This window comes from Pempheris klunzingeri, chromosome 18 (genome assembly GCF_042242105.1).
Source record: "Pempheris klunzingeri isolate RE-2024b chromosome 18, fPemKlu1.hap1, whole genome shotgun sequence".
NCBI lineage: Eukaryota > Metazoa > Chordata > Actinopteri > Acropomatiformes > Pempheridae > Pempheris > Pempheris klunzingeri.
The window spans coordinates 22,163,503-22,233,115 of record NC_092029.1 but is presented as its reverse complement, the minus strand read 5'-3'; the positions used below and the strand labels follow the sequence as shown (position 1 = coordinate 22,233,115).

General features: G+C 45.7%; 6 protein-coding genes across 7 annotated transcripts in view; 4 read left to right on the top strand and 2 right to left on the bottom strand.

Annotated features, from left to right (window-relative positions):
* Positions 1-6,853, bottom strand: part of gopc (golgi-associated PDZ and coiled-coil motif containing) — an 8,761-nt gene extending 1,908 nt beyond the window's left edge. The window contains exons 1-8 of one of the 2 annotated variants that reach the window (XM_070849717.1): positions 6,346-6,853; positions 5,558-5,722; positions 4,240-4,263; positions 2,278-2,453; positions 1,779-1,944; positions 1,600-1,695; positions 816-980; positions 525-690 (exon numbers count right to left, since the gene is read on the bottom strand). In XM_070849717.1, the coding sequence (XP_070705818.1) occupies positions 525-690; positions 816-980; positions 1,600-1,695; positions 1,779-1,944; positions 2,278-2,453; positions 4,240-4,263; positions 5,558-5,722; positions 6,346-6,606 (1,219 nt within the window). In that variant the 5' untranslated portion in view covers positions 6,607-6,853. The remainder of the gene's footprint in view (positions 1-524; positions 691-815; positions 981-1,599; positions 1,696-1,778; positions 1,945-2,277; positions 2,454-4,239; positions 4,264-5,557; positions 5,723-6,345) is intronic. The other variant, XM_070849719.1, reaches the window with a different exon arrangement.
* A 6,425-nt stretch (positions 6,854-13,278) lies between these two features.
* Positions 13,279-15,874, top strand: ptger2b (prostaglandin E receptor 2b (subtype EP2)). The gene is made up of 2 exons (XM_070849637.1): positions 13,279-14,082; positions 15,228-15,874. The coding sequence occupies exons 1-2, from the start codon at positions 13,291-13,293 to the stop codon at positions 15,516-15,518; spliced, it is 1,083 nt and encodes a 360-aa protein (XP_070705738.1). The 5' UTR covers positions 13,279-13,290; the 3' UTR covers positions 15,519-15,874.
* Positions 15,875-21,151: 5,277 nt separating this feature from the next.
* psmc6 (proteasome 26S subunit, ATPase 6) lies at positions 21,152-27,981 on the top strand. Its single transcript, XM_070848932.1, has 14 exons — positions 21,152-21,249; positions 21,665-21,744; positions 22,529-22,568; positions 23,427-23,479; positions 24,473-24,540; positions 25,124-25,238; positions 25,490-25,577; positions 25,770-25,831; positions 25,915-26,038; positions 26,562-26,623; positions 26,759-26,879; positions 26,962-27,042; positions 27,450-27,521; positions 27,612-27,981. The coding sequence occupies exons 1-14, from the start codon at positions 21,165-21,167 to the stop codon at positions 27,728-27,730; spliced, it is 1,170 nt and encodes a 389-aa protein (XP_070705033.1). The 5' UTR covers positions 21,152-21,164; the 3' UTR covers positions 27,731-27,981.
* A 918-nt stretch (positions 27,982-28,899) lies between these two features.
* cgrrf1 (cell growth regulator with ring finger domain 1) lies at positions 28,900-35,411 on the bottom strand. The gene is made up of 7 exons (XM_070849401.1): positions 35,230-35,411; positions 34,424-34,560; positions 33,811-33,988; positions 33,126-33,273; positions 32,725-32,832; positions 30,866-30,988; positions 28,900-30,724 (listed from the first exon to the last, which is right to left on the bottom strand). The coding sequence occupies exons 1-7, from the start codon at positions 35,331-35,333 to the stop codon at positions 30,518-30,520; spliced, it is 1,005 nt and encodes a 334-aa protein (XP_070705502.1). The 5' UTR covers positions 35,334-35,411; the 3' UTR covers positions 28,900-30,517.
* A 643-nt stretch (positions 35,412-36,054) lies between these two features.
* On the top strand, positions 36,055-51,076 carry ddhd1b (DDHD domain containing 1b). The gene is made up of 13 exons (XM_070849594.1): positions 36,055-36,944; positions 38,708-38,884; positions 39,405-39,533; positions 41,632-41,779; positions 41,859-41,968; positions 42,765-42,871; positions 43,217-43,473; positions 45,250-45,325; positions 46,154-46,303; positions 46,544-46,608; positions 46,923-47,101; positions 50,033-50,290; positions 50,772-51,076. The coding sequence occupies exons 1-13, from the start codon at positions 36,167-36,169 to the stop codon at positions 50,954-50,956; spliced, it is 2,619 nt and encodes an 872-aa protein (XP_070705695.1). The 5' UTR covers positions 36,055-36,166; the 3' UTR covers positions 50,957-51,076.
* Positions 51,077-57,870: 6,794 nt separating this feature from the next.
* On the top strand, positions 57,871-65,109 carry stxbp6l (syntaxin binding protein 6 (amisyn), like). Its single transcript, XM_070849748.1, has 6 exons — positions 57,871-58,024; positions 60,066-60,196; positions 60,282-60,609; positions 60,708-60,806; positions 64,814-64,971; positions 65,086-65,109. The coding sequence occupies exons 1-6, from the start codon at positions 57,871-57,873 to the stop codon at positions 65,107-65,109; spliced, it is 894 nt and encodes a 297-aa protein (XP_070705849.1).
* The last annotated feature ends 4,504 nt before the right edge of the window (positions 65,110-69,613 follow it).

The window sequence follows — 69,613 nt, the reverse complement described above, 5'->3', positions numbered from 1 at the left end:
CTAGTGTCAGTCCCGGTCTAAGGGAGCTAGTGTCAGTCCCGGTCTAAGGGAGCTAGTGTCAGTCCCGGTCTAAGGGAGCTAGTGTCAGTCCCGGTCTAAGGGAGCTAGTGTCAGTCCCGGTCTAAGGGCGCTAGTATCAGTCCCGGTCTAAGGGAGCTAGTATCAGTCCCGGTCTAAGGGAGCTAACCACAGAACATGAATATTCACATTGAGAAGCATTTATGGACTGCATGACCTGCAGTCAGTCACATGGCTCGGATCAGCGAGGTACCCGCCTGTCGGTCTGATTCAGGTTTAATCCTTTAGTTTCAGCATGAACTGAAATGCACCTAAACTAAAATACCTCAATGTTTGGTTTTTCTCTTGGTTGGGACCACAACAGTGTCCTAAAGGTTTGAACCCATTCCTGACTCCAATATTAGTTTGGTCCTTCTGCCCTGACAGGTGAAGACGATAACTGGCCTTCATACATGTGAGCGTTCAGAAGCAGCTTTTATGGATCAGACCATGTTCTGAAAACTTACCCTGCAGCGACGCTGAGCTGTTGCTGGGTGGCGCCGTGCTGCTGTTGTCCAGTTCATCCAGGTAGAGGCGGTAGTGGTGGCCACTGTCGTCTTCATACTCCACATTCTCATCATCACTGTCCACCTCTGGAGCCACATACACCACCTCAAACTCTATCTGTCCTCGCTGGCAGACACCAAAAAGGGCACGTTGAGACAGTGTGTGTGTGCGTGCCTGTGTGTGCCTGTGTGTGTGTGTGTGTATGTGTGTGTATGTGTGCCTGTGTGTGTGTGTGTATGCGTGTGTGTTACCTGCTGGGAGAGAATGGTGACAGCCTCCTTGTGTTTGGCATCTCGCAAGTTGATGCTGTTGACAGCGAGGATGGCATCTCCGACATGCAGACCTCCACACCTGTCTGCAGGCTGCCCTGGATGGATCTCTGAGATGAGAATGGGGACACCGTGCTCCTTCCCTCCCTGGGGGGACGGACACAGGACAGTAAAGTCAACGTGTTTGGCCAAGTGAAGTCAGAGATGTTGTAGTCATGTGAGAGAAGTGGCCACCAGGACGGCCTCACTGCCAGCTGTTCATGTTTATTACCACCTTCACCAGACTGACTGTTTCAGATTCCTGTTTTCCTTTTCTGTTGCGTTCATGATCACATGATCAGCAGTATTTCATCTTACAGTTCGTCTCAACTTCAACGCTTTTGCTACATTTGCTACATCCTTAAAGGACGGTGAATGTTTGTCACTGCACTGACCTTTACTAACGGATTGTGAACATGCACGCTGAATCTGTAGACATACGTTTGTCCTCTGCTGGTGGAGGTGTAACAAGTCAGGGGATCGGTAAAATAAGATACAAGTGTTCATTTCCAGGCCCTTCGTCTCCTGCTTAGAGGACCTAATGGTTCTGGATTTTCAAGCACATCTTGATAAAGTAGGTCAGGTTGGGCTAATACTGAACACACACACACACCTTGAAATGAGCACATCTGCCTGCCTTAAATACATTTGTGTGACTTCATGAAGTTGTCACGGCCACATTCAGGAAGGACAAATCAAAGTAAAATGAACAGCTGAGACTTCTTACTGTGATAGAGATTCCGAGCCCCTCGTGGTCATCTTTGACCAGCACCACCTTTCTGATTGGGCCCACCCCCTGGGTCTTCTTCAGCATGTCTGGTTCCTGGAGAAACAGTAACTCATTACTCTCTGGAAGCATGAATAAAGGTTTCATCAGGTTCAGCTGCTCTGTACTTGTACACCCACGTGTCCCACGGGAGAGGGAAGAGGCTTCTTCGGATCATTCCGACCTCGACACGCCCGGATGACGGTCTTATGGCGGTGAAGGTGAATCTCTGCCTCCAACTGGTTCCACAGCTTGTCGTGTGCTGGTCCTTTCATGTCACGGCCAAGTAACTGGATCTGCTGCACCCTGGAAACACACCAAGCAACTCCGCTGTCAGGTCCACCCCTTTTCACTGCTCATCCAGGAAAACAGTTTCCATGGCAACACAAATCAGTTGAATCAGTTGGTGAACCAGACTCAGTCAGAGAATCACTCAGTCAGACCTTATTAACTTTAAGAATCGTTATACTGTTCATGGCCTCCTCCTAATTATACACAGCCCAACAGTCTGTCACTATTACAGCAAGTGCATGTACACTTGTGTATAGGATTTATTATAGGACTTGTTTATAATGTTGCTGTCTTTTAAACAAACCCTCGTCTTTAAGCTAAAAGGCGTAGTGAGTTCCAAATCCTCACCTGCCAGCCAGTTCTTTGTCCAAGTACTTGGCAGCCAGTCTGGCTCCGTACACTTCGGCCTGCAGTACTGCCATGTGCCTGCGGAGGGCCTCGTTTTCTTTCCTATATAGTCTCACTTCTGCCTCCAGCCTCGCCTCTGCTAATTTCTCTTTCTTTCTGGCCTCGAGCTCCTGTTCCTAGAACAAACACAGCACATGTGAACACCTCACAACACAGCAAGCGAGACGGGAGGATGAGTGGACATGCTGTTAGCCTCTGGCAGCCTAAGACAGTATATACACTTACACAACTGTTAGACTTCATTTCAGTTACAGAGTATATGCAAATAACTACATTTAATCTAACCAATATCTATGTCGAGATATTTCAGTGCATGGATTGTTAGCTGTAGCAGAATACATCGACGAGGAGATTAGTCAGTGAAACTAAACTGTCCGGTTAGGGCTGAATGTTTTCCTGTGATTTTAATGTATTGCTTCCAATGAGGCAAATCCCTGAGAAATATAGGAACAGCAATGAGATGAAAATACTGTAAGAACTGCATTTCAAGGTCAGTGTCTGCCTTTGACACCTGTGTGGAGAACGTGCCTTTGTTTTAGTTCTTACTTAGTTTGTCTTCAATACACGAACACACCAACAATCCACCAACTACTGAGAAAAATATCTGACTGTCCGGCTGCTAAATGCTCCACTATGTTCATCAGCGAGTCACAGATTTAGTCAGTTGGCCGTTTGATCAGATCAGCAGTTAATCCATGTGAACTACGAGCGGCAGAAACAAGCTGCTGTTTCTAGTTTTGTTTAAAGGGTAAACAGGACACAAGGTTGCTTTGACAGAAGAAACGGCCTGATTCATCGTGTCTGCTGACTTTTGATCAGTGTCCAGTACGGGGCGGTCCCTTTTGATTCAAAATGTCATGGAGAAATCAAACATTTAAACTGTAATGACCTGCTCAAGTAAATAGTTTGCAATCTATTAGTGGAACCGATAGTATGTAGTAGTTGGCCTTGTGGTCGAGCAGGGGTCGTTCTTAACTGACCCACCAGTAAACTAAGCCGATAGATGACTAGAAAAGTCTCCACCAGGCGATCTCTGCTATGCCTAACTCCATCTGGGGGAACAGACTTTGACAACAGCAGCTTCCTTACAGTCAAGAAGGAGGCAAAGATAACAGGGATTTATTCATGTCAGATTGACACTCAAGTTCCAAACCTGACCAAACATCACTTCCTGAGCCACAGAGTGTCCTGAGCAGACGGGCTGAGGCCGTTTTCAGCCCAGCTGATTGGTGGAAATGTCTTTAGCTCTGCGATGACACTCTGAAGCAGGTGTTGATACCGTGGGGCCCCCCCGAGGAGTCAGCAGGAAATAAGAGTGGGTGCACACACCCACACACACACGTCTTACTCTGCTGTCCTACTACAAACCTGAGGACTCGCCTGCTATCTAACCACCCAAGAGAGGCAGCAGAGGCACTACAAACAAGTGGAGCAACGTCAACCATCCGGCCTCTTCTGACCTACTATTCAGCCTTTGCCAGAAGCTTGTGAAAAGTCTAAAAAAGTCTCTAGTTGTGTGGCAGGTGATGTGGTGGATTATGGGTAAAGACCTATCGACCGCTGGTGCTCCATTCATTTTCAATGGGAAATTCAAGAATTGCTTTGCAAGGCGTTGTGGAATTCCTGGTGACACAAGACTAACTTGTGAGGCCAAAAAAGGCAGCTGAAAGTTAAAAATGTTCATGAATACTACAAATGAGATCTGATCTCCGACAGTAAAGCTGCAGCGCAGTGGTGGGTCAGTCTTTCTCTGCTGAGGAAACATGCCTGTGGAGGAGAACATCATCATCTTACTCTCTGGGATCCCTTTTTCTATGTCCCTGGCCTCAAAGATTACAGCTACTTGCAAACCATAATTTAAAAATCAGATGTTCTGCAGAACACGCCCACGCATTAACTTACCATCTCTTCCAATGTTGAAGCAGGCTTTAGGGGAGAGGAGGCAGAGGAAGAACAGAAGAAGTTATAGATTAGAGAAATTCTAGTTTCAGGCAACAGAGATCGTGAGTAAGTTATCCAGTCAACACAAGTGGCAGATATACTGTACAGCAATATGCACATCAGTATTGGGAAAAAGGAGTAGAGGCAATAGGAGTGCAGAGCAGAGAGCACTGGAGCAGCAGCAGCCACCACCGGCCCTGGACGGCCACTTTACCCACACAGCAGCGTAACTTCAGTGATTGTGTTTGGAGATCCAGGCGCTGTCACAGACGCTTCTAGTGCAAAGCAGCACTGTTGCTAACCACATCATCTCAAAACAAATGTTGGACACACTGAGTATCTTCTGTCTAATATAATGACGATCACTTCAATAAGGGAAGGAATTTAGTAAATATTAGTATGAGCAAAGATAAGTTATTGACATTATTTTCAATAATCTTCCATGGTCACTGTGCAGTACCCCACTAGCAGGTAAATGCATCCTCACTGTGTGCATGACAGTGGAGGATTGCCACGGTTCATATCAGACAGACTCTCTGATGTGTTAAAGAACGGCCTGCACACGTTTGTTCATGTCAGGGCTCTGAGGGATGAATCTAACCCTGCATACAAGAGCTGTGAATTACATTTATAATTCTTTTTTCCATTACCTCAGCGGGGGGGTGTTCACCTTGTCAGCGGATGCTGAGGTGGCCAATGTTGCGCTGAGGTTTCATGTATATACAGAAGATACCACACAACCCAGGATGGACAGTAAGAAACTAAACAGGATAAAGTGAGGAGGTTATGTGCATATTTAGCCCCCCAGGTATTGTTCTGCATTAACGCATCACTCTAGATGTTCCTTTCAGTGTGCAGGTGTCCTGCCTGGATGAGATTAAAGGTCTTTTTAAAACATCTGCGTATGTTCCTAAGAGCAGAGAACATCCGTACTGTTTATGAGCAGAACTAATTGGCCCCCCTGCGCCCTCAATGAATATCTGGATATTGTGTAAACAACATCTATGATACCCATGACCCCCGGCTCACAGGCCGCTGGACGAGATCAACAAATATCCTAGGGGACAGCAAGCTTGTGTTTTGTTTAGCATAGTTTGCTCCTTGTAGTCTCTGGGGCATCCAGCGGCCCAGGGGGGGGGGGGCTCTCCTTCAGTATTCATACTGCCTCTGTTAAATACAGGCAAAATGCCAAAAATCCCTCTAAAAATGGTGTTCCTCCTGTACTACTTTGCCTTCATCAGTTGGAGGGTTGTGAAGAGCATCTCCTCCCCCCACCTACCAGTCTGTCTTTGATGGAGTCCGAGTCCTCAGCCTGGCCTTGTTTGGCGTGAAGCTGGAGCTGGAGAGCATGAAGCTGCAGCAGCTGATCGTGGACCTCCTTTTCTACCACTGTCCGCTCAGCTTTAGCGTCAGTCAGCTCGGAGCGCAGGTCCACCAGCTGGGCCTGGAGGGGAGGCAAAGATGCATGAAGACGGTATGGAGGGGGGGGGGTCAGGTCAGAGGAAAATCTGCGCTGGCTTCAGTACTCAAGTGTCCCAGCAGGACTCCCACTAGGACTGAATCTTATAATGCTAAAGCACCCGGGGAGCGTCTGCAAGGGTTTCACCCACAATTTGTGCCATCGAGTCCACTATGGGGGGGGGCTTGTCCATAAAAGAAGCTTTTTTGTTTTGGTAATTGGACAATTTAACAGGAAGTTTTTCAATCTTATGACAGCAAAGAAGAGAAAATGTATAAAACGAAGTTGCTGACTGAGGGAAACAAGGTGGAACAGGTGAAGGGCCAGTTCACAGGAGACAGCAGAGCCTTCAGACCTCATCATCCTGCCCCCCCAGACCCACAGATCCTGACATCAATAAATGATAGTCATCAAAAGCATAGCTCTGTGACATGGAAGGACCAAGGACAAAGGACCGGAACCGGGACCGGGACCAGGACCAGGATAGGGACCGTCATGTGTCTGTGGCCTGTGACCATCAGTCACGTTCCGGCCTTGGCAGGGGGGGGGGGGGGGGTCATGGTGTTATCTGACCTCCCTTCCATGTCCCGTCGGCAGCACTTACTAACCTCTAGCTTGTGGTTGAGCTGGAACACTGTCTGGGCTTTGTGACACAGCTGAGCGAAGCAGGAGCTGAGGCTGGTCATCTTCTGTCGACCCTCGTACGTAATGTCCACCTGATCTGGGTCTATTTCTCCGAGCAGCAAGTCCACGTCCACGAACGCCTTGTCAAACTCTTTCTCCAGCACTTCTAGCCAGCGAAACATGGACATACCGGGGCCCAGGCCCGGGCTCTGGCCCGCCGGGGAGCATCCAGCCGAGGCGGACATGGCTACCGTCAGAGCACAGCAGCCCCAACGTTAACGGTAGCGTTAGCTTCCTGACGTTAGCTAGCTCACTTTGATGGCCGCCGGCGACAATAAGTCACCTCTCTGCTGACCACTGCCGAGGAACAGTGACAGTAACGCTGAGACCGATGACTTGACAGCGGGCTGGGTTAGTGGAGAGGAGTCTGACAAATGTCTTTATCTAATTCTTGTGAAAAGCACCAGACCGGACCAGGAAGTCCCACATCAGATTCACGATTCTATCTGTGAGCGACTACTACAGTCTGCCTGAGTCTGACTGCAGCTGGTCAAAAGCAATGGATAGCAGAGCGGGGAGCGACGGCTTCTGGCAAACCAGTTCATGCGCCTCACCGCCACCTCGTGGGCGGAAGTGTTGGGCAATGGATCTGTGGTTAGAGGCAGCTGCGCAACTTATTGTAGAAGCACTGTTTGTTATATTGGTTGAAATTCTCATAACAGCCAGACAACAATCAATAAATGAAATTGTTTGATAAGAAAAAAAAAAGATCCCATGTCTGTGGCTGTGATGGAATTGTAATAAACCTTTAATAAAGCTGATTGGACAGCCAACCATCCTGCCTTCCCTCTTACCTACCTACCTGTGTGCATCCTGCAAATGCGCCCATTGCACATGAGCAGATAGGCGTTAACAGCAGGGGTCTCACACCCACTGAGCCAAAGAACGAGAGAGAGCTGCTGCTCAGCGACAGACTGTCCTAAGCAGCAGGGATCTAAGGTGGCCACAAGGACGAACACTCCACAACGGCCTAAAACACTGCCATTGTGAGAAACGTGCTGCAGCTTTAGAAACGATACAAAGTCAAAAACACACAAAGCCCAAAAACCGAAGCAACAGAGGAGTGCTGCAACACAGCACTAGTCCTCCAGTGAACAGGAAGCTACATCTGCACAAAGGAAAAGCCTGTCTGAACCAGTCTTCTTTCCAGTAGGAAAGATCTTCCAATACATGGAGACATTGTTTCATTTGTGGTAAGGATGGTATCAGACCAGAATGCATCGCACCAGCCAGGTGTAAAAATGAAGCCCAAGAACAGAGACCTTCTAGTGTGACAATGATAATCTATGTGACTGTTCAGAATAATTCATTTCATTAATTCATTTGACTCAGTTGGTTTCTTGCACATTCACACACGGAAGCATGGTTACGAGGACATTGTTGTAATCAATGACAATTTCACACTATTTACCCAGGCACCCAGACACCTCGACCTCCAGCCATGACCACGGTGGTCGATATGAAAACCAACTGTTCACACATAGTACTGTGGAGTTGGTTTAGAGCTGCTCTCTACGACCCGAAAGGGAACAGAAAGGGGGAGTGGCTGAGTTGTGCGCACAGTTAAACCTGTAGTGAAGTGACTGGTTTCTCACCCCTCCACTTGTTGTATGGTCACCCACAACAATTACTGGTTGACATGTTGTTCACACCTGACCCCAGAACAGGAGAAAGAGGATGGAAAGGAATGAAACTGTGATCATCATAACTACACGGAAATGTAGAAGCAGGCCATGGAAGAAGCATTTGTGAAGATGCTCAAGAAGCTGCCATGAGAAGTAAGAGATATTATGAGAGTAAGGTGAAAGGCTCAGCACTCCAACCTGCTGATGGTGTTTTAATCAGGAATATGACACCTTTGTGGTGGTCCAGGCAAACAGGGAAAACACCTGGAGGGTACTGTCCTCACAGTTGTGCATAACATAAAGTGAGTAAAGGTATCCCCGTCTACACACTCAGCCCTGAGAGAGGAAAACTTCACCTTTTGGTTAAAATTCTTGATATGTGATGATTTGTTACTGCACATTCTACACTCAACTCCACGTGAAATCATCCCTTGGTTCGGTGCTGCTGGACGGTCAAACTAGGCCAAGTAACCAAAAGCAAACATATTCATGCAACTACTACTGATCAGACACTGGATCAAACCATCAATCGAGAGAGAGAAAGAAAGGGTGAAGTTGTTGGCTTTACATCACAAAAGGCAGCTGTCACAAGATGGCTGATGACAACACACTAACCACAGCAAAAGTCAGTTCCATGAAAGAGCTTTGAGACAGTGATGAGATGAGTTCAACAGCCCATCAGAAACGTGGAGCATCCAGGATGGACAGAGATGAGAAAGAGGCACAGAAGATAAAGGGAGCTGTGGAGGAGATGGCATTCCGCAGGAGCATGATTAACATTGTCACAGGTCAGGTTGCTTCTGAGAAGGTTGCGAAAGAGCTCAGAGTTTCCTCCAGGATGGTGCAAAGCAAAACACAGCTGTTAATGAAGAATGTCTCGCAACATTCACATCATCAAGTAGTTTTTGGGACTGTGAAATAGAAAATACTGTGCAGCTTTCATAGACATGAAAAAGTCATGAGTCCAGCACACGAAAGGTTCACATGGATTCAGATGTGCTCGTCTGAAGACTGCTTGATGTCTCCTGGCAGAGGGAGGTGCTGATGTCCTATAAACTTGCTGCTGTTCCTGCATCTTTATTTGATGATGATTGAAGCACGAGGAAAGCAACAAATGCTGACGTTTCTAAGAAAACTGAGGTTGTGGTTGAGGAAATACAGCACTTACCAAATTCAAAGGGACCACCTGTGTCCATCATTGATGAGGGTTTCCACGACTCAGACTTTCAGACATTCCACAGTGTAGATGGGATCATCTGCAAGAAGACTGCAGCCTTAACAGGAGAGGAGGACTTCAACTGTGTGCTTATACTTTTATACAGATACGATCATTCCCCCTCCATAGAAGACTTAGGCACAGGTAGGCAAGAGACCTATATATGTAATTACAGGCAAAGCAAAAGTTCCTAACTACATGAATACTTGAAGTGCAGAGGAACTAGGCTGCCCCATGCAGCTTTGTCAGAAACTACATAGTGACCACACGACCACCAAGAATCCCATCAGAAAAGACCATTACGTTGGCAGGAAAGTGGTTATAAGAGACAAGATGGCAGGCAGGTCAGGGGTAGAAATCTAAGTAATCTCTTACAATTTCTTCATGGTTGAAAAGATTTTTAAGTCTCTGCAGACGTCACTTGCTTGGAACATCCTACATTTCTTAATGTGGACCACTGACCATATCTGCCATAGTTACATAGCAAACCTTGATTGGTGTTTCTGGGTCAGTCCCAGTGAAAACTACCTAAAAGTAAACACATTCATCATAGACCTTCATATTTGACATTTTAGCTCATTGAACTACTGTGTTTGTAGTAGGCCTACTGTATATCCACAATGCCGTCAATGCATCAACATATTCATATTCTGTTCTTCCAGACATGTTGCAAACCCTCACACTGAATTTGATATCAGAGTTTGGGCGAAGCAGCACGGTGGTGCAGTGGTTAGCACTGTTGCCTCACAACAGGAAGTTCTAGGTTTGAATCCAGGGTCTTTCTGTGTGGAGTTTGCATGGCTTGCGTGGGTTTTCTCCAGGTACTCCGGCTTCCTCCCACAATCCAAAGACATGCAGGTTAATTTGTGACTCTAAATTGATAGTAGGTGTGAATGTGTGTGTCTGTCTCTGTGTGTCTGCCCTGTGATTGGCTGGTGACCAGTCCATGAGCAACATTTTCCCACGTGCAGCTCAAAATCAGTATGCATGAGCATAGGAAGCATTTAAAATGAGGGTGGGACAATCTAACGGCACTACCCCACAAAGTCCTTAAAAAAAAAAATGTTATTTCCTGTTTTCTGGTGGCGTCTAATAGGTGGTTTAATAGTTGTATCTGGATATACTAGTGTGGTCGGCCCCTGGTCACATTTCTGAAAATAGTACAGAAAGTGATTTGATGACTAATTCAGAGCCATCTGTACTAATAACCACTGAACCGACTGCCCAAAGCTGTGAAATTTCAGTGTTCTTTAAGGTTGACTTTTTTTTAAAGTAACTTCTCTCTCACCATCTTCAGCTTAACACCAGCAAGACAAAGGAGATGGTGATTGACTTCCGCAGGAAGACATCCCAGACTGCACCGGTGAACATCCAGGGACTGGACATTGAGAGGGTGGAGACCCTCAAATACCTGGGTGTTCACCTCAACAGCAAACTGGACTGGTCTCACAACACAGACGTCCTGTAGAAGAAGGGCCAAAGTCGTCTCCACCTGCTGAGGAGACTGAGGTCCTTTGGAGTGTGCAGGACTCTGCTCAGGACTTTTTATGACTCTGTGGTGGCGTCTGCAGTCCTCTATGCAGTGGTCTGCTGGGGAGGAGGGAGCACGGAGAGGGACAGAAAGAGACTGAACAGGCTGGTCAGGAGGGCCGCTTCTGTCCTGGACTGCTCCCTGGACTCCATAGAGGAGGTGGGTGAGAGGAGGACACTAACAAAACTCAAGTCCATCATGGACAACCCCTCTCACCCCCTGCATGAGACTGTGGGGGCCCTCAGCAGCTCTTTCAGCAGCAGGCTGAGGCACCCACCCTGCAAGAAGGAACGCTACCGCAGGTCATTTCTCCCATCAGCCATCAGACTCTATAACACCAGCATCACTGGCTGATATTAACACACTGCCTACCATCCATGTCATTCCATTCCTGTCTAAAGTGTAAATATCCTATGGTGTAAATATTTATTTCATTTCATCACAATCCATATACTTATATTTATATTTATATTTATTTTTGCTATTTTTGTCTTTTCTATTGCTTTGTTTTTTCACTCTCCCTGTTTATATTGTTGCTGCTGTAACAAGAAAATTTCAAATAAAGAAAGTCTCAAGTCTCAAGTCTCAAGTCTTTAGGGTTTACAGTTACGTTTTTTTAGGGTTTAGGGTTACTTTCCACTTTTGTTGTGGATTAGAGAGTGAAATGCACATGGTGCTGAATCGAAATATGTCCATGAGTTAAGTAGCTTTACAATTAGTGTCAAATCTGCATTATGTCACTCTGAGACAACATTTAATTGGTCACATTGCTGAAACTAGGACAGGACTCAATGAAAAAGGGACATTTTATTATTCTTGCTTTACTGGTCAGTAGTAAAGCTCTTTCAGGGTTTCATGAAATGAAATTTTTCCTGCTATACCCTCCCTCGTCCATCACTAATCATGCACCCTCACTTTGAACTAGAATTAGGCGCCTCTACTATGTCGCTCCAAAGGCAACCTTTACATATTTTCCTCTTTACATACAAATTAGTTTTCGTTGTGATCTAAAACCAAACAAATTGTATGCATCACTGTGAAGATGTGCTTTATTGAATTTAATATTTTTCCACATAAGAAGATGATTTTCAGTCTCAAGACTGTAACAACCTGTCTGACCAGAACTCACTGTTGAATTTATAACATTGCTCTAATGAACAAGATAAGATGAGCCTGTATTGATGACCAGCGCAGAAATCTGGTTAAACAAACTTAACTAATGGCATGTACTTTATGTGTACACACAAACATGGCTCACACTGATGGACAGCTGAGATGGACAACTTCCTCATCCCATGTTCGTCCTTTTCCTCACATCCTCATTTCATTACACCTTTAAATCCCACTGTTGTGGCATGGTCCTTAGTGGTGACATGTGCTACATAAACTGCCCCATGCTGTGTTCATTCCTATGAAAGTTTCTCTTCTACACTTTCCAAAAGTTACTGGACTGATTAGATCAAATACTGATGGGGAAGTCATTTCGTGGGGGTTGTGACTAAAAAAAAAAAAATCATCCTCTGATTTCCAGACGTCTCTTTCACAATGCAAGTCAATGAAAAAACTATGGAGAAGTGTAATTACAACAGTGGTCACATGGTGCCACTGGGCCCAAAAAGACTTTTCTAGAAGGACTCAAATAGTGAAAGAGATGCCAGTAAAGCAGCAGATACATTTTTAGTCACACCCCCCATGAAATGATTCATTTCACCATCAGAATATGATCCGTTTAGTCTGATAACGTTTGGAAAGTCTAGAAGAGCTGCAAATTTAAATAATCTCATCCCTGTTAAAGTTAGAGGAGGGCTAACAGCTCGGCAGGCCCACTGAGCAACTTTCAGGGGAATGAACATTGTATCTGTCTCTGTGTACATCCATGGAAGGGATGTGCACGCACATATGCATTTGCAGAACAGCCACTAGGAACGCTTTCTCTCTAAGAGGACCTGTGATTGGTCAAAGTCTCCCATCATGGGCGAGGTTTACTAAAGCCTGAGAGCAGTCCAGAGGAGGAGCACAAGTCTACTTTTCTCTCCTCCACCTCCACCTCCACCTCCACCTCCACCTCCTAACCTACAACATGATGAAGGTTATTGTGGATACTGTGACACCAAGAATAATGTGATCATCAGTTGAAATGAAAACATCCTGTATGAAGGAAGTACTCACACTCACTGTTCCTCCTTTAGGCCCCTGTGCTAAAAAGACAAGAGTGCATAAATAATCCACAATCCAGTGACTAATGATGACCCCCCCCCCCCCCCCCCCCCCAGAGATCCACCCCTAGATTGTTAAACAGTTCCCAGGACATGTGAACCTACTCTTTTGCTTGCCTTCGGTGACGCATGTCTTACTGTAGTGTGTGTGTGTGTGTGTGTGTGTGTGTTTGGATGAGGGCGGGCTCTGTGCTGGTGACTTGTGCGCAGAGACAGCTACGGCTCATTCAGCCCCCCCCACCCCCCCCCCACCCCGGTCAGCTCTGTGCCTCTGGTGTCTGATGGCCCATAATTCCTCAGATGACTCCAGGTGCCACACCATCAGCGACGTGGAGGCCGGACAGCCCGTCACCTCTGCGGTCATGTTCTCGGTCAGTGTCGCCAGTAACCTGGTGGCGCTGGTCCTGCTGGAGGTCCGGCGCAGGAGGACCAGTCCGTCCGTGTACCAGGTCCTGGTGACTGCGCTCCTCATGACGGACCTGCTGGGCTCCATGTCCGTCAGTCCCGTCGTGCTGGCAGCTTACATTCGGAGGAAGACTCTGGTGAGCATGAGCATGAGCGTGTGCTCTTACTTCGGCTTCAACATGACCTTCCTGAGCCTCTCCACGCTGGCCATCCTGTGCGTAATGGCGCTCGAGCGCTACCTCTCCATAGGCCACCCTTACTTTTACGAGAGGCACCTGAGCAAACGCCGGAGTTGCGTCGCCATTGCCCTCGTCTACGGGGGGAACGTCCTGTTCTGCGTCCTGCCTTTTCTGGGTTTTGGTAAATACGTGCAGTACTGCCCGGGGACCTGGTGCTTCCTGGAGATGAGCCACATGGAGGGAAGGGATAAAGTTTACATCGGGTTTTACGCATTTTTCATCCTCGCCACGATCAGCAGCACGGTGCTGTGCAACGTGTCTGTCATTTCACACTTGGTGGTGATGCACAGGAGGCACAAAGCGCGCCGGAGCAGAGTGAGCGCGCCCCCCCGGTACGGCAGGTCTCTGTCCATGACGGAAGAAGTGGAGCATCTCCTGCCGCTGGCCATCATCACTGTGGTCTTCATCTTCTGCACCTTCCCCTTGGTGGTAAGAGCTCTGCCTCCACAAGCTTGACACTCAAACTTGTTTTGGCCAGCAGCCGTCAGTCCTGCTGGTGTTTCATCAGATGAAGACATCAGTAGTTTTTTGTTTTATTCAACCCAGATTCTATGTTTTGCACTTTATGTTTTACTACTTTTAAGATAAGTTCAAACTTTTTATTGATCCCTCAGTGGGGGAATCTGATACAGTTATGTGACAGCTATAGTTACTGGTTAATTAGGATTTCACATACAAACAGAAAGATAATAGATAATGGTAACACATGTTTAGGGAGTGAACTACCCATCAGTGAATAAAGTACAGTAGTTCTACTGTAGCTGCACCTCAACCAGCTAAAACAATCAATTCTATCATTATTGGTAATCCAATAATACACATATACAGTATATACAGTCATTTAACTCTCTGGGCTATTTTGAACAACACACACTTTGACATGTGAAACTCTGAAGCAGTGTTGGTCAGTATTCTGTGACTGTGGTTAATGTGAAAGTTTATTGTGACGAGTTCACACAGAATTATAACCCAGTTGTGCTGTCCCCTCAGCTCGACAGAGCATCTTTCAGCTCACTCTTTTAGTTTTCTAGACAGTTTTGGCTCTGTGTCTCCGCTCTAATCAGCTAATCAGCAGCTGCACAGAGCCCCCAGCCCTCCACACACTCTGCTGCATGTCCAGCCCCAAAATCTGCATTGTACAAAACGTTTGCAGCTGCACCAACAAGCTGTTTTTATTGTAACAGGGGTGGGTCAGGCGACCACGTGTGCCTCTTTTAGCTCATTGCTTTGGTTTTCATCAAGCTGGTTTCCAGCAGCAGCAGGCGGCTCAGCTGAGGCCGCTGAGCACCAGCTGTTCAGCAGCAGACAGCAGACTGACACAGTAGATCTGAAACCTTTACTCTGTGCTTTATTTAAGTAAAGGATGTGAGCATTTTCTGCACCACTGCAACATCGTGTGCCTCGGTGCACTGTGCTGACATAAAGTATGTGCACATTGTAGCACATTTCCCACTGAGCCTCCATGTTGGTGGCCATGGTTTCTTACTATGTGGTTCATCTCTAAGGCCTTTTATTAGAGGCTTATTGGAGTTATCATGATAACATTATTCTTTTTATTCTCTTTCAATCCCCAGCTCCGAGTGGTCATGACGTTCACAGAAAGCCACAAGGAGCGTCATGTAGCTGACCTCCGTGCTCTCCGCTTACTGTCCATCCACTCCATCATCAACCCCTGGGTCTTCATCATCCTCCGCCCCTCCGCTCTGAAAATCATCTGGAGGAAGCTGCAAAAACCTCAAAAGTCCACATTTCTCAGTGAAATGACTCTGAGTGCTCAGTCCAAACAGGCTGGAGGGGTGGGGCTTGCTGTGCAGCTCCCCAAGCAGGAAAGTGAGGATGATATTGGCACAAGGACTGTGGTGTAGTGATCTGACGAGAGGCTAAGAACTACGTAGAGCTGATGTTGTCACATCCCAGAATGTGTGGTTTGATAACAGGAAGTGCACTAGAGTTTGTTGGAGGGGGAGATCATGTGATGCACATGGGAGAATTTTGCCTTCAGCAGAGGGAGTCGAGCTGCTGATTATAAACCAGAGCAAGACGTAAATAACAGCTGAAGGTTAAAGTGCAGCGGGCTCCACAAGCTCTTTGTACCATCGCTCCAGGGTTTGTGTGTGTGTAAGAAAAATATGGATGAGATAAATGACTCCATGTGAGCGGTCCTGTGGTGAAACAAGAGTAAAGTGGATCAGTTTTAAGTTGACCAACTGAATGATGACAAAGGAAAAGGGTAACAATTATTACATTCCATTTAAATGATCTGAATAAAGGTATGGTTTATTTATTGATTTTTCCAACTGGTCTGATAACTCTTTACTACTACGGTAGTTATTGCCTGAGATTTAGTGGTCAAAGTTGAGTATAAATGTGCACATGTGTGAATGATATGATCTGTAGTTGTTGTCTTGAGTAGTTTAGTCTTATGTATATACATAATACTTATGTACATACACATCTATTTGTCTGTATCAGCCTTGTTCTCACAGTGTAGTCTTTCTTCCTGTTGAATCACACAAAATAATCCGCCAGCAACTTGAAGACATCTGCTGACACTGTTGTCTGTTAGAGGTTTGCTGTTGTTCCTGCACACTGTTCTTCTGTGTAAATCCATCACAGTAAATTGTCTTTTTTCCTCGGTGGTTAAAACTAAAGGATTTTTAATCAGTGTCATCTGACTCCATCATGAGCTCCTGTCCAATATCTGGAGAGTCTTTGTCCTCCTCAGGTTGGCATGACAAAGATATGTTTGCCAAGTGTTTTTCCTTTTGAGTGTATTCTGAAAAGATGCTCAAATGGGCTGAAAGGGCACCTGGATGTGGTCTGTGTAGCAATGATGAAGAAAATGATGCTGTGAGACTGATCAGAGCAGGTGTAGCTCCTGTGCAGCAGTGATCTGCTGGAGCACCCTCTGAGTGTGACCCTCTGAGTGTGACCCTCTGTCCTCTGTCTTCTGGGCCAGAGACAGAGAACCACATGGTGACTGATACGTTAACTTACTAAATGACTTTACAGTCTTCTGACTCTCATATTGTGTAGTTATTGTAAATTGAAGGAATAGCCATCTACTTCCACATGGAATGAATTTATTTTTGTACTTACACCTTTCACTACTTTATGATCTGCCCAATGCCCAGATTTTGACATAAAAGTTTAAATGAATCCCTAAATGTGCTGACGTGCTCTACTTTCATTCTTGTTCCCATTTTAATTAATACAGACAATTCATCCCAGAATGTGTTACATTTCTTCTCACTGGGAATTTAGCAACAACTGTATATATGTATATACAGTCATATGAAAAAGTTTGGGCACCACTGACAATTTCCATTATTTTCATTTCTAAATCATGAGGTGTTTGGATCAGCAATTTCATTTTGATTTATCAAACAACTGATGGACACAGTAATATTTCAGTAGTGAAATGAGTTTTATTGGATTAACAGAAAATGTGCAATATGCATCATAACAAAATTAGACAGGTGCATAAATTTGGGCACCCCAACAGAAAAATCACATAAATATTTGATAGCTTCCTTTTGCCAAAATAACAGCCTCTAGACAGTTCTTATAGCCCCTAATCAGTGTCTGGATTTTACCAAATTTTACTGTGGGTAGCGAGTGTTTTTCTTGGAATGCTGTCTTCTTTTGCCGCCATGCATAACGCCCCTTGTTATGACCAAATAACTCAGTTTTTGTTTCATCAGTCCACAGCACCTTATTCCAAAATGAAGCTGGCTTGTCCAAATGTGCTTTTGCATACCTCAAGCGACTCTGTTTGTGGCGTGTGTGCAGAAAAGGCTTCTTCCACATCACTCTCCCGTACAGCTTCTCCTTGTGCAAAGTGCGCTGAATTGTTGAACGACGCACAGTGACACCATCTGCAGCAAGATGATGTTGTAGGTCTTTGGAGGTGGTCTGTGGGTTGTCTTTGACTGTTCTCACCATCCTTCGCCTTTGCCTCTCTGATATTTTTCTTGGCCTGCCACTTCTGGCCTTAACAACAACTGTGCCTGTGGTCTTCCATTTCCTCACTATGTTCTTCACAGTGGAAACTGACAGCTGAAATCTCTGAGATAGCTTGTAGCCTTCCCCTAAACCGTAACATTGAACAATCTTTGTTTTCAGGTCATTTGAGAGTTGTTTTGAGGCCCCCATGTTGCCACTCTTCAGAGGAGATTCAAAGAGAAGAACAACTTGCAATTGGCCACCTTAAATACCTTTTTCTCATAATTGGATGCACCTGTCCATGAAGTTCAAGGCTTAATGAGCTCACCAAACCAATTTTATGTTCCAATTTATCAGTGCTAAGTAGTTACAGGTATTCAAATCAGCAAAATGACAAGGGTGCCCAAATTTTTGCACAGCCTATTTTTCACATCTGATACAATTTCATACAACTTAATATTGCTACACTAAAAATCTTTGTCTGGAAAACACCCCATTACTTAGCTTTTATTAGAAAATGAATGGCATGCCACTGTGATCGTTTTCTGTGCAGACAGAGTAAATTATTATGCAGCCTCAGAGGGGTGCCTAAACGTTTTCATACAACTGTAATATGTTTTCACTTTTATTACTTAATATGATTATTATTTTAGAACTTGGCAGACTGATGGTAGCTGAGGATTTTAATTGCAAATCTTGCAAATCTTGCAAAGCACAAGATGAGCCTCTAATAGTGTCAGCTAACTTTCCTCCCCTCCCTTCCTCCTGAGTGCTGCATTTGATACCATTGACCATCAAATCCTACTGACACTTCATTGGCATAAAAGGAGCTGCATTAAGCTGGTTTACGTCCTATTTATCAGATCGATTAACAATGAGTCCTCTGTCCACACTAAGGTTAGACATGGAGTTCCACAAGGTTCAGTGCTTGGACCGATACTATTTACCTTATATATGCTTCCTCTGGGTAATATAATCAGTAAGCACTCCATTAATTTCCACTGTTATGCAGATGATACACAATTATACTTATCAATAAAGCCAGATGAATCCAACCAGTTGGCCGAACTTCAAATCTGCCTTTAGGACATAAAGTCCTGGATGAGCAGCAATTTTATGCTGCTAAATTCAGATAAAACTGAAGTTATTCTGCTTGGCCCTAAACACCTTAGAGACACCTTTTCTAACAACATAACTACTCTGGATGGCATTACTCTGGCCTCCAGCTCCACTGTGAGGAATCTGGGAGTCTTATTTGATCAAGATTTGTCCTTTAACTCCCACATTAAACATATTTCCTGGACTGCCTTTTTCCATCTACGTAATATTGCTAAAATCAGGCCCATCTTGTTTATAGATGATACAGAAAAATTAGTCCACACATTTGTCACTTCCAGGTTGGACTATTGCAACTCCTTATTATCAGGCTGCCCCATTAAGTCCTTAAAGACTCTCCAGCTGGTCCAGAACGCTGCTGCTCCTGTTCTGATGAGAACTAAGAGAAGAGACCATCTTTCTCCTGTACTGGCTTCTCTTCATTGGCTTCCAGTAAAATTTAGAATACAATTTAAAATCCTTCTCCTCACCTACACTACTAGTACTGTATTATCCCACTCTAAAGTAGTGAGCCAGAGCGGCTCCATCACTACTTTAGAGGACTTTAGGAACCACCAGTAGGCCTGCATTCTGGGAGCACAGTGCTTTAGTGGGGTAGTACAGTACTAGTAGTGTAGGGGAGAAGCAGGATTTTAAACTCTATTCTGGGTTTTACTGGAAGCCAGTGAAGAGAAGCCAGTACAGGAGAAATATGGTATCCGCTATCAGCCACAGCTATCAGGCTCCTCTCCTGTGGAATCTCCTTCCAGTTTGGGTTCTGGGGGCAGACACCCTCTCTACATTTAAGAGTAGACTAAAAACCTTCCTTAGTGATAAAGCCTATAGTTTAGGGCTGGATCAGGCCTTAGACCAGCCCCTAGTTATGCCGCTATAGGCTCAGACTGCCTGACTATTAATGACTATGTAATTTCAGCTGTGTTAGTGCTTGTCGTCTCGTCATGTCTGATGTCTGATCTGTTTGAATCTGCTGTGACAGAGTGGATATGACGTGCTGCTGTTACTTGCTCTGCCTTTTCTATCAGGAGGTGACTTGCTTGATGTGACAGCCATCGGTGGGAGTTCTTCCTAGTCAATAACATTGCATACATTATCAGCCTCTGCTGTCTTTGCATTGTCCATACAGCCACGTGTCATCTTTCAAAGCTAACTCTAGCCTGTTTACCGTTTCAAAAAGAGTCCTCTAAACTTCTTGAAGTTGTTCAACACATAAAAACCCCTCTAAAACACCCACTGACTCGCTGACAGACCACTCACCCAGGTCTGAAGTTTACTGATTCACCATAAAGTGCTGTTCACCAGTGTTATTTCTGTTTCTGGCTCCTTTAACACAGGCTGTCTCCAGGCCATGTGCCATGTTATGATAAGAGAGGGCGAAATGAAACAAACAGATTAGTGTTCGTCACCACAGTGTCCATACTTCTCATGAGAACAAGGCCTCAGATGACCACATCTCACATCCTCTGACGTGTAAACACTAACTCCAGACCTGTGTTTATATGTCACTTAGACTCGTTTGGAGCAATAAGAGTAGAGTCCTCTAGTCATTGTACACAGAAAGCCCATTACCACACACTCTGGATGGAAATCTACATTCCTGGAGCTAGTCTTACCACTGACTTTGGGGCATGAGCTCTCTTCTGATAAACAAGATTCGACACTGAGTCCGTCCTCCTGACTCACTGAGCTCCCCTCTGCGCGTCAGACGGATGAATACTCCTGGCATTACTCTTTACTTTCTCTATATGTCCCCAAATCAGTGCGATCTCAGCAGATTAATATCAACACTATTATAAAGATTAACATTTTGATTAGAAACACATATTTCTTTTATACTCACAAAACATTAAAATAAATGGTAGTAGGCAGCACTATGTGTTGTCCTTTCACAGAGTGGGCTTTTAGGTATAGGTGGACCTATTTTTCACGTATACATAAGATATGATAGTCTTTTGTTTATTATAAATTAAATTATATTCATTCAGTAGCCTACAAAGTAGAAAAGAATGCAAATAAACAATTTAAGAATAAAAATAGTGTGGTGCAAAAACTAAATGTGCAACAGTTTTATGGTAAGTATAATACATATAAATGTAAACTAGTTTACAGAAAGGCACAACTGTAAAATAAACACATGCTGAGAATGTGCATTGTGTAATAATATATCACAAGCATCATAAATATATACAGTATGTAAACTAGGCTGGTTAACGCCCCCTCCTGGCAAGAAAATTGTTTAAAAAAATCCCCGGATCTTAACCATGACATCAGCACGACAGTGGTACAAACAAATAATATAATATGAGAAAATGTGAGCAGGTGGTCACTTCCTGGTTGTTGCAGTCGGCAGAAGATGTTTACACCTGCACGTCACAAGACGGCCGCTGATTGGCTGGCTGACTGCAGCACTGAATGTAGTGACGCCACAGTTTCCCAGCATTCAGTGGGGCATCATGGCAGACACCAGGGAGAAAGCGCTACAGGACTACAGGAAAAAATTACTCGAACACAAAGAAGTTGACGGGCGCTTGAAAGAATGTAAGAGCAAAGTAATTTTGACGTTTGAGGAGTGGCCCAAACAAACATGTCACAAACGTCTCTGTCTTGATTAAATTAGTGATATTTGTTTGCTAGCATCGGCTAGCTATCTAGTGCTTTGTCATGCAGTTAGCATCCTCATAGAAATGAATGGAGGTGAAGCGTTTAACGCTAGCAACGCTGCTATCATAGCTGAGGAAGAGTTAGTAACGATTGACAAACAATAGCATCTGTAGCACAGTGGCTTACTATAAGCTGGTCAGTAACTTCTAACGTTTACAGCCAGGGAAGGTCACTTTTATAGACATATGGTATGTTTTCCCGTATCTGCTGAAGCTGGCGCTCTGCGCTGAGCCAACTTTAAACGGTGTGAGCTCCTCCACGGTACATCCTGTCTGTGCTTGTTTGTTTCCAGTGAGAGAACAGCTGAGAGAACAAACTAAACAGTACGAGAAGTCAGAGAATGACCTGAAGGCTCTGCAGAGTGTCGGTCAGGTAAGAGTCCAGTCTGAAGTGTTTGCAGCGGTGGGCTGATGTTCAGTGTTCAGATGAGCACAGTCACAGTCAGCAGGGAGAGCTGCACAAACTATGCTCTTCTTTTAAAAAGACCCTTTAATTGAGACTTCACTTCTTAAGGCTAACTTAATCATGCTTGATTTTTCATATTTTCTATTGTTGCTGAAGCAATCCACACTTTGTAACCCCCCCCCCACTATTGCTATGGCTCATCTGGTACTGAACCGAAGTGTTTAAAGTTGTTTGTGTAACTTCATCGCCTCTAAAATGTCAGGTGGCACAACACATTTGTATGTAAGAAGTACACTTTCACAGTATTTATTGTACGTGAAATCTTCCACAGGTGGTCCTCAGAGTGTCTAACACTGAGAGGTGTTATCCAGACTGGCACTGTAGCACATTAACATGTATTAACTCTGCATCATGCTGATTTCTCTTTTCTTCACAGTGCCATCTAACAATTTTTGGGAAAAAGGTTTAAAAGTTAATAACACCTTTTAACTTAAAATAATTCAAATAAATGTAGTAAATACCCTTTGAGTGTTAAACAACACTATTTATATAATTTAGTGACATTCCTTGTGGTTATGCCACCTGACCTTTGAAAATAGTTTGAGGCACCTACATGGACGATGTGGGTGTGAGCGTGTGTGGGATCAGAGAGAGGAGAGGCTTCAGTGGATGGAGACAGAGAGGAGGGAGAGGGTCAGGAGCTGATCTTATTCTCTTTTTACTAACAAAGTCTGTCCCTCATTCTCTGCAGATTGTTGGAGAAGTGCTCAAACAGCTGACTGAGGAGAAATGTAAGTTCACTGGCAGAAATGTCACATTCACAAGAGTCATGGAACAAGTTGGAGCAGCAAAATGATTTTAGGTCTAGAAGATTCAGCTTCCTCTGAGCCTTATAACTAGACCAGCTACATACCAGGTCTGGACGATATGCACGTCACTGTTTTAGGTCTTTATCATTTTAAATGTTATCTTTTGACAGGATGAAGGATTTTAGTGATTGGACGTCGTGATCTTGACTTATCAGAGAAACAACCAGAGCAAACAGTTTGCTTCGATAAGGAGACCTCTGCGGATAATTTGGCTCCTGGTAAAAATCTTGTGAAAGATGAGCACTGAAGGAATCCTAGCAGAGCTAACGCTAGCAGCAGCTCAGCTTGCAGCTCATCTTAACGGCCGTTTGCAGAGGAGTGTCAGAGAAACACTGATATTAAGCATGAAATGAATTTAAAGCAGTTTGAATCATCGGGTCCGTTTCTTTTGGAGAGGAGGAGACCTCTGCAGGCCATTCAGCTCTTTAGTGCTGCCACCAGGTTGTGGAGGGAAGGTCACAGCACAACAACTTAGGTCACAACCTAAGTATCTGACCTAACAAACCCTAAAATCTGGCTGTGATGATGATATGAGGAAGATGACCAAAGGCTGAAGAATGTTTAAAAAAACAGACGTGATGCTTTGTCTTATATTTTTGATGCTTTATTTTCCATTTTGCTGTGTCTTATTATGTTACAGCCTTAAAACTACGTGTTAAACGTGTAGTGCACTGCAGCAGGAGGCTCTCCTTCCAGTTTGCCACGGTCACAGACTGACTGAGTTAACCTGTGTTTAAGTCGCACATGTGATGCTAATTATTTTCTTTTGTTTAATTTCAGTCATCGTCAAGGCCACCAATGGCCCCCGATATGTGGTTGGATGCCGCAGACAGGTGGGTGCTGAACAGATATTAACACATACTGGTTTACATACATTCTCTAACCTTCTCCAGAGGTTCTGAGCCCTCTGGCCCTTGACACAACTTTTAGGGCTAAAGAAATTCTCAAGACAGCATATGTAAGTGCTTTGCCAAATGTTGTGGGGATTTGATTCTAGCATATTTTGTTCCATTGTCAAGAGGCTCAATGTCATTTAAATCAGACAAAAATCATTGGAATCTACCTGCGTATGCTTGTGTCCTGACCCAAAGGTTCAGGAGCTGTCACAAGCTGTGTACAACATAAGGATCAGGTGGAAATAATTCATTTGGCCTGTTTTTAAGGTGAGCTGTTTGTAGACTCATGGAACATGATGGGGCCAAATAATGTGGCAAAAGTACACCAAACAGGAAATTAACTGAGCTGTGTGAAGTCTGATAAATGTCCTCAGGTGATTGGACGAGTCTGAAGAACTCAAGTTAGAGAGTGAAAACAAAGTGGAGGTGTGGAATTAGCAAGCAACTGCTCATCCCTGCTGCTCCATGCTAGCTGCTGCTAGCACAACATACCCTCTGGCCCTCTCTCTGACTTGTCAGTGGGGAAGTTGCATAGTGGGTAACGTAGGCACCAAGTTTTGGCCAGAAAGAAAATGATGTGGAATAAAAACAACTGTCTGTTGTAATCTGACAATGTTGTAGGAGTGCAGTTCTTGCTTCTGTACTGTGAGACAATATAAAAGTGTTGACCATCAGAGATGTTTGCCATGGCCAACACCATGGTGTCTGCTGCTTCTTCTCTAGTTCTGTCAGTCCACTGTGGACTGCTTTGTGCAGTATTGGGTGTTTATATGGTTTTGACATCAAATGGATTCATCAGAATTGTGGATTGGTATTTTTTTTCTGGCTAGGACAAAAAGTTTGTAACACAGTGCAGTCTCAGAAAATGCTTAGCTCAGCGTTTAGAATGTGACCTTTAGTGTGACTAACCTGAAGTATTTCTCATCACAGTTGGACAAGTCCCAGCTGAAGCCCGGTACCAGAGTGGCCTTGGACATGACTACACTGACGATAATGAGGTAGGCTGGATATACTCATCAGTTAGAATGGGCTACACAGCAGTGCCCATGTTTATGCTGCACTCTGAACTGGTTAGTTATAGTGTGTGTCTTTGCATATGTCCTCCTCCATGTGCCATCCAAGCAGTGTCTTGCTGCACATTTACACTGGACAGATGATCAACACAACGTGATTGTTTACTCAGAAACTTGGTTGTAGACAACCAGTGAGTCAAGCATCTGCTTAGACTGCCTCTGCCATGATTATTCTTCATGTGCAAGGCACGGGCTCCCCCAGGAAACTGAGGTGGGAAGACCACCAGATCTGAATGCATCAGATTAATTAGTAATTAGTAGTAGCCTTACAGAAAGAATCAGAGCCTGTGAGCCATGTTGTAGTGTTCATTCATGTACATTTTCCTCACCACGCCAAAACCATGCAGCGACTCCATGAATGCAGTATGTCCTTAACTGTGAATATTGTGTCCTGTTACACCTCTTAAGCTATAAATGTGCTGCAAAAGATGGAAGTGCCTAGTGGTCTGATAAAGACCACATACACAGCGGGGTGTGTGCTCAGCACGTGTTTGATGTTCTTTTCAAGGTACCTGCCCAGAGAGGTGGACCCTCTGGTGTACAACATGTCCCACGAGGACCCTGGCAGCGTCTCCTACTCTGAGATTGGAGGCTTGTCTGAACAGATCCGTGAGCTGAGAGAGGTACAGCCTCAACAACTCAATAACACAGGACAGGCTCTGCTTTTGGATGTTACTCTCATTCAGATAAATGTATTGGCATGATTTGCATTGTGGTTTTGTAGTTTCACAGGCTGTCCCATGTGCTTTATGGGATGACCTTTGCATGGTTTGGATTCTGTTTTAGACAAGAAAGGCATGAAGACCAGATGATACGCTTTGATTTTAGTTGCTATCCATGCTGCACAAACGATGCTGCTGTTGTTGTGTGACAGGTGATTGAGCTGCCTCTGACCAACCCGGAGCTCTTCCAGAGAGTGGGGATCATCCCCCCTAAAGGCTGTCTGCTGTACGGGCCTCCAGGTTAGTGTTAATCTTTCATTAGGCTGCTTCACAAACCAGTGACCACTACACATGCACATCAACGCAGATTTAGGCAGGTGTGAATGTTTCTTTGTGTAAGGTTCAAATGATTTAGTAGAATTTTCTAATGGAACTGTGTAGGTGTTGTGTAATGAGGTCATAGTTGCTGATGAGAGCTTCCCTCTGTAACAGGCACCGGGAAGACTCTTCTTGCCAGAGCAGTGGCCAGCCAGCTGGACTGTAACTTCCTTAAGGTAAGTGTGAGCGCCGGTGTGGGGGTGCACTGCCTCGCTGCAGCGCAGCCAGTCAGCTCATGTTGTCTGTGTTCATGCTGCAGGTGGTGTCCAGCTCCATTGTGGACAAGTACATCGGCGAGAGTGCCAGGCTGATCAGAGAGATGTTCAACTATGCCAGGGACCACCAGCCGTGCATCATCTTCATGGATGAGATCGATGCCATCGGTGAGTGACACTCAGGGGTTTATTATAAGGCAGCTCAAGCTTCCTGTGGCCGTCATCACTCCGTTTGTAGAAATGGGGCTCTGTCAACATATGCGCAAGTGCTTTTCAGTCAGTTTCATTTGAACCCCACAGCCTATAGCCAGTGCACACATGTGACTCCTACACAAAATTTCTGCTTTTGTGTAGGAAGCAGGAAGCAGGACATATTTATGGAATGTTGGGTGCTTTCTGTACAAGTTAATTGTTTTGAAGACATGATTCTCCCAAAGGGAAGCATAGTTATTAACCATTAATCATCATTATTTCTCTCAAAGAGACTAACACAACCAAGATGCTAAATCAGAAAAAACAGTAAGGTAAAAAGTGAAGTGATAAATACAGTTACAAAGTTTATTAACTTACAAGGTTTGTTAACTTATTATCACAAGCAGGGGCATCCCTACAGAAGGAGTCTCCACTCCACTAATAACTTGAGTGATGAGTGTGTGCTCACTCTGTTGTGTGTGTGTGTTGTTCCCTGCAGGCGGGCGGCGTTTCTCTGAGGGAACCTCTGCTGACAGAGAGATCCAGAGGACACTGATGGAGGTAATTGAGTCTCTGTAGCGTCCTCAGACAGATTTTCTGCCCAAAATCCAGATCTGTTTTCCAACAGTAGCATTTATTGTGCTTCCGGTTAGTTGTGGTAATGGATAATAATTGTTTAATGTGTGTGTATGTCAGCTGCTGAACCAGATGGACGGCTTCGACACGCTGCACAGAGTCAAGATGATCATGGCCACCAACAGACCCGACACCCTGGACCCCGCCCTGCTGCGGCCCGGCAGACTGGACCGTAAAATCCGTAAGACCGCCGTGCGTTTGCCGTCTGTGTGCCGGCTCTGTGTGACCGCGCAGAGAGTCTGACGTCCTCTTGTGTTTTTCAGACATCGAGCTGCCCAATGAACAGGCTCGCTTGGACATCCTCAAGATCCACTCCAGTCCCATCACCAAGCATGGAGAGATAGGTTAGTGATCCCCTCCTCCCTGATGGCCTGGGGTTACCTGCAGCTCACTCTTTCTCCTGTCCTCCGGCCTCACCACGAGGTCCCTCATGTTTTATTGGTTGTTTATTAGATGCTTGTAGGGACTCTACGTCTTAATCCTAGCATTCTTAGTTTTTGTTTAGCTTTCATGTCCAGACCTCCTGAAGGCATTTGGCTGACGCCTTGTTCGAGCGACTCGTTATTTTACTCTGAACTCTTAAAGGTTTTGAGTAAAATGAAGAGCTGCCCGTCAGTGATCCAGCAGTAAACCAGACATTAGAAGCTGGTGAGTGGAAGGAGCTCGCTAGCTAAACCATGTTCCTGTGAGCCCACAGAGACGGAGCTGCTGCAGCCTGCACCCTTCCCCTGACTGTCTTTGTCGTTTTCAGATTTTGAAGCTATTGTGAAGCTGTCAGACGGTTTCAACGGAGCTGATCTGAGAAACGTGTGCACAGAAGCAGGTTGGACATGTCGTTCACTCATCTCATTTCCTCTCTCTTTGTCTGCCGTGAGCGGTTTTGTTCATGTGGAGCTGTTGTGTCTGCCCGCAGGTCTGTTCGCCATCCGCTCTGACCGTGAGTACGTCACTCAGGAGGACTTCATGAAGGCTGTGCGGAAGGTGGCTGACTCGAAGAAGCTGGAGTCCAAGCTGGACTATAAGCCTGTATAGATCCTCTGTGTCCTCGTCCTTTTCTCATAGTTTTCATTGCATTTTGATGATTTGCTGTGTTGTATACTTCAGGGCCAGAAACCCAAATTGTGTATGTTTGTGGGAAGCAACAGAAAAAGTATTTTTCTCTCTCAGTTGCCAACAAAGTGACTTCAGTCCGTACCAGTAGCTCCTGTTTCCACTTGTTCATTCTGGCATTCCACAGAACACTTATACCCTTCATGTCCTGAAATACACCGTTATATCCTCTGCTCCGTGTTCATGACCATTCATTCAGTGAGCGAGCATGGCCGTGACTGGCTCGTCCAAAACAGATGAACCATGAACCTTTTGAAGTGGTAAACTAAAGGAACAAGATGCCTTGCTCACTTTTGTCCAGGACTCAACAGCCTCCAGCCTTCCAACTGAACCAATTCAGTGACAGTTTACAACTCTGTCCTTGATAAAGGCTGAAAGCTCTGGAAAAAGACAGTAAGCTGATCTAGAGTCAAGATGATTTTGATAAAACGAAGTTTGCTTTTGCAGTAAAAATAAGACTATTGGTAAGAGGTTTTTTACTAAACATGGATCATTTCAACAAGGTATAACCACTACAGGAATTCAGGAAAAAACGGATGAAACAAATGGTAATTATTCTTCTGGTGGGGGCGAAAAGTGACCAGATTTAAATCCCCCCCCCCCCCCCCTTTAGTTTTAGTAGTATTGACTGTATCCATAATGTGGTTTGATTTGATTGACAGGCAATGTAAGCTAACAGTCCCATGTACAAGGCTCAGCTTTCACTTTGACCCCGTGAGAAGAGCTCCTGAGAGATGACCCAGACTGGTGAATACTTTTTCAGGGCCCGTGGTAAAAGGCCATCTGAGACACGACTGCAGCACGGTGGAGGTGAGGCACATTTTATCTGTCGGTGAGCAGTTTGAAAAGGCTTTTCGTTCGTAAGAGGGTGTTGGACGTCTCCTGGTCCACCACCAGCCTGTCTGCCTGCTGTTGCTGGATCCTGACAGACTGCAGTGTTCACAGCACACATCTATGACACCAACATGCTGATGAGGGCCTCAGCAGAGGTGGAGCTATCAGAGGAAAGCTCACGGGGCAGGAAAGAACATATGTTTTCATTAAATGTTGCGCAGCATCTTTTAGGAAATGAGGAATGTCCAAAATGAAGATGAACTCAAAAAGGGTTTATTCCAGATTTATAAAATAAAATAAATGCTTTAGAAATAAAAGGAAGTGTACACACAGTGAGGAGACACAAGCACAAATGATTTTAGCACACTGCAGAGAGTGGCAAGAAAACGAGAAGCTGCTTCTACTTGCTGATGTGCCTGCATGACTGGTCACCAGTTCTTCTGTCAGCCTGGCCAGTGGTGCGATACCTCGAAAACACTGACCAGCATCTCAGTTAAAGAATAAAGGCTTTCAAATATACAACTGAAATGTTTCTATGAAGCCCTGACCCACTGTGAGATGCCCCTGGTGAACAGCCAGACCCCCCCCCCCCCCGCCAGGCTGTGAGGAGTCACAGGGTTTTTCCTTCAGTGCTCACATCTGCTGTTCTCTCATAACAACAGGAGCATGAGCATGTCAGAGTCATCGTCAGTCTGTACAGCTCCTCCCTACAGTTCAGAGCTAACCATCCCCATCGTGTCGCTGAGTTTACCAAGTAATAGTCTGTGGTTAATAAATACTCTGCTGCTGACTGATCCCGTCTGTGTGTCTGGAGATTCAAATAAGCCATCATGTTAAGGTGCCTTGTGTGTAAATGTGCACATGGGGAGTCGTGCCGATTGTTTCTGATGAGGGGGGACCTTCATGCCCTTCAGGACCCTGAAAGGCATGAAGGTCCAGTTAGGAGGAACACACACACACACACACACACACACACACACACACACACACACACACACACACACACACACACACACACACACACACACACACACACACACACACACACACACACACACACACACACACACACACACACACACACACACACACACATATATATATTTAACATTAAAACATTTAAGAATTACAGTTTACCTCCAAATAACACTGGAACAGATCACACTGTGTGGAAGAGGTCATGCTCATTTACATTTGTGAGAAACATTTTTCATTCAGTTCTAGTTCAGTCCACTGTAATAGTCATGTGATTAATACCATCATGTGATTAGTACAGTCATGTGATGCAGAGAAGCTGTATTGTTGCAGCATACTTCAGAGTGATACAGTCTGAAGTCTGCTGATGGTGATCTGCTCCATCTTTCTCTCTGTGGTCAGTGTCTCAGACGGTGGTGGCAGTACGTGAGGATGTCCTCTCTAGCAAAGTCAATGAGGAAATGAGGCGACTTCTCTCCCGTTTATCAGCTCAGTCAACATTTTCTGATGAGTTTCTGCTCTCAGTCTCTAGTTTACAGTCTTCTTCAGCACAGCAGGATGTTCATTTAGAGGAAGCTACACCAGGAAGGGAGGGGGGGCTTTAGGGCGGGGCTACCTGCTCACTAACCAATCAGAGGCGGATTACGTTTACACCTAATCTGACTTGGGTCTTCACAACATGTGGGTGGGGGGAAAAAATCAGGCGTCACTTCTAGCTCCAAAGCACAAAGATGGTGACAGCAGTCTACAGACCGATGGGTGATGTCACGGTGGCTACGTCCCCTCTGTGCTCACAGGGTGAAAACCACGTTTCTGTCTATCTTTTGCTACAGCAGAGCTGATTTGGTGTCAGGGATTATTTTGTCATGCTTTACCAGCGCTGAGCGGCTCAGTCTGGAGTCATAGCGGTGCAGCGGGTCCCTGTGCCAGGGTGAAGGACTCCAGGACGAAGGCCCTGCAGATGGGGCAGTGCTGGAAGTGTGACACACAGCTATCACACACACAGGCGTGTCTGCAGGGCAGCAGCACCCTGTTCACTGCTGCATTCTGACACACCACACAGTCTCTGCCCCCGCCCTTAGACCAGTCCTCCTCCTCCTCCTCCTCCTCCCTCTCCCCCTCCGCCTCTTCCTTCCCCTCCTCCTCCTCCTGCTCCTCCTCCTCCTCCTGCTCCTGCTCCTCCTCCTCCTGCTCCTCCTCCTCCTCCTGCTCCTGCTCCTCCTCCTCCTGCTGCTCCTCCTCCTCCACCTCCTCCTCCACTGGACTCTGCTCCACTCTGCTGGCCTCACTGTTGGGTTCGCTGGGTGGGGTGCTCTGCTCTGCATCAGGAGGCCCAGACACCCCCCCGCTGTCAGCTGACATGAAGAGAGGCTGCAGGAGACGGGAGGACATGGTTTCTCACAGGGACACTTGAACTCGTCAAAGCAGAGATGACACTATGCTAACAATGGCTCGATCTATTTGTAGAACCATCCCAGCGGGACAGTTCACTGTTCTGAGGCTCAAACATAACCACTATAGTGTCAGGGCAAAGGTCAGAGTCTGTGGACTCTGACGGACACAGAGTCTGATGAAGATGCTCTCCAGCTGTATCATTTGAGATGGAGGATGCGGTGCCTTTGAAGACTGACCCACGGGGGACTAAATGTCAGCCTATGCTGGCCTGAGCTGCACAGTTTGTCTCTCTCATCATGTCCTCAGTTCACATCCACCATCAGAGGCCTCTGTGGACCTCCAGTTAACCTGACCTTCACTTTACGGTTCACATGTTTTCATTACATTATTGGCTGCTGGAATTATTCCTCCTGTCCACAGGGGCCATAGAGAGGGTGATTCTGAGGTCACTTTCACAGCCTTTAACCTCTGGTCCTGTTTCCATTCACACTGATCCAACACACCGTGCCATTGTACAGACAGAGTGTAAGTCATTCAGAGGACAGGTCTGAAGACTGTCATCCTGCATCATCACCGCTACTTTACATTGTTTTCTGCTCTGATTCCACTGATACATTTAACTAGACCAAATTCTGCTGCCACTTCAGAACGTCTGACACGTGCAAGCACTGAACAACAGGACGGGCTGCTGGGTAGTAACTCCTTACACAGGCTGCATGTAAGCGTTTTGTTTGATTTTCATTATTCAACATTTGACTTACATGAAAACTGTTAATACGGAGAAGGCATGCATTTGTCACTTCTAGGTTGGACTATTGTAACTCTTTATTATCAGGCTGCCCCAATAAGTCCTTAAAGACTCTCCAGCTGGTCCAGAACGCTGCTGCTCCTGTTCTGATGAGAACTAAGAGAAGAGACCACATTTCTCCTGTACTGGCTTCTCTTCATTGGCTTCCAGTTAAATCTAGAACAGAGTTTAAAATCCTTCTCCTCACCTACAAGGTTCTTAATGTTCAGGCTCCATCATATCTTAAAGAACTTATAGTACCGTACTACCCCACTAGAGCACTGTGCTCCCAGACTGCAGGCCTACTGGTGGTTCCTAAAGTCCTCTAAAGTAGTGATGGAGCCAGAGCTTTCAGCTATCAGGCTCCTCTCCTGTGGAATCTCCTTCCAGTTTGGGTTTGGGGGGCAGACACCCTCTCTACATTTAAGAGTAGACTAAAAACCTTCCGTAGTGATAAAGCCTATAGTTCAGGGCTGGATCAGGCCTTGGACCAGCCCCTAGTTATGCTGCTATAGGGGACTCCCATGATGCACTGGGCTCCTCTCTCCTCCTCTTCCTCTCCATCCTGATGCTTCATGTCTCTTTAATGTCTGTTACTAACTTGGTATCTTCCCCCGGAGCCTTTCTGTGTTTTTCTCATCCCTCAGGTTCCTGAATCGTTGGTCTCTCTCTAATTAAAGAGTTTGGTCTGAGCTGCTCATTATGGAAAGAGTCTGGAGATAATGCTGTTATGCTTTGGCAATATGCAAATAACATAGATAGATAGACAGATAGATAGATAGATAGTTGCTGCACTCTGCCTACTTCTCCAAACACTGTTTCTGTTGACCTTGCTAATAATGCACTGTCTATCAGCTGATTTGACCCCCCCTCCCTGAGGAAAAGCTGACTGTGGGTATGACAGAGAAGAAGGAAGGTGACGTACCTTTAGCTCATACATGTTCCCTTGTGAGGTGAGAAGATACTGAAAGAGAACCCGCGCAGAAAGGCTGTATTTGTCATCGGGAACATGAAGTACGCTCACACTGGCCACCTGAAAGAACAAAACAGCATCAGTGCTTTCTTTCATTAGTGGTTTTGAATCACTTGTTTGGAAGTTTCTCCTTTCTGTGCCAAGGTTTTTTGTTTAATTTTCTTCCTAGAGAGCTTGGGCTGCTCTGCTGGATGCGATGGGACTCCACACACACACTCTTGACTCGCTTTGCTGCAGTTCAGTGTTTGTGCTAAGCTCAGCTAAAGGTCCTGGAGGCGTCTCTGTGGAGATGAGACTGACAAACTGATGCAGTCGATTATTAAAGCAGCTCATGGAACAGGAGACGGACTCACGATGTCGTACGTGTCTCTGGCCTCGGGATCAGCCAGCGTCAGCACAGCCACAAGAGGGTAGCAGCCCCTTGGCAGCGGGCCAAAATCTGTGATCCCTCGTTCAGCAGGAATCTGTGTGTGTCGTTCCTCTCTGTCCTCACTGCCGATTCTGGGGGGGGGGGGGGGGGGGGGGGGGGGGGGGGCACGTCAAAGAGGCTAACAGCAGGAGCTACTGTAGGAACAATGTGTGTAAGCTACAAATAATAAATAAATCTCTGTGCCATCATGACAACATATGATGGAACCACGATAAAACTAGAATATTGACTGCTTTGATTGATTACTGTTGTTAGAGCGGCACTTAACTTCGAAATGACCGATGATTTCTTGGTCCATTTTGGTTTGTGTTATTTTGTGGAGTACTAATTCCTCCCATAGGAAACACCGACATAACCATGACGCCACCTCAGTATACGTCAAGCAACAGCAGAGCAGTCTGCCATGTATATCATCTGCATGCTCAGATAAACCAGAGGCACCAATTTATGCTCATTTGTGATTTAGGTGAGCTGACCTCTATGTATACATGTACACAGACTGCATGTGTGTGTGTGTGTGACTGTGTGTGTGACTGTGTGTGTGCCATATGCCTGTCATTATAGCAATCCTTGTGAGTGTGAGTGATTGTCAGGACTGTAAAGGATACCGGAAGCTCTGGCAGTGGTAGTAGCGGAGGTGCAGGGCTTCCTGGAAGTGTTGCTGGGTGCTGAGCCTGGAGCCGTGCTGGTGGGCCTGCAGCCCTCTCTGCAGGGCGCTGACCTCACAGCCCCAGAAACAGCTCAGGACACAGGGCTCCAGACAGCACGGCCTCACTGACACACCATCTGCAAGGAGTGTTTGCTAATGTTATCACTGCCTGGGACACAAAAGATGAGGGTGCTACAAACAGGTAGGTATTGTTGGATTTATACAGTTGGAACTTTGCACATTTATAGTCGTATAAGTTCATTGATGATTTTCATACAATCACATGAATGCCTCCAGCCCCACAACAGAAACAGAAACAGAAATGATACCTGTATCAAGGATACAGGTACTGATGGTACTGATATTGGTACTGATTCAGGTACAGTGGTCCACATGTGGCAGCTGTTCAGTGACCACAGTGGAACGTGTAGTACTTTGGGTTCCCTAGTAAACCTTCACCATATTTGTTGGATGGAGACAGCATGCAACGTCCCCAGACTCTTTAAATCCAGGTCAGGCCATCTCCTACCTCCCACTTCCTGTGTTATGCCACTGATGAAGACTCCACTCACCGGTGACAGATGCCGGCCCGGAGCCCATCTCCAGCGTGAAGGGATTGGTCACCTGAACCATTTGCTTCTCAGGGGTTGGCAGTGTGGACTCTGCCTCATCAGAGCTGCGAAGGATCACTGGGACATCAAAGCCAAACCTGCAGACACAACAAAGTATAAATGACATCTTTATGGTTTAAAACACACACATTCATCATCCAACACAGTCAATATACAACCTTCATGCTGTATAGACCGTGCATGAACATACTGGCCACAACTACCCACTTCTTGAGGTAATCTATTACCTATTTAATATTGATTCTTTGCACTATTTGTGTTTGTTGACAATGCACACAAACACCTGGCCTGTATCTAGTATGCTGCTGGTCAGGGTTACAGTGAGGTATATATTCACCTATTTGTTTATAATAACTCCACATTTACTTTTGTCTATCTTTGCGAAGCTTATTTATGACGTTTACTTTCTCATACATCATATATGATGTATGAGAAATGCGAATATGATCATATTTCTGTCTTTGTCAGCTGTTTGATACAGTGTGTGTGTGTGTGTGTGTGTGTGTGTGTCAGATGACAGCTGACTGTATAACATGTAATTACAGCTGGCTAGAATTCATGTTAGAGAACTGCGGCGATGTATTGCTTTATAGTTATGTCCACGAGCCAAATCTTACTGATAACAACATCCACATACACGTGGAGGTCATGTGTGTGAGGATGGAAGAGTGTGCGCATAAAGGGAGCTGGTTGTACCCCACTGTTGTTACCGGGGCAGTGGCTAAGCTAACTGGGCTAGCACTTACCAGCCGAGCACCATGGCGGCGGTGACAACGAAACACAAAGAAACCACACTAATGTAAAAGAGGGGCGAGTACTCATACAAGGTCACAAGAAAAACCGCTGCCATTTCATAGAATTTGTGTGACAGAAAAAGCCAAGTAATTAAACAATCCTCTGGTAAACACTTTCCAGGGCGGCCATGACAGGAACTCCTCGGGTGAAACTACGGTGGCCCAAAAGGTATAGAAAGTGTACAACAGATTATGTTATTCCAAATCTAGCACAACTGTATTATTAGCCGCAAAACAGCCTGACGGTCATTTTATTTTGCATTATACTCGCTAAACATATCGAAACGAGTTAGTTCCCCGTGTTTACACTAACGTATGAAGCGAACCGGAGAAAGCCAGTTAGAACAAATGTATTAAGACTGTGAGCATGCCTTCAAATTAAAAGCTTAAAGGTTAAAGTAAACCTGAAAGAGCAGGCCGCAGGATATGTTCTGAAAATGACAACAGCAAAACCACTTAGACAGTTTTGTCTTCAGTAAATGTACATTCCTTTTTACTTTGCTGTGTACTGACTGATTCGCTAGTCCACTCTCGTTGATGCTGCGTTTATTTTGAATGTTTGAACCGGAAGTGAGATGTGTCTCGTTACCTTGACGCCTCGGAGCGGCTGAGATTACCCTCCTAGCTACAGCCTCCATTCATCACTCCAGCGTTTATCACCACTAAACGGGAATATGAGCGGCAGTCTGAGCAGGCCGGCCAGCAGGAGGAATATGTGGCGTTTAGACGTGTTTTTAAGTCTCAGTCTATAGTGGTAAAACCTGTAGTCGGGGTCAGAGCAGCTCGGTAACGGTAGACAGATGTTCCAGCTGGGGACAGAGGAGCCGCTAATCCGGTGTTACACGGTATCATTGTTTTATCGGGCTGCTGCCTCCTCCTCAGTCACACCATGAGCAGTGTGAAGGAGAAACCGACCGTCCGCCAGCAGAGCTCGGAGAATAACTCTGTCAGCAGCAGTGAATGGGACATGGCAAATGATGTGTTTGTGTCCGGCTACGACGACAGTCCGATGGGAGACGGCGCCGCTGCCGGGGACCGGGACCGGGATCCAGCGGAGCCCGACTTGGACAGACACCTGCCGCTGTTACGGGGAGACTCGCACCGGTTATCCCAGGATGGCATGATGTTGGGCCTGCCTGGGGAGGAATATTCGGCCTCATCGTATCTGTCCATCGACCCAAATTACACCGAAAGTGACGGGAACGTCACCACCAAGAAGCGCATACGGTCGAACAGCTCCAGGCACCGCGGGGAGTTCGTCACCGAGCTGGGGCCGGAGGAGGTCCGCTGGTTCTACAAGGAGGACAAGCGGACGTGGAAGCCGTTCGTCGGGCACGACTCTTTGAAAATCGAGGTCGTCTATCGGAGGTTCTGTGAGCAGAACCCCGACAAGGTCAGGACCGCCTCCGCCCCCCCGTCCGACGCCGAGCCCGAGGGGAAGGAGGCAGCCAGGTCCGGCGACATCCAGCCTGACACCGGGGCGGTGGACGGTGGGGGTGTCCGGGCGGAGACGTGCGGGCAGCGGGCCGGAGGGCTGCGGCGCTCGGTGTCAGAGGAGATCAAGGACCCGGACGACATCAGCATCAGCGTGGAGGCAGTGTGTGTGAGAGGGGGGCTGTATGAAGTGGACATCCGGGAGAAGGAATGCTACCCCGTTTACTGGAACCGTGAGCATGTCAATGATTTCTGTCCGTGATGATAGAGCTGTTATTAGCACTGCTAATAACCTGCCGGCATCAGTAGCACCCTACAGGCATCAGTAGCACCCTACAGGCATCAGTAGCACCCTACAGGCATCAGTAGCACCTACCGGCATCAGTAGCACCCTACAGGCATCAGTAGCACCCTACAGGCATCAGTAGGACCCTACAGGCATCAGTAGCACCCTACAGGCATCACTAGCACCCTACAGGCATCAGTAGCACCCTACCGGCATCAGTAGCACCCTACAGGCATCAGTAGCACCCTACAGGCATCACTAGGACCCTACAGGCATCAGTAGCACCCTACAGGCATCACTAGCACCCTACAGGCATCAGTAGCACCCTACCGGCATCAGTAGCACCCTACAGGCATCAGTAGCACCCTACAGGCATCAGTAGCACCCTACAGGCATCAGTAGCACCCTACTGACATCACTAGCACCCTACAGGCATCAGTAGCACCCTACCGGCATCAGTAGCACCCTACTGGCATCACTAGCACCCTACAGGCATCAGTAGCACCCTACCGGCATCAGTAGCACCCTACTGACATCACTAGCACCCTACAGGCATCAGTAGCACTCTACAGGCATCAGTAGCACCCTACCGGCATCAGTAGCACCTACCGGCATCAGTAGCACCCTACAGGCATCAGTAGCACCCTACAGGCATCAGTAGCACCCTACCTGCATCAGTAGCACCCTACAGGCATCAGTAGCACCCTACAGGCATCAGTAGCACCGTACAGGCATCACTAGCACCCTACCCACATCAGTAGCACCCTACAGGCATCACTAGCACCCTACCCACATCAGTAGCACCCTACAGACATCACTAGCACCCTACCCACATCAGTAGCACCCTACAGGCATCACTAGCACCCTACAGGCATCAGTAGCACCCTACAGGCACCACTAGCACCCTACCCGCATCAGTAACACTCTACCCGCATCAGTAGCACCCTGCCGGCATCAGTAGCACCCTACAGGCATCACTAGCACCGTACCCACATCAGTAACACCCTACCGGCGTCAGTAGCACCCTATCGGCATCAGCAGCACCCTATCGGCATCAGTAGCACCCTAGAGGCATCACTAGCACCCTACCAGCATCAGTAGCACCCTACCAGCATCACTAGCACCCTACCAGCATCAGTAGCTGATGTAGTCAAATGTAACAATATTTTCATTATCATTCGTTTTTTAATCAATAGGGAAATAAAATGTCAGAAAATTGTCAAAAATCTAAAATTCTTAGAGCTCACGACATCACCGTGGAGAAGCTGCAGTTTATAGACATATTGATTGACTGATGACACATACACACACACACACACACACACGCACACACACACACACACACATAGTCTTAGCATGAGGAACATCCTGCATGCAGCTGGTCCCACCAGCAACACTATAATGTCAAATAGTTTTAGTTCCACTGTTATTACTAATGCAGTGTAACCACTAATAGACCTGATGGTGGCAGTAAACTGGACAGCACAGTTTCACATTGTACTGTTTTCAATCCCTGCTCCTGTTCTGTCTTTGACATCATTTTTATTTCTAAACTAACTCGTATTCACTGTTTTAACTTTATGTTCCCGCTATCTATCTTTCCATCTCTTCATGTTCCCTCCTTTTATTTAAAGTGTGTGTGTTTGCTGGACTTTGTTTAAGAGAGAGAAGTAAATAAGGCACAACCTTTCGTCATGTGGTCACCTTCAGAGCAAGACCGCATTCCTGTGATGAGGGGCCAGTGGTTCATTGATGGGACCTGGCTTCCCCTGGAGGAAGACGAGAGTGATCTCATCGAGATGGAGCACCTCATCCGCTTCCGGGGGCAACAGATGAGGGACACCTACGAGATGGAGGTGGTGACCACCACAGTGGACAGCAAGGATGGTAAGGAACGTAGGAAGTAGACGGGGAGAGGTATATGTGTGTGTGCCAGACGAGGAGGATAAAGGCGGGTGATTTGTTGAGTGTGTGTGTGTGTGTGTGTATAGAGGCTGCAGGTGCTGTGAATAGGTAACTGTGTGTACATGCATGTGTGTGGTGCCCGTGGGGGAGGGGGTGGGTGGAGGGTTAACACTGCCATTCAGAACAAGGCCACAAAACAAGTCAGGTGATGTTATTTTAGCTGACTCCAGCTGAACCAGTAGGAAGCTCACCTGAGAGAGGAGGAGTGTGTGTACACACTGTCTGACTTTTGTAAATGGACTTCACTGCTATGGAGTGTCACACTCACACTCACTCACTCACACACACACACACTCACACTCACACACACACACACACACACACACACACACACACACACACACACACACACTCACACACACACACTTGTGGGGAAAGCTAAATTAATTTTGCTGGATGAAGTGTGTCATTTGCTGTTAATCACTGAGTGAGTGTCTCCCAGCCATCCACAGTGCAAAGCTGAGCAGGAGTCACGTGGACTGGCACAGTGTGGACGAAGTGTACCTGTACAGCGACGCCACCACCTCCAAAATTGCACGCACCGTCACTCAGAAACTGGGCTTCTCCAAAGGTACATGGAAAAACAAACAAGAGGGGAGATGTGATGGGATGTTTAACCAGTGCTGACATGTCTCCTACAGCAGGAGTTAGCCCCCGGGAACCAAAACTATAGTGCAGACAGGGAGGTGTGGGTAAGGGGAGGAGAGCAGTTTCAGTTTTTAAAAATGACCTTTTATTGGAGAGTTTAACAAACGTGTCAGTTTACAGGAATATTCCAGAATGTATTTTACATCTGACACATGGCTTCCATTGGAGCGTGGTTTACTGCTGCTTTCTCTTGTACGGCCATTTTATCTCTACAAGCCTGATGGTTGTTGAATGTAGTCTTTCTGAGCTGAACATCAGCATTAAAGACTCAGTTCGCACAAATTACAAAAACGTTGTCTGTGGTGCTCACAGCACTGAAAAATGACGTTTGGAAAAGTCAACAGCAACATGCTGAGCAGCGCCTGATGCACAGACACTGCATCCTCAGGATTTAACATACTGATTAACAGTGGATGGTTGAGTGTGGATGAAATAACACGTCACTAATGAGGAAGATATTAAACCTGCAGCGACCCCCCCCCCCCCTCCATCAGAAACAATCAGCACGCCTCCCCATTAAAGAGATGCTGTGCACATTTACACACGAAGCACCTTAAAATTATGGATTATTTAAATCTCCAGACACGCAGACAGGATCAGTCAGGATCTAATGGTAATTACATCCAAAAGTTCACACACACACACACACACACACACGCACACACACACACACACACACACACACACACAGCCCAGACTGAGCTGCTGCTCTGCTTAACATAATTTCAGAAGAAATCCACCCTACAGGGACGGTGGAGGGGGCTACATTTGACCAAAGGATCCATTCTGTTGGCTGTTGGTGGATGATTTCTGTGTACATGATCCACGTATCACTATTTGCCATCATTCTTAATAATTGTATCCAACCAGCCTCTCAGCAGCCACACTGTGCTGTTAGAACTGTACAGTTCAGTATGATGAGTACATTCACGCTACATACTTAGAAATGAATCCTTATACAGCTGAAACACAGTCAAGTAGACATCATTTCAAGATGAATAGTTCATTAGAGTGTGATTCTGAACACAGCCAGTGTTTATTTGAAGCAGGAAGAAAAGTGGAGTAAAGAGGCAACTTAAAAGATACATAGTCTTTTTTGCATAGACAGAAATACACCTTTACACTAGAAGGTATGAAATATGGCAACAAGATAGCATCAACAGAAAATAAGGGCTCCCATCTCACCCCAGACTTATAAGGAGCCTCTAGCAGCTTCACTGCTGTCTGCAGACACTCACAGTATTGATCTGCTCTCCAGCCCTTCAGTGAACAATCGGCCTTCTGCTGCAGCCAAATATTTCAAAGTTTGACTCATCGGTCCAGAGCACCTGCTGCCATGTTCCTGCTCCCCATTTCCTGTTTTCATACATAGTTGAGTCTCATGGCCATGTTTGGCTGTTCCTCCCCCAGTTTTAATCCTCCTACAGCTGTTTGTGTTTCAGTTAATGAAGCCTTCATATGAAATAGATGGTCATCAGCACCTGTTTGGTATAACTGGTTAATCACACACCTGACTATGATGCTACAAAATCCCTGACTTTGTGCAAGTGTACCTAGAAAGGGTGGTCACACCAAATATTGATTTGATTTGAATTTTCCTTCTGTTCGCTCACTTTGCACTTTGTAAATCGTTAAAAAGAAACATTGAAATTTTATATTTTTGAAAGCATTCTTACTTTACAGCATTTCTTCACACTGGCCTAAGACTTTTGCACAGTACTGTAAGTGTTACTACATTTTGTAGGTTACAACTTTCAACGTCTATGGTGCCCTCTCACTGCTCCGTGCAGTATGACCAGCATAAATGGGCAATCTGAAAATCAGGGCCATATATGAACATGTGACATGGTTAGCTTGGTGATGTTGAGTTTCAGAAAGAAGGTAACATTTGCCTTGTCGTTAAAATGGTTTGACCACAGCAGTCTAGAAGTTCTTAGCTGACAGTGTCAGAAATCTAAAGACAGACTCACTGCTGTGAAACACATCAGCTAAGGTAGTGACTATCCCTCTCATGTCGCCAGCATCCAGCAGTGGCACACGTCTCCATCGGGGTTATATGGAGGAGGCGGCACCTGAGGACACACCACCTGAAACAACACACATCGTCTTTGTGGTGCACGGCATTGGCCAGAAGATGGACCAGGGCCGCATCATCAGGAACACCAGCATGTGAGACACAGTGGGAGCACAGAGAATGGAAAAAAGAATGAGAATAATCCCTGAAGTCATTGCTTTGTTTTGTGTGCAGGATGAGAGACGCTGCGAGAAAGATGGAGGAGAAGCACTTTTCTGATCGCACCACAGAGCATGTAGAGTTCCTTCCTGTGGAGTGGAGGTCAAAACTGGCTCTGGATGGAGGTATGGTACATCAACAACACAAAGCTGTCTCTCCACAGGAGGTGTGCAGTGGCATTATGGTCTGCCAGGGTCTGTGACAGTGACTGGCAGGTAAAAAGCCTACTTACAGTATTCTGTACTGACCCGTCTTACCACCTTTGAAAACAGCAGGCTCACATCTGATTCATTCAGTATTAGGTAAAGCCAGACCAATGACATGGTAACCATGGTTACCACTATGTAACACATAAACGTTACATGTTCTGTCCACAGTGTAACTGTTGGCAGGAAACACTGGTGTTCAGCTGCTGGAAAACAAGCCATGCCTGCTGGGAGGTGTCCAAAAGTGTTGGATGTCTCTCTGAACTAAGTGGTCAGGAAAAGGCTCACTGGGTTTACCCCCTTGGGGGCAGGAGGAGTTTTATCAGCAGATTTTATGATGTGTGGGTGAAAGTGGGAAGGGTGAGGGTTGGCTGTCTGAGCAGGGCAGCATGCAGGGCAGTGAGCCCCCAGGGCCAGGGTCGGGAGCCACTGGGTTAGAGAAAGAGACACTGGTACAGCCTCTGGGGACCATGAATACCCACCCCTGTTTTCACTGAAAGTTGGTCCTTAGGTCTTTGCGATACCTTGTCATGGACTAAAAGGTTGTGTAAGGTGACATTCTGAGTGGCCAGAGGTCACAAGTCTGTGACTATGAAAAGTCATCATGAACATCATGGTCACAGTAAGATATGTGTTTAGATCAGAGTCATCAGGGTATGAAAGAGTATAAAAAAGCCTTTTTCCTGTGGGATGTGCTTGTATGTCCTCCTTGCAGACACGGTGGACTCCATCACCCCAGACAAAGTGCGAGGTCTCAGAGACATGCTGAACAGCAGTGCCATGGACATCATGTACTACACCAGCCCTCTGTACAGAGACGAGGTGACTACAGATGTGTCTTACAGACACACATCCAGCCTCATTCTGTCTCCTCACAGCTGTGCTGCTACACTTTGACACCCCTCTGGCGGTTTGGGAGCGTTTATCACATGAGTCTGGACCAACTCTGCTCACTCACACCTAAATCTTAAAGTGTTTTAATCCAACATGAATGTATAACACTAAATTATGCTCAACTGCCTCACTGTGAAATAATTCATCAAGACTATGGAGCATCAAACATAAACTAATCTAACAATCTCATTGAAGCTGTTAAAAGTAGCATCAGAGGCTTGTACCTCACAAACCTCTCTGTGTGTGTTGTTGTGTGTCCGTGTGTGTGCATAGATCACCAGGGGTTTGACTCTGGAGCTCAATCGTCTGTACTCACTCTTCTGCTCACGGAATCCAGACTTTGAGAAAAATGGGAAGGTGTCCATAGTGTCACACTCGTTGGGCTGCGTCATCACCTTTGACATTATGACGGGCTGGGACCCTGTGCGCTTTCATCATCAAGAAGCACCGGACCCGGAGGAGACGAAGGTCCGCTGGCCGAGCGATGAGGAGCGCTACCTTCAGGAGCAGCTGAGGCTCACACACCTCAGGTACTGCACCGGTTGTTGTTCAGGAACAGGTGGGGTTAAACTCCACATCTGGTGTGGCATAAAGTCGACCTGAAATGTGCCAGTCCCTGTACACTTTCTATTGCCGAGGTCATATTTACCAGTAGGGCACCTTTTCTGAACCTGGCTGTGGATGAAAAACCATACTCCATCACTTTCACTCAAACGGTCAGACCAGCCAGAATGTAACCCTTATTCCCATCACATCAAATCAAATCAAATCAAATCAAATCAAATCACATCAAATCAAATCAAATCAAATCAAATCAAATCAAATCAAATCAAATCAATTGCAACACAATGTGCTTACCAATACAATACTGATACAACAATACAAAAACTCTACTCGCTACTCCACTGAATGATTTTAACAACCATAAAAGGACCTTAGAATCTATACATGAGAGCCAGCACATGTCACGTCACTGCCGCCAGAACGACCACAGCCTCCTCCGGCTGAACACAGGCGCTGTAAATGCATCAGGAAAACTAGTAGCAGCGTGTCAAAAAGCCGCTTCATTCTTTTTCGCGACTCAAATGACTGTTACATTACAGCTAACGTTAGGGTGTTAGCACTGACTGCTGCATGCTGGCTTCTCCCCTGGTTTATTGAAACACATACCAAGTAAAACAGCCTCATCTGCCTGGTCCCTGAAGACATTTTAGATCCTGACTATCAACATAATAATCCAAATTCCAAGTGTGTCTAAATGCTACATTTATTCCATCATCATGACACTATATGGACTTGAATCGTCACATATTACATTAAGTAATACTCTTTATTGTTCATTACAAACTGTTTCAGCAATACACGCCTGTGGCTTCTGGGAGACTGAAAGGCCACTCATCAAGCCCTATTTTGTTATTTTCATCTATAGAACGACAGCAACAGCATGACATGGCCGTTTCCCTGACTGGAGTAGGATTTGGGCTCCTGAGAGCTAAAAAAGCGTTGCAGTGTTCTTATTTCATGCTATTAAATTGAATTTGAATTTACCACCAGCTCAATTAGAGGAGCCGCTCACCCAAAAGAGGCGGGGGCATGACGCAAGGGTGGAGTACAGAGATGGGGGCTGATCTCATCTATTCTAAAACTGACAAGCAAACAGTGACAGGACTGTGAGACAGGTGTGTGGTGTTGGTCAGCACACATCAGCACACCTGTAGCTTAAAGTAGACCATTGCAGTAATGAAGCTTATCAGTGGTAAGGGAGTCTCTCAGTGTCTGCTGAAGAGAGAAACTGCTGCACTTTAGAATATTTCTTTATGGTGAAAGATAGCAATTTTATATTGATATTGATAATACTGATCCTGGTGTAGAAACATTCTGAGACTCTTTACTAGGGGCCTGGCATTTGTACCAGGGGTTTTAAGTTTTCAAGTGCACAGTATCTCTTCCTGAATTTTGTCCTATAATTAAAACCTTGGTCTTACATCCTTATAGTTGTGTATCACCTGCTGACTACGTATTCCTCTTCTACACCGAACCCTTCAGATTTACACTACGTGACTTTGGGGTCACCAAACTAGCAAAAAATAGTTGGTTGCAGGGAGTCGCACCTCAATGATCAAACGAGTTTCTCTTTTTGATAATTAAGTAACATTTTGATTTCATTTGATTTGATTAGAGTCTACTCTCCTTCTTGCATAAGGTTTTAGGAAAATATGTCCCTTTTAATATAAGACTGCCGAACAAGTATGTCACTATCATCTCTTTGAGTCACTTTAATCTCTGTATGTTATTCATCATCCCAGGTTGAGGGACTTGGAGGATCAGTTCCAGGGTCTGCAGACCTCATCTTGTGTTGCAGTGCCAGCCTTAAAATTCCAGGTAAAGCTGACAAGTGTTGGACTGTTCTGTATCTCTCAGCAGTGACCTGTCTACCTACATGTGACCGAGCTACAATATTACAAGGACAAACCCTTTGAATCTGATCTTTGAATCATTGAACTGCATTAAAACTACTAACCCTTCTGATTCAAACTACAAATATTCAGATTAAAACTACAAATGTTATGATTCTGCATTGCATACAACTTGGAGGTCAAAATATTTGAACCTCTTACGAGAAAACTACTCAAAGTTTGAGTTCCTAATAAAACTTGGGGCAATCACATTCCAGAACCATCATTTTTAGAAATCCAACTTCCTTCTTGTTGGTGCTTGATCTACTTGAGTTGAATGGCGAATGTGATCCACAGTCTGAGTGAGGTCAGAGGGGCAGTGTACTTCCTGCAGCTTGTGTGTTACAGTCTCCATCCTGATGTGTTCAGAGGATGAGGACCTGAAAGAAGACACTCACTGTTGGAAATAAGTTAGCTTGTTAACATATTTCAATAAATTGTAAACAGAGGCTTTGACTTTGCCCTGTTGCTATAGTTACTCATTTCAGATACAGGCTGATACTGAGTAGCCAGCACATTCATTTAAAATGGTGAACAGTAGGTGTCCCCTGCAGCCAGTTTAAAAGCGTGGCACAGTGATGCAGACTTTGCAGACTGGTTTCATTTGATTCAGCTCACATTTAGTGGAGTTGAGTGAAGAATCAGCTGGAGGAGTTGCAGTCATATAGATTGCAGACTCACTGATGTGGATGTGAATGGGGGGGGCTGTCTCTTATTCTCTCACGTGGTATTGACCCTGTACTCAATGTTGCAGGTAGAAAATTTCTTCTGCATGGGCTCTCCTCTGGCTGTTTTCTTGGCGTTGCGAGGAATCCGGCCTGGAAACAATGTTGTGCAGGACCACATCCTCCCCACGTCTATCTGCAAACGCCTCTTCAACATATTCCATCCCACAGACCCCGTGGTGAGCTACAGAACCCACAACTGAGTCTGTCACTATCCTGCTTCACCAGTCATCACCCACTTTTATGACCAGCCTTTTGTCAGATTTAAAGGGGTGGTTTATGGCTTGTTACAAACATGTTATATAGTGGTGTTGTCACTGTATTACACAACTGAATAGAACAGGCAGTTACATTGAAATAATCTAAGAAGTGATGTGAGCACCCCTGTATGCTAAAGCATCTGTGTTTGTTTGTTTCAGGCATACAGGTTGGAGCCTCTTATCTTAAAGCACTACAGTAACATTGCACCCGTTCAGATTCACTGGTAAGACAAGTCATGTATATGGCAGATAATATGTTGGATATTAATGAATTCTCCTGTGAACTTACCAAAGTAGTAGATGCTGTGATCAAGAGAATCAGTTCACCTTATGTTTCTGTCTCTCCCTCCCTTCTCATCTGTTATTTGTGAAATAAGAATGGTTTTACTCTAATAAACACTAATAAGCTTTAAAAAGTAATAATTATCGTGTGACAGTCTGTCTGTTATTAAATAACCCAGCTATGACTGAAGATGAATGTCCACTTGAGGATGAGGATGTTTTAATGAGCTGCGGTTGATGTCGATGTGATGTGCAGGTATAACACTGTCAGCCCGACACCATACGATCAGATCCGGCCCACACTGCTCAACCTGCAGAAGGAGACTGCATCTGTCTCAGACTCAGAGAGCATCCCCAGCCCTTGCACCTCTCCACCCCAGGCCCGACGGCACTATGGAGAATCCATCACCAGCCTGGGAAAGGCCAGCATCATGGGTGAGCACACAGGGAGGGGTATGGCTGCATGGATGTTGGATCCAGTAGAACATAATATAAGTGGTGTTTTTGTTCTCATGGTTAAGAACCAATTTAGGAAATATAAAAACAGGAAAAGACTTGCGATGGACGTGAAACCTGACTGAAAATCTGCCCTTTCAGTCATGGCAGCCACGTATTCACTGTGGACCTGATCTGACCTGAAGGAAATAGGAGCTGCTTGCACTGCTGATATTGTAGCAATGCAAGCAGTAAGAATGGTCTAAACAAATCAATAGAAGCAATTAGCTCCAGTCTCCTGGACTCACGTGATGTTAGGTTGGAGACCTCTCAGATGGAGAGTGGACACTAAAAGCATGTTATAGGACATTATAAACTGATGACGGGTGTTTTATTTTATTCAGTAGATGTGAGTCATTGTTACTATTACTACTAGCTGTGTTTTCTACATGTCAGACACATGTCAAAGTAAGTCTTGGTGTTTCCCCCTTCCAGTGTTTGTGCTAAGCTAAGCTAATCAGCTTCATATTCACCATACTGGCATGAGAGGCATATCCATCATCCAATCCTATAATACAAGTCTCCAAGTTTTCCAAAATATCATACTATTCCTTTAATGTCAGATTTAGTTTCTTGCTTTGACCACCTCTTTCCATCCATCCATCCATCCATCCATCCATTTTCTTGGATGGATGCTGCTAAGCAGTGCGCCCCAGATGTCCTTCTCCCAAGCAACGCTTTCCAGCTCTTCTCTGGGATCCTGAGCCACTCCCTGTCAGATGGGATATATAATTCCTCACTGAGTTCTGGTTCTTTCCCTGGATCTTCTCCCAGCCAGACGTACTGAAGACCTACAAGAGGAGGCATCCTGACCTTACGACACAGAGGAGCAGCGGCTTTACTTTCAATCATTATACAGTTAATAGGTATCAATCAATCAATCAACCAATCAATCAATCAATCAATCAATCAATCAATCAATCAATCAATCAATCAATCAATCTTTATTTATATAGTGCCAATTCAGGTCTCAAGACGCTTTCTATAAAGAGCGGCTCAGAAGAGAGAGAGAGAGAGACAAAACAAACAGCAACCAAAATACTAACAGTAACTATAGCACTGACAATAGTTCATATCTGAATAATAATAACAGGACTAATATCTGTAAAAAGTGTCGGTGGTTGACGATCCTCAGCAGTGATTCATGAAGCCAGAGAACCACAGCAGGAGAACCAGGACCAGGATCCACAGGAACCAGAGAACCACAGCAGAAGAACCAGGACCAGGATCCACAGGAACCAGAGAACCACAGCAGGAGAACCAGGATCCACAGGAACCTGAGAACCACAGCAGGAGAACCAGGACCAGGATTCACAGGAACCTGAGAACCACAGCAGGAGAACCAGGACCAGGATCCACAGGAACTAGAGAACCACAGCAGGAGAACCAGGACCAGGATCCACAGGAACCTGAGAACCACAGCAGGAGAACCAGGACCAGGATCCACAGGAACCTGAGGGATGAGAGAAGCACAGAAAGGCTCCGGGGAAGATAGCAAGTTAGTAACAGACATTAAAGAGACATGGAGCAGAAGGATGGAGAGGAAGAGGAGGAGAGAGGAGCCCAGTGCATCATGGGAGTGAAACCTGACTGAAAGTCCTCAAAATAGACTATTGGTAATTAGAAGATTAAACAGCTGATTGGCTACTACTTTCTAAAGGATCTTGGAGAGAAAGGGACGGCCTTGGCGGAGTCCAGCACCCACTGAGAATGTGCTCTCACAGCTCTCACTTTGGTAATATAGGGACTGGATAGCTGGTTGCACCGGAATCGGGACCCCATGTTTCCCCAGTGCTCGAAGTCTACAAAACACACGCAGACTGGATGGTCAGACTCCCATGAACCATCCATCAACACCACAGGGGTAAAGAAGTGGTCCACTGTTCCATGACCAGGACGGAATCTACATTGTTCCTCTGGAATCTGAAGTTCAACATCATTCATCATTCAGAGCCTCTTTCCAGCTCCCTGCAGTAAACCTTCCCAGGGAGGCTGAGCAGTGTGATACCCTGATGATTGGAGCACACCTTCCAGTCCCCCTTTTTGAAAATGGGGACCACCACCCCCGTCTGCCATTCTACAGGTACTGTCCCCGACCTCCATGCAACACTCAAATGGTGTGTCAGCCAAGACAGCCCAACAATGTCCAGAGCCTTCAGCATTTCAGGGCGAATCTCCTCGCCTTGTCACCGAGAAGCTTCTTACTTACCACGGATACCTCGACCAGGGATAGACTCTGCTTCCTCCACAGAGGACTTGTTGGTCAGGTTCAGGAGTTCCTTAAAGTGTTGATACCACCTCCCGACGATATCCCCAGTCTGGGTCAGCAGCTATCACCCCCTGCTTAACACAGCCTGAGCCAAGTCCTGTTTTACCTTCCTGAGCCGCCGTATCCAGATCGGGCGCTGTGCATAGATGTGAACCTCCCACACCAGATCCAGCTCCTTCCCCACCAGAGAGGTGACATTCCACGTCCATATAAGCCCGCTTCATATAGGGTTTTTTTTTTTAATTGCTCTAACTATCTCTCCTAGAACCTTGCCTTGGGAGGAGCCTACCAGGGGCTGTTACCCCTGACAATACAGCTTCCAGGGTCACAGGGGCACACAACCCCCTACCACAATAAGGTGGTGATTTGTTTGGGGGAGCTTTTCTTTTTAGAGTAATTTAATAGCAGATGAAAATCATCTTCTTGCTGGCCTCATGATCTGAAGATCAGGTCATGCCACCATACAATAGGTCAGGGTGAGAGAGAGGTGTTGCCTGCCAGAGGGCTCAGTCGGCCCTGCAGCCTCCACAGGAATGCTCACTCTGTGAATTGATACTTGAAATTAACAAATGATGTGTTGCATGAATCTTAACGCCCCTCAGGTGCTGCAAGCCTCGGAAAGGGTATCGGGGGAATCCTGTTTTCCCGCTTTTCCCGCTCCAGTGGCCAGGTGGGCGGAGTGGAAGAGGAGCCGTCAGACTCTGAGGGTGGAGCCTCTGAGGTGGACAACGTGACATCAGGAGAGGAAGGAGCGTCGGTGACTGAGAGCGAAGAGAAGGACAAAGACATAGAGGAGGAGAGGAGGGAGGTGGAGTCTGCCATGTCCCAGTCCACCTCAGCTGTCATGGACAGCACCTCGTGTAAGTACTGTGCTTTTGATGAGAAACTTTACCTGCAGCTGGACACGAGAAGTCATTTTTGTCAACATCTCTCTGCCCCCACCCCCATCAACAAACCCTGGCAGACTTTTATCAGTGGACCTGTCACATCACACAATGTCACACAGACTTTTCTGTGGAGAGTTAAGTGTGAGGCAGATTTTTCCGACTGTGTAGTTTAATGAACATGCTTTGTGTTGATATGTCATACTGTTCTGTCAGTCTCAATATTTGAAGTCCAATTTCAGCACAAGGCACTGCTCCTGTGAGGAGAAAGCAGCTCTATACGATCTGAGTCTAGATCCTAACATACTTGCATACTGTTAATTGCCAGTGTCAGTCATGTTAAGAACTGTTCAGAAACATACACGGACATTAACATGACAACATGACCACCAGAACTCTCAGAATGACCATCATCTTTGTGCCACTGGGTACTGATCTGTCATTTCCTGTCTTGCAGTGGAACTGGAGAGACGCATTGACTTTGAGCTGCGGGAGGGTTTGGTGGAGAGCCGCTACTGGTCAGCAGTAACCTCACACACGGCCTATTGGTGTTCTTATGATGTGGCTTTATTCCTTCTCACCTTCATGTACAGACCACAAGAGCCACCTGAACCTGCAGAGGACAACCCAGACACCTCATAACATAAATGCAAACTAGCAAATGGAGCCGTCACACCTGGAGTCACTTCACACCTTCTGAAATATCAACTCACATCCCAGTTTATGGAACATAAAGAAACAGACTCCATTCTTCATTTTGTAACGTCTTAATTCAGATTGAACAATTCTCTGCTCCACACAATTTTGGAATGTAAAATATGAAATATGAATAACATTCTAAATACATATTATTATTCAATATATTATTAAATATAGACTGAAGACTAATTCTCATTTTAAATGACAAAGAATGATTGACACAACCTAATTATTTGCTACTGTCAGTTGATATTTGATTGGAAGAAGGGTTACTTACGTTTAGACTTATGCTCTAAAGCTGGGCTGTCAACCCAGAGGCTGCAATGTTCATTAAACCCCATAACACTGCAGAGTCTTCCCAAAACCCAGTGTCCCAGTGTCCCAGTGTTGCACTGACAGTGTCCCCATACTGTACATACTGCCACACACATGTAAGGGAACAAGAAGGGGAAGAATGTGCTGAAGAATTTCTGCTGCTGGCACCTTTTCTCTCATTACAGTACATACAGTACAGTATGACCATCACTGAGCAACAGAGCTGGAGGTTTGGGGGAGTATGGGGCTGCAACAAGAGTGTTGCAGAGTGCTGTTCAGTGTTTTTATGGAGCACAGGATTTATCATGAGGCAGGTGATGAGACAGTTAAGGACATGAACACTGTAGCCATTTCCACTTTATCGAGAGTCATGATATCAAAATTAAAGCATGAAACAACGCTTTAATAAATTCAGCACATCTTTTCTAACGGAAACTTCAGACTATTTCAACCTGCATCCAAGAGCGAGCAGAGCGACAGACAGAACTGTCAGTACAAAACATCTCTGTAGCGTCTCTCAAAAACAGCTCCATGGAAACAGTGTCAGCTGCCACACACTGAAATGCGTGACGCCCATGCTCATGTTAGGAAGGGTATGGATACTTACAGGGAAACGTCTCTGTAAATTCCTCCCAAACAGCAGGCTGTTGCCCGGTAGGTCATACTGTAGCTCGTACTAACAGAAGAGACACCTGTTGCTCCCCTTGTTGTTCCCACACATGTGTATATCAGTGCATATTGTACTGGTACACTGTAAAATGAGAATTACACTGTACATCGTGGCCTCTAATCCAGACTATTACTGAATTTTAATTTGGGCTGTAATGAAACATGAACAATTCATTTTTGTTCATTTGGTCATCAACAGTCACTTCTTTTCCTGTGCAGTGCATGTAAAACACTTCACAGAATATCAGAATAACGTCTGAGTTAAACTAGTATTCAGTGATTTGTGACCACTGGAGGACACCAGACTCTTTGAGACCCCATCAGCTCGTCATGTGGCTGCTAGTAAACACTGTCTCCACGGCGGCGACATGTGAGTAGCATGTACAGAGAGCAGCAGCTTCAGTGCTGAGTATAGCTCACCCATATTGCAAACATACAATCACTGTAGTTATACTTAAAATGGAGGAAAATAGATTTGAAGCAGGCTCCAGTTGGGTTTCTTTATCGTACTTTGACTGTTGGGTTTCTTGTGTGTAAACAGGAAACCTGGCATGGACTTCTACAGCTAGGGTTCTCCTGGAGAACGCAGGTTCCTCTTTCATGTATTTGACAGTTTTACACACTGTTGCACGAGTAACCAGACGACTGGATGAAAGGAGAGATCACTAAAATTTTAAATAATTCAAATCCCTTTGACTGAACATAACACAAAGCTTTTCTGTTCCTTGTCTGAGACGAGGAGTTGCTGCGGACTAAAGAGCTGCTCAGAGTCACTTGTCACGTCCACATTCACATCGCACTCAACTGTCAGCAGAGAAGCGTGTTCGCTGGTCTGAGGTGTGCATGAGGTGTGCACATTCTTCTTTTACACATCTGGCCCCTGGTTACTACAGTGTAGACAAGTTCCCAGAGTAGCTGCGTAACCTGGTTTCTCTGAGTAACCCGGTTTCAGAATGCATGCAAACGTAGTGAGTGACGCTTCAGGTTGTGGCTACTATGAGCTACAAGAGCACTGCAGCACTGAGTGGCTTCATGGCCAGTACAGACAGGAGGAACCATTAGAGCTCTCCATTAACAGAAGACTTCACTTGATGGAGCTACTTTACTCTCATATCAATACGTGTGGCGTCATCATGCTTCCATGGACTGGCCTGTTGGCCTGAACATTGACATTTACATGGTAACACGTTGGTGGACAAACATGTGTGAGCTGCTGACAGACTAGTTGTTACTGAGCTGTTAAAGCTCTTACTCCTCGTAGGATGACGACATGACTGTAATCTCAGTCCAACTTTAGGCTCAAAGAACACTGACATATCTATGACTTACCAAGTTATCCTTCATCTGTTAGCAGAGTCAAGCACCAACTAGTGTCTGTAGTGTTTGGTACCACTAAGCTGTGTGTGTGAATACTCTGTGGTCCAAAAACTGTTACATCTGACGATATTTTTTCACTTTTATTTATTGATCTTTTAAGCATTTTGATTTTTTTAAGGAATTAAAGCCACACTTAGACTCAAAGCATGATATGGGTATGTGCCATGTACATAGATTACGGGCTTTGATTCCTTTGAATTGAGCTGAGACGTGGAGACATGAGCATGCAGACCAAAGAGGTCTACGTTTGGATTCAGTGACTTTAATGACAAACTGAGAACCATTCAAACCTGCCATGAATGAAGCTTACCACGTCCTATTGTCCCTTTATGTTCACTGTTCTGTTGTGATCCCTGTTCACAGTACTGTTAGGTGTTCTCCCTGGCTGTGCTCATGTTGACCTGTGTGGGGGGGTGGAGCCTGTGGACCTGGCTCTGCACAGTGAGCTTGAAGTCTCTTGGTGAAATGATTCCTCACTCCAGTCCTGCTCTGCCTCCACAAAGCTTTGTGATGCTCTAATTAGACTTCTTCCCCTCTGGCCACCAGCAGCTCTTACAGTTGAGTCAACTTAACTATAAGTGCAGTGACACTTGTGTTTAGGGGAAAACATAATGGCAGTGGGGCTGATTCAAGTAGTTAGTAATATCAGATTAGAATAAAACCACATCAGGCCTAAATGACCACAATGTACAAAGCTCCATGAAAATAGTATTTTTAAAATGACTTGAAGTATTCTAGTATGTGATCAGCTCCTCGTTTGTATTCACTTTCTATTTCCTTAATTGTCTTTGTGACCAAACAATCCCATTTACTGACAGGGTGGGGCAGCATGAGGACGTATGTATGTTAGCATCAAAGATGAGTATACTATTGATCCCTTTGAAATCTTTGTGGGCGATGAGTAGTGCTGTGTGTAGGCTGGAGAGAAATGCTGGACCTACGGTGTATGAATCTAACAGTCAGGACAGACTTTGCTACACTAGTCACACATAACTGTTTGTATGGGCACTAAACATTTCCATTACAGATATACTTAATAAGTGCCATAACATTTCTCCAGTAGTGGCAGCAGTAAGTCATATGGACGGGGTACATGTTTGCAGCAGCAGATGGCAGCCTCCTCACTTCTAATCCGTGCTGGTGTTGGTCTGTGGCTGGTGGTGGCTGTGTCGTCTTAACGTGTGCTTACCCTGTCTGTCCTTGTTTACATGACTCTCTGCTCAGCATCACAGGAATAACCGAATATCTCCTTCCTGTGGAGCACCTTCCCTGTTACCTGTGCCATATGTAAGCATCTGAATACACGCTGTCCAGGTTCCCCTCCTCTTCATGATGTTAGACAGATGTGTGTAGAAGAATTTCCTGGAAAGAAAAAGGTTTAGTGATATAGGACTGTCAGTCTGTGACTGATTGGACACAGCAGTGGACTGTTTACATTGTGTGACTTTGTAAAGTGCCATTTTTCACTTTTCTGTTGTTAAAAAAAATGTTACATAGCATCTGATCAACGTGCCGATGAGCAGTGCCAGGACTGATTAAACACCTGTGGATTACAGTCCACCTCCTTAACTGAGTGAAGTAGTTGAACATGAGGACACTGTGTCTCTGTGGTCATGCCCCCCCCCCGTCTACCCTTGCTGTACTGTTCCTTCTCAGATCATGTGGTGCTTTACCTTAACAGATCTCTGACTTTTCTTTTCAATAAAGGTGACCCACACCTCCCTCTGGTCTCCACTCATTCATTTAGGCTGAGCTCATCAGCTCTAGGTTAGCTTTTGCTGTGGACATTATTCTATTGGTGAGAACTGAAATAAGACTTTGGAAAGCAGGATGTCTTTGTAAGGTTTGTTCTTTGCAAAAAAGGTCAGACAACCGGACAGAGATCATAGCAGTCTGCAGAGAGTGAGACAGAGTCTTACTGTGACACAGGAGGCTTTCTGTGCTGCAGAAAGGAGGATCTCAGGGAGCAGAGCTATAACAGGCAACAGTGGCAGGAAAAACTCCCCTTTAACAGGAAGAAACTTCGAACAGAACCAGGCTCAGGGGGAGGGGGCGGTTTTCTGTCAGGGTCCATGTGGGGTGGAGGTTGGACAGAGAGAGAACAAACAGCAAACAATATACTAACAGCAACTATAGCACTGATAATAGGAATGTGACAAGCATAAGGATGGAGAGGAAGAGGAGGAGAGAGGAGCCCAGTGCATCATGGGAGTCCCCCGGCAGTCTGAGCCTACAGCAGCATAACTAGGGGCTGGTCCAAGGCCTGATCCAGCCCTAAACTATAGGCTTTATCACTAAGGAAGGTTTTTAGTCTACTCTTAAATGTAGAGAGGGTGTCTGCCCCCCCAACCCAAATGGAAGGAGGTTCCACAGGAGAAGAGCCTGATAGCTGAAAGCGTGTGTGTGTGTTGCTCCTTTTACAGCTGCATCAGCCTTTGCATTTCCCATAGAGACTGAGTCAACATTGTTAGTGTGAGACAGACATTTACACACAGCGATAGCTTTTGGCAGAAGGATAGCATCTGACTATGCAGCCACTTTTTCACAATGTAAGATAGGTTTGCCTTCAGATTTAAAAACTGTCTGTGTTTCCACAACGCACCAAAATCATGTACAACACCAAATGCATATCTGGAGTCAGTGTAAACTGTGACAGTTCTGTCTTTAGCCAGTTTACATGCTTCGTCATGCTGTGTGACAACTGCATATCCTGTTTGATTTTGTCCAGTGGCGGGATTGCGTGATGCTGAGCCATCTACACAGAGAATGAGATCAGAGTTAGGCCCCAAATCCTCCCTCCTATCTTTTGAGTGTTTAGAGAGGGAAACGAGGGGCTGAATCACACATATGAAACACTTGTTCCTGCGCAGGAGTTAATTTGACTGATGCAACACATTTAGATTCTGTCCAAAACAAGCGTGTGAGTGAAAGACGCTCATTTTTGCATTCAGCTTTGTACCATTTCTTTTCATAATGAGAATCAGGTCCTAATGAAACATGAGGAGTACAGTGCAGTGAGTTATGTTGCATGTGCTGCTCGTCTTCCATGGAGAAGGAGGCTGGAGGCAAAAATCAAGGCAACACGGAGAAGGAGGTGCCCTGGATACCTGACTGAAGAGATACACAGAGAAGCAAAAAAGCCAGTGACCATCACGATGACAGACATCCAACAGAGAGTGTCCTGTATGAAGAGCCCTGACATGATCCACACCTACTAGCTGAAGAAACTAACCCTACTCCATGAACGCCCAGCAGCACATATGAACCAACTGCTGATGGATGAAACAAGGGCGGACGGTCCCGATCATGAAGGACCCCCAGAAGGATGTCATTCAGAATCCAAATCAGCTCTTATTGTCCACATACAAGGAATGTGACTTTGGTTTTTCTACTGCTCTCATGTTCTGACACAGACAGAGCAAACACACATTTAACTCAAGCACAAGACATACAAACAGATAGTAATGTAATAGATATAGTGTAGATGGTCCAAACTATAACAGAAAACATAACAGTAGTGTAATGATGCTGGAATAACTACGGATTCAATGCGGACTATTTTATTGATAATGCCCCCCCCCCACCCCCGTGCTCTGACCACGTGCCTGTCAGCCCGTTAAATGGGACGGATCTCGGTGGATCCTCGCCCTCACAGTGAGGCGCAGTGTGCTGCGCGCGGCTATAAATGGATGGAGAGTGATCCGGTGGATCCAACAGGCTGCTGGCTGGAGCTCTGACCTGAGGACCGGGTCCCTGTGGAGGCTTCAGAGGACGAGAGCAGGTAGGCTCACCTCACGGATCCTCAGGGTGCTGCAGGGACTGTCTAGATGAGTCCTGTGGGGGTGTCACCTGGTTATTATGTCGGCAAGCTGAGCCTAAGAGCAGCATGAGGTCCAGCAGTAGTTTTAAGTCTAATGAATAACTGTTGTAGAAAGTCTTCTACAGAGTTCATGACTGTCCTGTAAAGTCTTCCCATGCTGAAGGGCTCACCTGGAGTCTGACTCTCCTGTCTCAGTAGTGCTGATTAGTCTGTAGATCTTTTCTGATGAAGGATTAGATGAAATGAAAGTAAAAGTAAAAGTTCCATCATCAGAGGCACCAGAACCAAACCAAAGAATCCAGCTCAGAGTGGAGGAGAAACCACATTATCACTGGTTTTACTAATGTTGACGTCGTGTCCTCACTTTCTCTTTTAAATGGAGTTTCATTGTTCTCATACTTCTGGTGTGTGAGTGCTGGTGTCTCTGTATGAAGTGGTCACACTCATTTTTGAGCTTTGAACTCTGGAATCCTTCCAGAAGGATCCAGTGACTTCTTCTATGTTGTGAGGGCTGATCTGAAGTCAGCCGTGTTTGTTACAAACCCACTGACTCTTGATCCTGCAGTCTTTCAGTCTTTCCGTCAGTGCCCACTGGCTGGACATTAGTCCATTGTCTGAACAGGCCTAACAAGCACAGCCATGCCCATCCATCACCTGTGTAGGTCTCAGGACGACAATGAACATTCAGTCTGCCATCAACAAAGAGGTCTTCATCCCCCGGGATGAGCGCATGCTGGTGGCAGTGGAGGTGCGGAGGAGGAAGAGGAAGAGGATGTCCTTCCTTCCTACTGGAGCCTCAGGAGACTACACCACGTTCATCTGTGTCTCAGGTTCGGTCCCACTTTCACAATGTCTTTATGTTGTCACTCAAATGATAATTCAGAGCCTGTAAAGTCCGTCTGTCTACAACCTCCAGGCCTCTGAGCTGTGTTCAGCACAGACACAGTGAAAAGTGAAGCAGGAGACGAATGAGCTCATTCATGTCCACAGATCATCATGTATCATGTAGAACTTTTATCTTAACACTTTAATAGCGTCAAATGTACATTTGATTAATAAGGGATTGATTTAAATGAATTATGATGACAAAATCAAAGTTCAGAGTCAAAATAGCATCATCAGCGTCGCTTGTTACACTGTTTGCTTCCTTTGAAACATACATTATTTGAATTCTTTTGTCCTAACAAGAAAAATGACAGCATTAGTTGTTCAGGAGCTCTTGGTGTGCAGGTTTGTGTGGACAGACACTCCAGACCATTCTTCTCACCCTGATTGCTTCCTGAGCTTAACCTGCCCTAAACATCCCCACTGCTTCCTCACAGCCACCAGGAAGCAGACATATGACTGACAAAGAATCTTACAAAGACAAAAACATATGATTTCATTATTTTTTTTTGGCATTGTGCCTTTATTTCACTTTCAGATGCTTCCTGTGGGCATTGTGATGGCAGGAGAGGAGAGACGGCAGCTCACTCACCCCCCCACATGAAGCAGCCTGTCCGTGGTTCGAACATTCACACTCTGACCTTTTGGTTTGTTTTGTTCCAGCATCACTTTTGCAAACGAAGCCTGTTTCTGTGTCGCTCACACACAGTTTTTGTAGCTCAGAACAGATGCATTGTTGAACAGTGCATCACAGCAGCAGCCATTGTTCGGGAGCAGAGCTGTCAGTGGACATGGAGGATGGAGAGCTCCTAGTGACAGCCAGCGTATCCGTCCGAAGCCAAAAGCACAATGTAGCTGTGCACCACCACCAAAGTGACTCGCTCCGACACCACCGCGCAGGAAGCTTGTTGAGATGCAGTTTAAAGCTTCTGTGTCAAACGGGGACTGCAACAAGTCTCTTCATCAAACTGGGCCGTCTCTGCTGCAGAGAAGGAACACGTTTGTCTGAAAACAGGAAGATTTTTGCTCCAAAGATAGAAAACCTACAGCAACCAGAATGCACTGCTGCTGTTCTCACCAGCTGGTGATGTTTGACTGTGGCGGCCTCCTCCTCCTCCATACACTGTTACTCCTCCACTCTATACAGCCCGAATGTCTGAATCCAGCATTAAACTGTTTTATTTTGGCGGGCAGAGGGGGAACGTAGAAGAACAATCTGTAGTTCAGCTCTAGCTCTCCGAGTGATGTGGTGGACAGTTTGTAAATCTGCGAAGTTTAAATGTGCATTTAAAGCGAACACATTAATCACTGCAATCAAACCTAGTGAGGAGAAGTTGGCTGAGTCTGACTGACCTGCTGATTCATGCTGTGCCTCGTCTCCAGCAGTGCAGTCTGTTCAGTTTGTGTCTCAAAGATTATTTGAAGTGTGAACTTGGGACAAATGCCTTTTTGATTCTTTTTTTGTGACTCCTGCATCGTTAAGTGATAACAGCTCCCTTTACCTCAGACTGCCTCCACATGTGATGAAGGCTCTGTTAAACAGGAAGTAATGTGCTCTGTAGCTCCACTAAATGATGAATCAGGATGAATAGTTTTTTCTTATGTAGCAATTTGGACCACAGCTCGCGTGTCACTGTGCATCTCTGTGTTATAGAATGAAGAATAAGTGAACTTTGTGCCTTGTACGGTCAATTCAGTTCAGCAAGTGAACTGTGTCAAACACAGTTCACTTGCTGAACTCTGTCCGGCTCCCTGCCAACACTGCAGGTTCCTACAGCTTCTTCTACCAGCCCCACCTCCTCCTTAGGTTCACCAAATCTGACTGTATCACCACCTAACGTGCAGTCAGTGTCTCTGACTGGAAACATGAGTATTCAAGTTAACAAAAGGCTTTTTAAACTCTCAGCACAGCTGTCATGGAAACAGGTTGTTCCACTGTGAAACTCCTATTGAAGACATCACTTTTGTGTTTGATCTGTTACCCAGTGACCAACACAAGGCCACACCAGCTCCTCATTACAAAGGTGAAGCAGTTTGGTGGCTCCCCGTCCTTCACCAGGAGGTCCCAGTGGACGGTGGAACAGCTCCGACAGGTCAACGGCATCAACCCCAACAGGGTCAGCGACATTCGGACTCTCTTTTCTTACCAGTAGTGGTGAGATGTATATTTTTGCTGACTTCTCCTGTTCTCTGCTCCTCCAGGACAGCCCAGAGTTTGACCTGGTGTTTGACAATACTGTGGACCAGTGGGTGGCCAGCTCATCAGCAGAGAAGTGCATCTTTGTCCAGATCCTGTACCACGCCTGCCAGACCTACTGGGAGGGGAAAGCAGGAAGTCTGGGAAAGACCGGAAAGCCAGGCAAGGTGGGCCGCCAGGGGAGAGCGAGTCAGTTGGCTAAGCGCGAGGCCGCAGCTGGTCCTAGTGACTCGGCGCCAGGCTCCGCGTCCAGAAGCCTGCAGGCCCGACGGAAGAGCTACGTTCCCCCCAGACGGGCAGAGTTCATCAACTGCCAGTCCAAACTCACAGGAGGTAGTGTCACATGATCGCTGAGGGATGTGGTACTCTGGGAATCATTTGGTTCACACGTGGATGAGCCCAGTGCTCACGTGCTTCCCTTGTTCTTTCAGATGCCTGCAGCATGAACCTGGTCATCTACCGCTGCAAGGCCTTCTTGAACCGTATGAAGAATATGATGGTGGCAAAACAGAGTCGATCACCAGGCCGAGGTAAGGCAGCGATTAAAGGGCCATTTCACTTCTATGTTTACTAGAAATGGTTAGTGCGACTGAGCCTGTCGGAAGCATAGTGTGATGTCTTCTGTGACTCGTGAGGAGTTTAGTCAAGTCTGAGAAAATAATCCTGATGGTGATGTCACAGTGATGTCATCAGGATTATCTCCATTTGTGCTTGGAGACTGCGTATTTACTGCGTACCAGGAAGTCTGTGAGGCTGAAAGACGTTAAGAACTTGCCTTTTTAGTGGTCTGTGTGACATCCAGAGGTGATTGGTGAGCTTCCAGGGGTGGACCTCATGGTTTCAGCACCTACAGCAGATGTTTCCATGCATTTTCAGGATTTTGTAAATGAAAGTGAAGCTGGAGCCGTTTGAGGTCTCCAGGTGATAAAGGAGGACTCTGGCTTTTTCCTCCCCAGTCAGTAGAAGGAGGGTGAGTGTGAGCAGCAGACAGATGTGTGCAGACAGTGACCCACAAGTGTGCTTAAAGGATATTTTCACTTTTTTCAAGTCTATGTTGATACAGTATTCACAGGCCCATGTGTAGAAGACAAAATCCACAGTTCTGTGTGAAGCACATTCTGAAGTTCAGCCGAAGATAATTTGAGGCTTCGGTGTCAGTTTAACAAGTCAAGAGGGTATCTTCCTAAGCTGTGATCAGTGACCCATCCAGTGTACATATGGACTTACAGAGTATCTGACTGGGTGGTGAAGCCACACCACTGCTCGGGCTGATGCCCCATTGGCCGTCGCTCTTCCAAAGTGAACAGACAGGTTAGTTTTATGAGAACCGGACAGCGGAGGTGAGGAAGACTATCACCCTCACAGTGGAGGGTTTATAGGACTAAGAGCTGTGGTCAAATGAGCCGCTGTTTGGATTCTGATGTGTTTGTTCATGTAATTACTGTATTGGTGCTTTGAGCAGCCCAAAAAAAAGAAAAAGAAAACGACTCGTTTTTCAGCAAGAATTTCTCACATTTGTTATTGGACATAAAAACGTTGTACTACACATCAGTACAGATATTTTTAGTCATCTGTTTTTTGAAGCTACAACTCTCCGGCCTTCTCTCAATTTCTTCTCAATTCTACTCAGTTTTGCTTCTTGTAACGTCATCATATTTCCTTTTAGCTTGCGCATTTGGTCCATGTTTCATCCTTGTATTCATTTGAAAGTGAACGTGAGAAGGTTTGATGTGTGTGGGAGTAGGAGGTGCAGTCTCTGGCACTGTGTGATGTTCTCCAGAGGTGCGAGAGGCTGAGAGTAAATGGTAAATCGACTGTTCTTGTCTTCTAGTCTTGTTCCACCGCTCTTTAACACTACAGTGACATTCACACACCAGTCACACACTGATGGCAGGTACCATGCTAGCTGCTCTGCTCATCAGGGGGAACTAACCATTCACACACCTTCACACCCCCAAGAGCTTCAGCTTCAGCAGCATTTTGAGGTTCAGTGTGTGGTTCCAGGCCCCCCTCTGGCCAGACACTGACAGTTGGATCTTCTGATCTGTGGACGACCCTCTCTAGCACAGTCTGCATTCACTTCAGCAGTGAATCACAGATTCTTTCGGTTCCTCTTATCAGTGTGGGGGTTTCATTTTCAATTTCGATTAGAATAGTGATTGAGCTGCAGTACTCTGATCATTCACTCTCCATCGTGCTGAAAAATGATGGGTTACCTTCACTAGGCGTTTAAATATTTACCAAAGTAATATTGTTTGGCTGCAAGGGACCATTAATGAAAATACATTTTCCTCTCTTGATATATTGTTGACTCTGAAATGTAATGTCTTGTAAAATAGTCCAGCAGTGCCACCTTTCTGAAGACCTGCCAGCAGACTGACTCTTCACATGTTACTATTGGCATTTTAAAAACAACATCCTTAGAAATGTTAGCATGTTTAACCTGATTATCAGCACCACTCCTGTTCCAGGGTGTACTTCTTATTTTGTTCTGTTCATGAAGCCACTGATGTGTTCAGCAAATCGGCCGTGTGACACACTGTAAGGGTAGAAATAAGAGGCCTGAGATTGCTCAGTGCAACACATTTAACTCACTCCCTCACTCCCATTTCGTGTACCACATCGTCTGTACTATAAGCCCCCCCCACCAATCAAAAAACACGTTTATAAGAAAACACACACACACACACATAAAGCAGAAACTAAAACAACATGGAGAGAAATATAGAGAATATAGTCGGCCATCCGTAGACGAAGTCAGGCCGGCAGGTACAGAGGTACATGGGCTATGCCATGACGGCAGAGCTACGGTTTACATGTTGCCTAGCAACAGTTTCAGCGGTGACGTAGCCCGCATGCACTCTTGTTTAGACCATAGCTTGACATTTGGTGCATCCTTAATCTCTTATTTGGTTTGATTTCCTGCTTTTCCAGTGTGTTCTGTGGCTGTCTCAGACTTCCTCCCTACCTTCCTGACCATGACCCCCCAGGTCACATCATCCTGGGCTCGTGTGTCTCTCTGAGTCTCTGTCCCTTCCGTCTTTTTGTCTATTGTCCCGTCTGTGCTGCACCTCCCTGCTGCAGTAGAAAGGCCTCTCTGTGATGCGGCGGTCAGATGAGAGGAGACTTTGTCATTTTCGGGGAGGTCAGTACAATAGTGGGTCTTTAGGAGGCCCGGGGCTCTGAGACTGACGGGGAGCACGCTGCACCATTGAACCCGCTTCCAGGGGCAGTGTAATGGATGGGAGACATGCCAGGCTGCAGTTAACGTTCGGCATCCTTAACCTCAGCTGACCTGTGATGTGTGATGCTTCATTTAATCAGAGCAAGACATTACCTTTGGAGGTCAGGGGTCACAGCTCAGGCTCACAGGCACTTCAGCAGGGAGATACCTGCTGACACAGAGGCTTGAAGTGACAGAAAACTCCAAACTTTTGAATTTGTTCATTGTTTTGGTAGATTTTCCATCAGCTCTAAACAATCAATCAATCAATCAATCAATCAATCTTTATTTATAAAGCGCCAATTCACAACAGCATTATCTCCAGACTCTTACCATAAAGAGCAGGTCTAGACCAAACTCTTTAATTAGAGAGAGACCAACGATTCAGGAATTCAACATTAAGGATTCAAGAATCCCCACATGAGCAGCATCAGATATTATATTAGGAAACAGTGGAGGAAGAACTCCCCTTTAACAGGAAGAAACCTCGAACAGAACCAGGCTCAATGTGGGCGGCTTCTGTAGGGGTCTGTGTTGGGTGGAAACAATGTCAAACATGTTTCACAGTTGGTGCAGGAATACAGCATTTGTATTCAGGTTGTGCAGTAATGTAGTATGTAAATGCCTAACCAGAACTGGTATGCATATAAATGTACACTATGATGGATAAAAAGCTTCTAATGAGGTACTGATGAATATATATACTGTGATGTCTACGGGTGTAAACAGGCAGGAGCCAGTGTGGCCGAATGTTTGCTCCCTTCTGACCGTCAACAGTAAAAGTGGATGGGGAAGTGGGGGGAAAAAGCCGACAGGTGCTGACTGGAGGATAAGCTGAGGGGGGTGTGCAGGAGGGAGGGGTTCAGGAGCAGGAAGCTCCAGCAGTGTCCGTGACAGATTTGCCTAATTTGCAATGAGGATTGAATCATTGTGAGTGCAGTGTTCTATGTGTGTGCAGCATGAAGGGGCCACAGTTTTGCAGCCCTGCGTTGTAAAATGACAAATAAATGAACGTTGAAAGTGAAAGAAAAGCTGCTCGCTAGTTAGCAGCTATGATACACTGGGGTGGCAGCAGGTGATGCCAGTAACTGTCAGACTGTGTGCTCGCAAATCAGCCGACTGCTCTGTGACGGTTCACACCTCGGTCTGTCCGTCCATCCACTAGCTGTTGAGACACCTTTCTCTTGACCAGATTGTCAGAACAGTGAGGTCACTTCCTGTGGTACCAAAAGGAAAATGTAACGTGCGACAGGAGACTTGAATACATTTCTCTTTACATGCTTCCTCCTCTTTTGTGTGTGTGTGTGTGAACAGGTCAGTCTGGGCAGCGTGCCACAGGGAGCACTATGGGTAACGTAGTCCAGAGAATGAATGTGGCTCTGGGTGAGCGTGGAGACAGACTGACCCGTGCTGAGGACAAGACAGTGGAGCTGATGCACAAAGCCCAGCAGTTTGCAGACACCGCTCACAAGGTGACATCATCATACAGCTACAAAGAACTGATAATATGTGTAATAAAGAAAACAGAGCTGTGATTTGGAAATGTCTTTGTTTGAGACATCTGATGTTGTTTTATTTCCCGGCAGCTGGCCCTGAAGTATTCAAAGTAGAGCCCGTGGGAGGATGGATGAGTTCTTCAGGACATTAAAGATGAGTTCTGTAACACGGACACTAACACTGTCTGATGCCAGCGGATGAAGCTAACTCCTCTTTAAAGCCTTTTTGTGAGAAGACAAGTGGGGAAGAGCGACTCTCAGCAAACTGCTTCTGCCCTGAGTGCAGCGGGGACGACTAAACACTGTCTGTGATTCTAAGCTTTGCTCTTCGTCCTGGAGACGCCTCCGATGAATCTCCTGTCCTAAATGAGAAAAGAAGCTGGACTTGTAGATTTGAGCTCCAGTTATTTAACATTGTGAATTGTTTTGACAGTACTGCAGACTTTCCTGTGACAGTCACTGAACTGTTATTATGCTTACACACCTGCTAACCTAAGATCTGTGTGACAGCTAGCACTGCTCAGGCACATGGTTTAGACTTACTGGATTAAACTGCACTAAATGTTTGATTTGAGATTACCCTGCACTTTATCACCATTATTCTGTGTTCCCCGATGTATGTTAGTGTAAGTGTGTGTTAGTGTGTGTGTATGTTAGTGTGTGTGTATGTTAGTGTGTGTGTGTGTGTGTGTGTGTGCATTGTCATGTTGTCAGATCTGTGTTCTTCTTCTATGTTCACATCGATGTGTCCTGAACACTCAGGAAACTGTCACTTTGTGTTTTGTCTGCTGGTCTGTGTGTGTCTTCCTGCTTCTGAAGTGTGTCTCAGAGGTCTTGTCTTGAGAGTTGAGTGAGGGTGGATCAGGTGGATCAGGTGGATCAGGTAAGTCGGAGTGTTTGTCAGTGAGAGGAGTTCCATAGTGAGCACTGCCAGGGAAGCTGGTCTGTGTAGAAAAGGCAGGCTGACTTTAGAAGGTTGAAACGTGACTTCAGTTGAATCCCTAAATGTTTGCATCATCTCTTTCAGACTGATTTCAACATTTGTGCCTCTAAGCTTAACTGGTTTGGACTATTAGTGTTCCTTCATATTTTGCTTGTTGTTTCTGAGGACAGTTAAATGTATGTGCTGTAAATGTCTGTGATGTGTTAACTTAGTGACAATGCTCTCTTTAACCAATTAAATAAGCCTGGACCTATGTGTTAAGGTGTGCTTTGTGTTTGGCTGGACCACAGCAAAGCAGAGCCGAGTCTGTCCCTGACACCACTGGTCAATGCAGTGAGTGCAATGAGGGCGGGTTCCTTCTCAGTGGCCCTGATCGATTATTGTTACTATCAACAACAGGACATGGATTCCAACACGGGCAGCAGCACATCCAGCAAACCTTCATCCTCAGACACAGAGGAGCTACATACACCAGAGGTGGAGGTTGGTGTCTGATCACCAGAGACTGCAGAGAGAAGGTCAAAGCCTTGGTGCCAGGACAGCAACCTCCATCTCAACGTCCGCACACCACCTGTATCCTGTAAATATTTAGTAGAATCTGAAACAACCTGCACACATTGAGGTAAACACACGAGCACTACCTGTTTGTACCTGCCCTTACAGTACACACGTTACTGCACCCGACTACATCACACTGAACATGTTATCATTACTGTGCACCTGCTTATTCTGCAATGACTGCGTCACACTAATTGTTGCACTGTTGATGTCAAATGAAGACACCAGCCCTGTTTACTCAGCTGTTCAGCTTCTGAGCAGCAGGGGGCGCTCAGGGAGCATAAAGATGCACTTCATCAGTCAACACAGCTGAGATGTAACTGGGTTTGCTTTAACCAATCAGTGCCAGGTTTTGACGTGTTCATTGCCAGGTGACGGAGGAAGGCTGACACAAGACAAGGCAGATTTTCTGTCATTCTTACAGAATTAACAGCAAAACAAAACATCAACGTAGACATGATCAACAGTACAATGTGCACATTTACAGTGTGCCTTTGTTCCAGAGCGTGGCCTGAGTGCAGACTGACACCTCCCTGGACCTGGAGCTCCCTGGAGCTCTGTCCTCCTGCAGCTGCTGATGAGCCTCCTTCCTCTTGTGCCAGTCTCACACATTCTGTCAGGACATTTTCTAGTGGCTTTTGTTTTTGTGACAGATGTGACTTGAAATACAGCAAAGTGTAATAATTGAGATAAAAAATACAAATAGAAGTAAATTAAGTAAAATGACAGATTTGAAAAGAGTACAGTAAAGGGAGTAAATGTAATTTGTTACTGGACTGCCTGAGAACAACCAATAATGGGAAAACCCTTTATAATTTAAGAATTTAAGATAGTTTAAGACATTTTATGCTGTCTCAGTCAAAATGCCCATTGTTTTAATAAAACTAGCACATTAGAAAAGTCTGATATGATGAATGTAGATGACAGAACATCTTACACACAAGACATCTGGCAGATCTCACTCTGTGTTAAAAGCTTTGCCCTCAGCGTTCATGTTTAACACGTGGAAAATGAAGGGAACACTTAAATCACACATCGGATCTTGATGAAAAACTAAATATTCAAATTTAAAATCTTTGAGAATTGACAACAAACTGAACCAAAATCACCAACCGACTGACAAGCCGATCCAACATTATCAGAATGTGACTCAGTAGTGTGTTTGGCCCCCACGGGCCTGTATCCCAACAACATCTGGGCATGTTCCTGGTGGATGGTGTCCTTGGGGACCTCCTCCCAGACCTGGATCAGGGCATCAGTGAGCTCCTTGGCGGCGTTGGATGCATCGACACATAATGTCCCAGAGGTTCTCAAATGGATGTGGGGCCGTTATCTGCTCCTTTATGTGAGGAGGTCCAGGAGGAGCACTGCCAGAGCCCTACAGAATGACCTCCAGCGGGCTACTGAGGTGCATGTTTCTGACCAAACTGTCACACACAGACTCCATGAGGGGGGCATGAGGGCCCAGCGTCCTCTAGCGGGACCTGTGCTCACAGCCCAGCACCGTGCAGCTCGACTACCATTCACCATTTGCCAGGTCTGCCATTGGCGCCCACATAACACACACATAATTGAACACAGCTCGTCCAGTTTGGAATGGGGGTTTCAGACACTGTTAGACAATCTGACCAGCGCTCAGTCATCATCAGATACCTTTGGACAAAACTCAGGCTCAGGAGGTCCCCAAAACATAACAGAAAGAGGAACAAACAACATATTGACATTACTCAGGATGATGACTTTCCAATTCCATTGAACTGGTAGCTGTCTGGGATGTCAGCACACATAAGAGGCTCACAGGTGCTCTGTGTGCTTCAACCATAAGCTTGAAAACACACACACAAATGCACACACCAAAGACATCTCCTAAACAACATGAACATTTCTCTGCATTGCACTGACGTGCTCATGCTGGCCGTGACAGTGACATCTGTCAGTGAACATCTGGAGGCCCATTTGCTTCGTTGTCTTAACAAGGATGAAGTGAACCTTAAATTCTCATTCTGGAACGAGAACATGAAAAAACTAAAACATGCAAGTTCATTCCAAAATCTGATGTGTGTGTGATAAAGCCATAAAAGATGATGAGTGAAACTAAGAAGAGAGAGAAAAACTAAAAAGGAAAGCCATGGGGGGGCGAGGCTGAAGAGCACCGCTGTGGCTGTGGAGGAGGATTAAGGACACATGTACATAACTACTGAGAGCTGATGAAAGTGGGACAGGAAGGAGAGTGTTTGTGTTTATCTGCTGTGCTTCAGCACACAATGGGTTTTAGCAGCATGTGACTTCTCCACTTACAAAGCATGTTTTGTGATCCGTTAGCCGTACGCATGCATTAGACATTTGTGGTTTGAAACAGCAGTTGCACTTATGTGCAGCGCCACCTGTTTGTTTCCAGAACAAAAACTCTACATGGAGGACAAACAGCAGGATAGAAATGAGGAGGAGGAGGAGTGCAAATGAGGCAAAAGAAAAACAAGACAGGACAAAGAACAAGAGGTCTGCACACCAGCTCCTCCTCCTCCAGTCTTTGGCTGTGCTTCCTTTTCATCGGGGACATTTGGGGGCTTCTACTTTTCTCTTGCACATTTCTGCACAGTTTGGGGGATGCACAGCAAACAAGCATAATGATAGTAACTATATTACTGAGAGAACCACAGCAGGAGACTCAGCTCAAACTCAGCTATAAGTCGAAGTTACAATTTTGTCACTTTGATGAAGTCTAAAGCTGCCAGGAACCTACATATACAACAAATAAGACAGACCCCTACAGTATGATGTTTAGTGATAGTGTCGTGACCCGGGCCCACTCCCTTATTAGGTCCTTATTGGATCCACCAGCAACATGAATCAAACAGGATGCAGTTTAACAGTTTATTTGGCCCCCCCTTTTGGTACACTCGTCAGACCATCACAATCAGCAGACACACTAGCCAGGCAGTTCTAACAGTCTATAGAAAACACACGTGAGTAAAAAGGTTTCAGAGCATTTGCATTACAGTGGCACCGCACACACAATTCATAACCACACAGTTAAGTCACCGCAACCCACACTATGCTGCTGGCAGTGTGCTGTAACCACCAGTACACCCATAACCAGAAGGGGGGGGGGGACCC

What these genes read in the sequence shown, in the direction of transcription:
- psmc6 (XM_070848932.1), top strand. Translation starts at nt 21,165, where the DNA reads ATGGCAGACACCAGGGAGAAAGCGCTACAGGACTACAGGAAAAAATTA. An exon ending in CAGACTGGACCGTAAAATCC is followed by an intron (nt 26,880 to 26,961) that starts GTAAGACCGCCG and finishes TGTGTTTTTCAG; the next exon opens with ACATCGAGCTGCCCAATGAA. An exon ending in AAACGTGTGCACAGAAGCAG is followed by an intron (nt 27,522 to 27,611) that starts GTTGGACATGTC and finishes GTCTGCCCGCAG; the next exon opens with GTCTGTTCGCCATCCGCTCT.
- cgrrf1 (XM_070849401.1), bottom strand. Translation starts at nt 35,333, where the DNA reads ATGGCAGCGGTTTTTCTTGTGACCTTGTATGAGTACTCGCCCCTCTTT. An exon ending in CGGGCCGGCATCTGTCACCG is followed by an intron (nt 33,989 to 34,423) that starts GTGAGTGGAGTC and finishes CACTCCTTGCAG; the next exon opens with ATGGTGTGTCAGTGAGGCCG. An exon ending in GGAACATGTATGAGCTAAAG is followed by an intron (nt 30,989 to 32,724) that starts GTACGTCACCTT and finishes CGTCTCCTGCAG; the next exon opens with CCTCTCTTCATGTCAGCTGA.
- ddhd1b (XM_070849594.1), top strand. Translation starts at nt 36,167, where the DNA reads ATGAGCAGTGTGAAGGAGAAACCGACCGTCCGCCAGCAGAGCTCGGAG. An exon ending in GCCCTCTGTACAGAGACGAG is followed by an intron (nt 42,872 to 43,216) that starts GTGACTACAGAT and finishes GTGTGTGCATAG; the next exon opens with ATCACCAGGGGTTTGACTCT. An exon ending in TGTCATGGACAGCACCTCGT is followed by an intron (nt 50,291 to 50,771) that starts GTAAGTACTGTG and finishes CCTGTCTTGCAG; the next exon opens with TGGAACTGGAGAGACGCATT.
- stxbp6l (XM_070849748.1), top strand. Translation starts at nt 57,871, where the DNA reads ATGAACATTCAGTCTGCCATCAACAAAGAGGTCTTCATCCCCCGGGAT. An exon ending in ACGGCATCAACCCCAACAGG is followed by an intron (nt 60,197 to 60,281) that starts GTCAGCGACATT and finishes CTGCTCCTCCAG; the next exon opens with GACAGCCCAGAGTTTGACCT. An exon ending in TTGCAGACACCGCTCACAAG is followed by an intron (nt 64,972 to 65,085) that starts GTGACATCATCA and finishes ATTTCCCGGCAG; the next exon opens with CTGGCCCTGAAGTATTCAAA.
- ptger2b (XM_070849637.1), top strand. Translation starts at nt 13,291, where the DNA reads ATGGCCCATAATTCCTCAGATGACTCCAGGTGCCACACCATCAGCGAC. An exon ending in TCTGCACCTTCCCCTTGGTG is followed by an intron (nt 14,083 to 15,227) that starts GTAAGAGCTCTG and finishes TTCAATCCCCAG; the next exon opens with CTCCGAGTGGTCATGACGTT.